The following is a 72,089-nucleotide window of genomic DNA, read 5'->3' on the forward strand; positions in this document are numbered from 1 at the left end:
AAACAAAGTGATACGCAGCCTGTGGCTTTCACATAGTACATTATATGCATTTAATGCTTAACTCTAGGTACTTTATACTTTTGATGTTACCAGATGTGTTTCTCAAAAAGTCTTTACTTTTCCTTACTCAGTGCTAACAACCAACGTTTAGCTTATTGGCATATACTTGTAGCAGTGCTCCTCGCAGATCACCACTATATAGCTGCAAAGTTCTGGACTATGAATACCACCCTAACAGTGACAACATTTGGTATCACATTTAAGTAGTGAATGGTTTTTGTGTCTGGTTTCTTCAGTGGTTTTCTAGATCTGAATTTCCTTCAGGCAGATAGCAAATGGTGGAGGTATTATAGGAAAGAGAAGGATAATTGGGTACATATATGTGGGGAATGAAATGAGTTGGCAGATTTTAAAAAGTGTGTGTAGAATGACTTTGTCAGAAATGTTGGGAGGAAATGATTATAACTTAGGAAATGATTATTCTGAGCTGGGATATGAGATATGAAACTTCCAGACATAGTAAGGTTTTCCTAGTTTAATGCTATTGGTTGCCAAAAATTAATTTCTAGAAAATGGTAATCAAAATCTAAACCAACTGTGATGAAATACTGAATACTGTAAATGAGATAAAAGAAATGGAAGTGGGATCTTTAGAAAAGGAAAAGAGCAACTTATGAAGAAATAAATGGCATTTTTGGGAAAATCCATGGAGTATAGGCCTCAGGAATGGGAGCAAAATTTAAGGGAAGGCATGAATTGTGCAACTGATCTATAGCTAGAGTGAATGAAAATTGTTAAAATGTATACTGCATGAAAATGGTTTGTTTTGTTTTCTTTCACTGTCTATATACCTATGTCACTTTTAATGTCATGTTTAATAAAGATGTTTAGAAAAAGAATTTAACCAGACTGTTTACACCGGTCATCTTATCTTCCTATTGGGAACCACTTTCCTTAGAGAAATGACTTGTTGAGACTGAATATACTGCTCTTGATATCACAGTTGTCACAAATTCTGTTTTATTGTGAAAGGACTGGTTGTGTCACTTCTAGTTGCTGTTTACCCTGGAAATTTTACTTTGATTATTTGTCTTACACAAATATCTGTGATAGTTTCAATGCAGCTTTACATCTTTCCCATGAAAATAAAAGGATATTGGTCTGCTGCTTTACCAAAAACTTTAGCTTTCCATTGTGAAATTTTCTAGGCTTTGTTTTCTTAATTTTACTCTAGATTACAAATCTGGTATTCTTTTTTCAGTTTCTGTCATAATAATATTTCAACCTCTGCTGTTTTCATTCCAATATTTCCTTTACTTTCTGCCATTTCACAGCAATAACAATGTAGATGAATTTGATTTTTAGCTTTCTGCTCTTTAACAGCTGAGTTGGTGAGAGACAGAATCCATGTAATGGAGTAATCCTATATTCCACAATTTCAAGATAACAATAATCATAGCTATTACTGTTGTTCCTTTTCATGAAATTCTTCACTGTATAAACAGTTCTCTTCACTTCCCAAATGGACTGAGGATTGTTTGAGATGGATACCATGTAAATGACTTATCTCACACAAGTCTCTGCTTTTGTATTGTGGATCATTATCAAATGTGACAACATCAGGTATTCCCTTTCTCAAGAATGTAGACTTTAGTGCAGTAGTTTCACTTGTACTTTTTATGTATATCCATTTGTTTAAGGACAATTGTATTAATACTCTGGATATATGATAAGATACGTCTTTTTGAAATGGAACATATTTGTGCCCGCTCGACTCCATAGATAATAAAAAAAAAAGTGGTCTCCATAATGACCATAGAACATGTCTTCCTGCATGCCTTCTTTAATTTGATAACTTCCTGGACGTATGCTTTCCATTATCAGCTTTCCTTAGGCGACTTATTTCCACACTTGGTTTGATTGCAGATCTGTTGCTATTATCTTCAAGCATGCCTTTTTCAGATTATCCCATTATTCTTCTTCTGCACCACCTATTTTCTTGTCTTGTTAAGGTGCTGAATTTAGATTATTTCCTTGAACTCCTGTTAATTTGCTCCAGGTCTTCAGCTTACTCTGTGCTGATCTTAAGACCTTCTCTGGTCATTGCTTGCAGCTGATTGTGGCCACCATTGCTTTATTCTGGGAGACAGTTGTTTCACTATGATAAAACTTTGCAATCTGTGATTCAGTCCCAAAGCTATTTCCTTATTAAGAGGAAATGCACTTGAGTTACATGGCTGCCACTCTTCAGTGTGATCTTTTGACTGCATCTCTTGATGAATCATGTACTGGCCACTATTAAGCCATTTGCCAGACAGAAGTCTATAGAGGCCTTCCTTCGTCATTCCTATTGCCTCAGTCATGTGGACCTTGGCAGTCTGGCTATCCTGTTCTGCCTATACTAATAAAAGTATTCAAATCAACAATTATCAAGACCAGTGTGATGATAGGAAGTACTGCCAGCGATGCCAGGAGTAATAAGGCAGTGGATTTGTAATATATGCCAGCACAGCTAACTGGAATTTTGTGAATAATTATATGTCATTTGTATATCAAACTGATTTGTACAGATGCTTGTGCTGAAAATGTATTTGTGAGGTTTACTTGTGTTAAAATGTATCAAGAGTAGGCCCTGCTTTAAGGAACATAGATGTACATACATAATTGCAACTGTTAAAATGTATACATTGCATCAGCATATCCTGCATGTGAAGAGGTTAATCTTAATCCATCTGACTTTGCAAAATATACTTCAAATTAAATTACTTTATGATTTAAGCCATAAATATGCTATCCCACAGTTTTGAAAGGAGCCAGAGGGTGAGGTAATACAGCAGTTGGTAGTGCCTAGAGTCTACCCTCTGGAACTTCTAGCCATAGCCCATGGCATTCCTTTTGCAGGTTATATGGGCGTAAAACATACCAAGAGATGTATTATGCAGAACTTTTATTGGCCTGGGATTGTTAGGATTGTAACAGGGTACTGCAGTACCTGTGAGCAGTGCCAAAAAGTAGGCAAGACAGGAGACAAGGTGAGAGCTCCTTTGATGCCTTTGCCTGTGATTGAGAAGCCATTTCAGAGTGTAACTATGAATATTGTAGGGCCTCTGAGTACCCCAAGTTCCACAGGGAAGAAGTATATCCTGGTGGTAGTAGATTATGCTACTAGATACATTGGGGTGGTGGCTCTGTCCTCCATTGAAGCAGAGAAGGTGGCAAATGCCTTGTTAGAGATTTTCAGCAGGATATGTTTCCCAAGAGAAATACTGACAGACAGGTGCCAATTTCATGTCAGATCTGCTGGCTTGTCTGTGAGAGTGCTGTGGGGTGAAGCACCTAAAAGCCACCCCTACCACCCCCAGACTAATTGTCTTGTGGAGAGGTTGAACCCTAAACTGAAGACCATGCTACAGACATTTGCAGCCCAGTTTAAGATAGGGTGGGACAAATATTTGCCCAAACTGCTGTTTGCTTACAGAGAGGTACCCCAGGAATCCATAGGTTTTTCACCTGTTGAGTTGCTGTAAGGACATAGGGTGAGGGGACCTTTAGATTTGATTCGTGATGAGTGGGGAGGTGAATGTGAATCCCACAAGAAGTCTGTTGTGGCATATGTCCTAAACCTCAGGACAGGGGTCAGGGAGCTCATGGGCTTGGCCCAGGAGGACCTGACAGGAGTCCAACACCAGAAAAAGGTCTGGTATGACAGGAATGCTTGAGCCAGAGAGTATGCTGTGGGGCAGCAGGATATGGTTTTCATTCCTGTCAGACACAATAAGCTGCAGGCAGCTTGGGAGGAACCCTTCAAAGTGGTAAGGACGGTCAGTGGTGTTAACTACATGGTAGAACTGCTAGGCAGGAAGCACGGGCACAAACTGTACAATGTTAACATGATGAAACCATACCATGACAGGGAAGCCCTTGTGCTAAGTATTTGTAGTCTGAGGAGGAGTCTGAGGAGGATCTATGGCTACAGAGAGCCAGCCAGCAAAATCCAAAGTTACCATGGTGGAAACTAGGGTTGCAGGTGTATGATATGACAGTGCAGCACCATAGTGGGACAGCAATGCCAATGCAAATAGGTTCTCAAGACAGGGTATGGGATAATGTATTCCTAGATAGGTTTATTCTTCTCAAACAACATTTCTTAATGAGCAATTGAAAAACTAGCTTGAGTCTTTAAAGTGGGAAGAGGTGTGATAATAGGAGGTACTGCCAGCCATGCCAGGAGAAATAGGGTAGTGGATTTGTAACATATGCCAGCACAGCTAGCTGCAATTTTGTAAATAATTATATGTCATTTGTATATCAAACTGACTTGTACAGATGCTTGTGCTGAAAATGTATTTGTGAGGGTTGCTTGTGTTAAAATGTATCAACAGTTTGCCCTGATGGAAGGAAGAGATATCTACATGCATTATTGTAACTTTTTGAATGTATACATTGTAACAGCATATACTGGAAGTGAAGAGGTTAATCTTAATTCACCTGACTTTGCAAAATATTCTTGAAATTAAATTACTTTATGAGTTAAGCCATAAAGATGTTATCCCACAGTTTTGAATGGAGCCAGAGACACAATGTCTGTGCTAGAGAATAGGTTGTAGTTCTTGTAGGAAGAGTGAAATTGTTTTATTGTTTTATGACTTTCATTAGCTGCACCATATCTGAGCAATGCTCTATCTGCGTGTATTGTAGAACATAGGAGCTAAACCCTGGTAACTTCTACTGATGGACGATAGTGTGGGAAAAAGAGTCATATGACCAGATGTGTGTGATGCCATTCTGTACAGAAATGATTTAATATTAGAGGAGACTGAAGCCTCAGCAACATTCTGTATTCTGTTTTGGATCTGACAACAATAACCAGTCACCCATATAATCTTGCCTTGCTCTATTCAGTAAGTAGGAACAGTAATTCATTTAGTCAATCAGGAATGGATAGTGAAATTAGCTAAGTATTTTTTTTCTATAACTGTGTGAAACTTTCCATCAGTGTTATTTTTAATATTCCCTGTGGCTGAAACTGATGTTTACTGTAAATAGACATTTAGTATTTTCTTGTTATTGTTATTTATAATTAAATTATTTAAACTTCTGATTGTGACTGATTGTTTTAAAAATATTTAGTTTTGAGAATATTTGCATATATTTATTTGGTGACAACTCTGGCCACTCCTAAAAGCCTTGCTGTTTTTGTTAACATTAGCATTTGTAGTAATATTCATTTCATTCAGTATAATTGGGTACCCTTGTAAGAGCCTTAAAGTAGCTGGCAGGGGTTCTGGGGGCAATGAAAAATACCTTATACTCTGGGCAGAAGGGGCACAGCAGGTAAATCTGTGCCAGCCTTTCCCAGGTGTGTGTGTGTGTGTGTGTGTGTGTGTGTGTGTGTGTGTGTGTGTGTGTGTGTGTGTGTGTGTGTGTGTGTGTGTGTGTGTGTGTGTGTGTGCAAATCAAAACTCAGAGTGTGTGTCAGCTGCCTGGAACACAGACACAACCACTGGTTTCACAGAGAGGGTGTGGGAAGACTTAGCTTGGAACCCCTGCTAAGGAGTCAACTCTAAGCTGTGCCAGTCATGAGTCTTATTGGGAGGTCTGGACAGATATAGAGAGGAACCAGTCCCCAGACTGAGAGTGTTACCTAGTTGCTCTTAAGGGAAATTGGGCTTGATGCAGAGAGGTCTGCATCTAGAAATACTGAGTGTATCCATTTGTATTCCAACATCTCCAGTGTCAGTGGTGAGGATTCAGGCTCCTTGATTACTAGCCCAGAGAGGGGACATCACAACCAGCATACATTTTGTCCCTCTTTATCAAAACACTCCTGCAATTGCTGCCTAAATGCTCTTGCCTCACTAATGTATCCCTGCAAAGAAGCCCAGGCTAAGATCATGAACACTGCTGTTACTGATTCTGATGTCATCCTTCACTATCTTCAAATGCCTGTCTCTCACCACTAATGGCACACCTTTTCTAGGCTGTACACCCCCTAAGTAGTGGACTCTGAACCCAGGCCAAGAGGCTTCACTGTGTTGCTCTTCCTCTTCTTCATCTTCTACATACACAGAATATCCAGTCTCTTCCTTACCATCATGTCATTCGCTTCCAAACTGCATCTTGACAATCAAACTGTATTCAGTGTAGCAATCCTTAGCTCACTTTTGACAGGATGGTTGGTATTATGTCCACCTTTTGTTCAGCCCAGGTAAACTCAGTCTGAATAGATGGACACTGACTGTCCAGTAGCTTTACAACCCAGTGCTGCTGAGCTTTATGGCAAGCACACACAACTGGCTAAGGGAGGGGGGTGCATGGACCCCCTTCTACCATCACCTTGTGCCCCTGGCATAGGTCAGAGTTGCTTTGCTCCTGAATCCACATAGTACTGTTAAATACCCATACTCCTTTTTGGGCAGCATTAATCAGCATGACCATATCACCTAGAGACAATTTTTATACCACCAAGAAGCTATCCCTGATGCAACATACAGCTTGCAGTCCACATTCTTCTGTCTAAAGGTTACTCCACATCACAATTGATATCCAAAGCATTTCATCCCTTGTGACTCTTTCTCTGATAGGCACCACCTAGAGTCTGTGCTGCTGTTGCCCAGAACTCGATTTACTTTTGGGTACATCTGTTGGTAGACCTCTCAGGTTCAGCTGGGAGAGCTAGGTACCTTCTCTCCTTGAGGTGGTCCCTTTTTGTCTACTCATCCCCCACAGTAAATACACATCTTTTCTTTTTGGAAGGAACACAACACAGACACAGAGAATGAGACTGTATGAACTCCACATAGATAGTGATTAGATGGTAGTTCTGAAAAGTGGAGCTTGGATTTATAGATTCATAGATATTCTATGGCTGTTGAGTCTTATGACCATTTATGGCTGGCCAGTACGTTTCCTCAGGATGCTTCACCATTCAGCAAGGATGAAACCAGTATCTAAACTTAGGTTTAAGAGTATGTCTGCAATGGCATGTTTAGCACTATTAATTAAACAACCAGGAATATTGTCGGGTCCCAAGAAGTCAATAGTTTTGGTATTGTTTCTCACTTTCAATAAATTAACTCTAGAGGTAATTGAGGAGTAGGGGCCTAAGGTATTTCAGGGCTTTGTATAGGTGACTTGGGGAAGAAGCTGGCACTGAATTTATTTGCAAGGATGTTGGCAATGTCTGTGGGGGTAAGAATAGGAGGCATTATTTTCAATAAGTTCAGACAATATAGGGTATTATTTCTCAGTTTTTTAACATAGCTAAAGAAGGATTTATAATTATCATTTGCTTCAGAAACTAGCCCAAGTTCATAAGCTCATTTAGTGAACCTGATGGTGTTTTTCAGACTTTTCTTTTAAACACCTTTATTGAATTATCACTTGTGACACAGGCAGATGTATATTTATATGAAAGTAATTAAACCATATTAACAAGTTCACATTTACAAACATTATAGGATATGTAACAATATATGTGATGTACAATTTAAGCAAGGGTACATAAATTATTGAATTCCTGCCTTCTCTTAAACTTCATTCCTCCTCCAAAACATTTTTCTGCATGTATTGTTCCCACAATTTCCATTTTTTCTATGTAATTTACTCATACCCCTTTCTAAATATCCCATTTCCTGTTCTTTTATTATTATGGGAAACACAGAAATTTTAGGGTCCACTAGCTCTATGTATTTTTCTAAATGACTGTAGAATTCCTTAGGGAAGTGGGCAGGGATGGTAGAGTCAAAAATGATTTTTTTTATATTTCATCATAGGTTGGTATATGTATAGTCTTTAAATTCAGTTATAGTCTTTAAATTCAGCTGGGTTTGATATAGTTGCCTTTGGGAGTTTAAAGAGGCAGTCACAAGTGTGTGGTCAGACTTCACTGAGTAAGGATATACTGGAGTACCAGAGGACTGGTGTAAGAGGCAGCAATATTTGTAAGAATCAGGTTTAAAATTCTATGTCCTGTAGCTGGTTTGCTAAAGGGCATTTTTAATAAAGTGTATAGATTTGGGGGCATATCCTATATTGGAGGTATGGTTGCCAGTTTGTTAAAGGAGTAGTTAAACATACCCAAAATAATGGAGTCTCTGCTAATGGATAAATAATTTAGAGCACAGAGGAATCTTGCAGGATCACTGGGGGTAAAGGGGGTGTTCTGTAGCAAGCCTTCAGTTAATAATTAATTCCATCTAGAGTTATCTGATCTTTGTGGATCTCTTTGGTGCTGCTCGGTGGTACTATGTCCCTTGACAAATATGGGGACTCCAACCCAGCTGTCATTGGGTCTGATGTTGTTAAAAGTACAAAACCCAGGTACAAGGGAGTGCTTTCTTTACATTTAAACCAAGTATCTGTAACTAAGCAGACTTAGAAACTTTCCAAATGCAGGATTACCTCAAGATCAGGCATCTTATTATTTAAACTTCTGGCATTGAGAACAGTTACCTTAATGTGTTATGATTTGGGGGCTGATATGTTAGTTATGCTGGAATGTCCATCAAGTAGACTACGCCTAAAAAGGCATTGTGGGTAGGAAAGGCTCTAGTTAGTATGCAGAAGCCTTGGAGCAAGAATTACAGGCCATATTTAGTGTACTTAGCTGGACACATACTGAATCCCTTTGAAATGACACCAGCTGTTTAACCAGTTATTGAAACCAATTATCTTTTCTTGGTTTCTAAATATCATTCAATGTGAAGGATGAATTCCACTCAGGACCCATGGCTTATCTGCCTTTGTAACAGGCAGGGAATGTTCTGACATGTTTGTCTACTTGTCAGTCAAGTTTTACACCTCAAGCCATTCACTCCCACATGGACCAATATTATGTTGTAGTCTTATTTGTCAGTAGACAGGGTCCTCAGGGCCCTTGTAATATTAAAAATTGTAGCACCTGCAGCTTAGTTCACTGTAACCCTCACCTTGCCCAGCGATGTGAATGATGAGTCAGTGTTAATGTCTGTTTAGTCACTTATCAGCTGTAGTAGTCATGTGTGGTAGATTTGGAATGTTTTTTGCTCAGGGTGACACTTCGTGGTAGGTATGTATCAGGTGGATGACTGATCTGACTTTTCTGAGATTTAATATCCTTTTTTCTAGGAGGCTTTGGGAATTTTTTTTTTTTTTTTTTTGCAGCCTGAGCATAAGATAGTTTTGTCTGATTAGTGAATGATTGCAGTGGATGTGCATGAAAATCACAGGGCAAATTTTCAGGAGAGAGGGACACTTCCAGATTAATTAGGTATTTAAATTGCTCACAGAAGAAATTATTAGTGTTGAGAATAAGTTCATTATTTAGCAACTTAAGTTAGTTAATATATTGTTTTAGGAGACCTAATGCTAAAAGGCTGGCAACAGAGGAGAAACTAACAAGCTGGCCTTCCATCTTTTCCAGTGCTTAGGTGTTCAGTGAGCAAAGAAATGCAGCAGAGTGTATATGTAATTGCAGTGGAATAAAACAAAATATACAGAGGTGCTTCCAGTGAATGGTAGTCTTTTCCCAGATGTCGGAGATTTTAAAAGTAAGATGAAAAAGGGTTAATACTTCTAGGTAGTGTAGCTCAAACTTTAGCAGTCTAAGGGGAAAGAACATCCTAGTTTGATCTTGTAATTCTTATTAGTGTAAGTAGATGAGGTGAGACTTGGAGGAGCTTCTAAAGAAAAATTACGTTAAGGGCAGGCAATTCAAGAGCCACTTTAGTACAAAAGTGGAACATGGATTTCTGAGTGGGCATTCAGTTTTCTGGATCTATGGAATACTATGGGATTATAAACATATTTAAACACTTTAAAGGGTGTGACTGCACAACTTATACTTTTGTGCCTAGCAGTGAAAGAGTAGAGGGATGGAATTTTGTGGTCAGATTAACATAATCATCAGACAAAGGAGACACTGGCTTTAAGAATACTATGAGAACAAAGTGGGAGAGTGAGAAAATTCTTGCCCATAGTTACTTAAAAAACAAAATAATGTGATTAGAGTTAAAATGCTTCAAAAACAGCTCCAGCAACAGAAAAAGCAGAACAAAATCATATGCAAAATATATTCAACCACAAAAAGAATGAACATACGATACTTCACCACAAAATAGAATCCAATTCAGTGAGGATAAGGAATTTATTAAAAAAACTCAAATAGCGAAAAACATAAGAAATTTCTTATGTTTTTCGCTATTTGAGTTTTTTTAATAAATTCCTTATCCTCACTGAATTGGATTCTATTTTGTGGTGAATTATCATATGCAAAATAGTTTGTTATTATGTTGATGTAGGGATTCTCAGAAAATTGTCACTTTAAATTTAAAAATGTATGCAAATCAGAGCACTGAGGTGCAGCTTCAGAGACCAGACACAAAGGACGCAAAGATAGACTAGACCATGATTTAAATATCAAAAGAAAGAAAATAGGAGAACCAACAAGGAAATAGCTCTGTTTTATTAGTGGCTGTTAATAATTAGTTATGTTTTATGTCTGTAATATTACCATGTTATATACATATTACATTCACTTTGCTTTTCATATAAATGGAGGGAATAATTGTTTGATTATAGTTTTGTTGCTTTATGTATTTTTCTTGGAGTTGAAAGAGTTACCTGTCAACATGTATATGGTTATAGTGGTAAAATAATAATAGTTAAGGAAATAATATCAAAACTGACCTCCTATCTGCCAGATTTGGGAGTCAAAAATAAGTTAGTGCATACAGGAGTGCCCTGATGTTTGCCTAGTCTGTTTCCTAACATCCATACATCTGAAGTTGTAATCCTCCTTTGAAGGTTATGGTGTGACAAAGTATTTTTTCAGCACTTGCTATACTGGAAGTGTAGTGGTAGAACCTCAAGGTAGTTTTAAGGTCAGGTTTGTAAGTAATGACAATATTGGAGAGGAAAATAGGTGTAGGGTTGCTCATTTCTGAGCACTTCGTAATAAATGGTGGGAGGAAAGAATACCAGGAATGCTTTGACTTTGCCTCTGCTGGTATGGGAATGGCCTGCAGTGACTGGGGACACCTGTTTCCAGGGAAGGAAAAGTGTAGACAATGTGAACTGGTTAACACAAGACCTATCTAGGTCTTGCAATGAAGAAAGAGCAGGGAGATTGAGGGTTTCATGGGATTTAGGTAAAAAGTGTACTTAGTTAAAGTGGATGTGCTTTGTGGGCAGATCTGTGTGTACTTGTGTGTGTGTGTGTGTGTGTGTGTGTGTGTGTGTGTGTGTGTGTGTGTGTGTGTGTGTGTGTGTGTGTGTGTGTGTGTGGCGTACCTCACAACTGTCCATATTTTTGCTTCATAGTTTTGGTGAGTTCCTCATAACATTTGTGTTTTTCTGGCAAATCGATGAAGTGACTAATAACATACAGCTGAGTTTAAAGTTCCATATCCTTCCGAAAATGCATGCTAATACAAAACCTGTTATTCTAGAACCTTTCTAAGTGTGTAAGAGCAATATTTACAATTTGCCCCTGATTTTCCCTCTTTAATCCCATTATTTTTGGCAGTTTCCAGATTTCATGTGCTAAAATTTTGAGAGGTATGGTGGGCAGTTTGAAATGGGATGTATAATTAGAAATTTCAAAGGTTAATATTGTTTTTCCTATTTAAATGTTTAAGAATTTACTCATATTATTCCCACAAACTCTATAAAAAGAGCTTTACTGGAATCCAGTCATCTAAGAGAAGAAAAGTCTAGCCAAGCATGCTGGTAAAGTAACTGCTTGATCAGGCAGTGAGGTAAAAGGCTTACAGTGTCCAGCTGAAGACCAGTTTCTGTTACATAGCTTTGAGTTTGGGCCAGATTTACAAAAGCTTGCACGGAGTGCAAGAAGAGTGTAGGAGCTCACGGAGACAATATGTCTGCCGTACGATCCAGGTACAGCCAGCAGGGGTGTGCATGAGAGCTGCTAAAGCTACTCTTGCACGGACAGCGTCATGGTATGCAAATTACCTCATTTGCTGCTGAAAGCTATACAAATGAGGTAAATTTGCAATCCAGGAAACACTAACCTGTCCGTGGAAGATCAGTGTTATCTGCAGAAATGTACTCCGTTGGTAACGGAGTACCGTTCTGCAAATAGCTAAATGGAGCTATGACAACTCCAAATAAAAGATGCATACAGTTGAGGAAGCATGCCAATGGCCAAATATAAGGCCATTGGCATTTATAAATGTTTAAAATTATTAAAATCTAACTTTTTTCCCCCGATCTCCGATGTTTAAGCATAGCGCAGCACAGGGCAAACGTGCAGTGCTTTAAAAACAAGAAAATAATTTAAAAATAGCCAAAAATAGCCATTTTCACTAAAAAGCTTATCCTGCCATGCAGGTGGATTGCAGGCTGAAGACAACATGGCCACTGAGTAGTGGTTGCTAAGGGGGGATGCTCACTGTGAGAGATGTAACCATGCATTAGTAGGCAATCCTATGCAAATTAGGATAAGGATAGTGAATCCCAATTTTCCCCAGCATGTGAGCCATGTCCCAAGAGTGTAAGTGTAGGAGTAGGTGAGTAGTAGAGTAGAATATAGGTAACATCATGAGGGTGTGTGTCAGAAAGGCTGTAAGCTAATTGGAGCACAGTGTCTTGTTGTTGTTGCCCTGAGTTGCTCAGGATTACAAGAGGCGTGCCTACAGTTGTCCTTTTTGAAAACCAGAAACCAAAGGTGCACACCGTGGAAATATCTAAAATTTCTTGCAAATATCACACAGTGTGTGTGCGTGTTTGCACGGCGCTGCCCCGAGCAGAAATAGAAAGGGAAAAGGAAGGAAAAGAAGTAGTAGGAAGTTAACCAAGGAGAACTAGCAGATCTGACAGGTGAAATATATCAGAATCAGCCAATACACATGTAGCAGACTAGCCCAGACCAGCACTTTAAACTCTGCAAACAGCATTCTTCCCTGTTTTTTCCTAAGAACTCTGCAACACTGCAGTATACAAAGAGGGAAAGCTTAAAAACTTTAAAGTCAGACAAAATGTTAGGGGCTGCTCTTGCTATCATAAACCAACATGTGCAAGGTGCTGTGGGTGGTGATGTTGTGAATGCTGCTGAGCAACCCACAGTGAGGAGACGGAGAAGAGTGTACAGACCCAGGGTAACCTACCAGGGGCTACATGAGCTGGAGATAGTGGAGCGCTATAGGGTGGACAGAGGCCTCCTGCAGCAAATTGTTGAGCTGTGCCAGCCACGCCTCATACACAGAACCAACAGAGGGGAACCTATCCCAGTGGATACCAAGGTATGTGTTGGCCTAAGAATACTAGCTACAGGTACCTTCCAGAGACCAACTGGTGATATGATGGGGATTTCACAGGCATCAGCATCCAGGGTACTGCACCAGTTCCTGGATGCCATGTCAGCACATGTCGGTGAGCACGTATATTTCTCCAATTCCTGTGAGGCATTGGCCAGCAATATGCGTCTTTTCCACCAAATAGCAGAATACCCTGAGGTAGTGGGTGCAATAGACTGCATGCACATACACATCAAAGCACCATCCGGTGAGCGGGGTAGGGTCTACATCCAACGCAAGGACTTCCCCTCCATCAACTGCCAGGTGGTGTGCAATGCCCAGGGCATAATAATGAATGTGTGTGCTGGCTGCCCTGGAAGTTATCACAATTCCCACATCTGGCATCTGACCAGAGATTTGCCAATGGGGACATCCCTGATGGTCACCTAGTGGGGGATGCTGGATACGCACTGGAGCCATGGCTGATGACACCCATCAGAAATGCATGCACACCCGAACAAGAACTCCATAATGAGGTGCACACACAAACAAGAAACATAATTTAGCATGTGTTTGGAATGCTCAAGTCATGGTTACGGTGCCTGGACACATCTGGTGGAGCCTTGCAGTACTCACCAACTACATGTACCCAAATTGTCATGGTATGTGCCATGCTACACAATATGATCCTGCAGCAGGGACAACATGGGGCAGGGCCAAACAGCCCCCCCATCATTGCCAAGGCCTGCACAGGTACAGCGTGACTCGGAGGCGGAACAACCTGAGCCTGCCCCAGTAGGCAGAAGGAGGCATGCCCAGTATGCCCTGGCCTTGGCAAAGAGGCAACGCATAGCACATACACTGACTCAGTAGGAACCCTGGAAATGACACCTCTCTCTGACTCACACATACAGTAAAAGGGATGCTGAACTTGACACTACCTGTTTTCAAACATGTATAGGGAGTGTAATATGTGCATCTGACATAGGCAGCCCTGCAGCACTACCTAAGGCATGAGTTCCTATTTTAAGCAATATAAAGCACTGCTAAGCAAATTCTACCAGTATTGAGCATATTTAAATACAATTGCGCATAGCTGTGCACTGCACTAACCAGCGCAAGGTCAAGCAAAGTTGGGCAATGTTGGGCAAAGTCGGGCAAAGTCGGGCAAAGTCGAGCAAAGTCAGGTAAACATGCTCACACCTGCTTTAAAAGTTCCTTAACCAGTCATGTCTGCCCAGCAGGAAAATAAAAAGCAGTGACAGGGCTCGAACTCAGGATACTGTGCACTATAGTCACAGTACTGAACCACTAAGCCATGACAGCATTTCACTGGCGCAGACACAACTTAAGTCACTCACACATACCATTTGGGGGGGTCACATACCTAACAGTCACAGCCAGCAGGGCAATTGTAGACAAATGCAAACACAAAGAAATGCTGTATCATGCCCTCTGAAGAAGCATATGAGTAAACTTCCCCCAGGCCTATGCAGACAGATAACAGCAGGCCAGGCAGTGTGATGTGGGTTGGTTAGGCTATGAAGTCACAAACTAATATGCATGTAATTGGAAGCTAAGGTCTGTAGTACAGTGGTATGCCTCAAGCCAGTACGATAGGCAACAGTACAGACTGAAATGGAGTACCTGACATAGCAGTGCAGGCCTAGCAAATGTGTATAGGTGTCAGGTGTACCCCTCATCCTATGTACACCCACAGTAACAATCAGGTGTACCCCCCCCCGGGTAGAAATGTACAAATAATAGCTGTCCCCCCTGTATGTACAAATGTTGATAAGTCTATGCAAATTGACTCATGGAAGCCCTGCAGGTACAGCGTGCTTCCTGTCGATGTACAACACAAAGGTGAGCCCTGAAGTAAAAAACAGCTTGATTTTTCACACACATATAGTATATATGCCCATAGTGGGCATGCTCACACACTTAAACAAATTTAGCAAATTTCAGTCAGCAACATACTGAAAGGTCATACTGGGCATGCTCACACACCTAAACAAATGAAGCAAATGTCAGTCAGCAACATACATAAAGGTCATACTGGGCATGCTCACACACTTAAACGAAGCAAATGTCAGTCAACAACATACTGAAAGGTCATACTGGGCATGCTCACACACTTAAACAAACTAAGCAAATTTCAGTCAACAACATACTGAAAGGTCATACTGGGCATCCTCACACACTTAGGCCATGTCTGAGTACAGCAGTGGGCCACACATATCTGGCAGTTGCAGTTCTTACTCCAGACACTTGTCACTATTCACCAATCCTGCCTTGCGCACACAGTGATATGAAAACAGACGCATATAATATATTGGACCCCTGTCATAATCAAACTATGTACTACAAGTACTTAAGTTGTTCAAAGAAAGTGACAATGCAAAGAAGATCAATAAATCTCCGATCAGTATCATCAAGAAACAATGAGCACTCCTAACATTATCCAAGCCATGTTCTGGCAAAAATATTGCCAAAGAGTCCATAGACTACCATGAAGCTTTCTTTCGCTATGTCATAAATATCAATGTAAACTCATATATGTTCTGAGTCAGTGCAAAGTGTAAATGAATACATGTACATGACTGACATTGCCAACATCTTGTCAGACAGGTTCTTACATATTTACCCCCCTCTCACTGACAAAAGGGCCCATTACCATACCTAGAGATTGCGAAAAGCCAGAAATCACATATACAATGGTTAAACAGCTCTATCCAAACCTAAAAACACGGTGTCTATGGGATGACATGGTTTCCCTGGCTGTGTCATATGTAAACTCCAAAACAAACAGACACTGCACCTAAACAGATTGTTAAGACTCACCCTCTGTACAGGATATGAAACTATTGAATGGGTTACAGCAATGTTTGGCACACTCCACATGTGTTGGTGCACAACAGACCATGGGAACTATAGTCTTATAAGCCTAATAAGCCTGATCTTCAAGGCCATGGAGTCCATCATTATGGAACTCATAAACAGAGCTATTGGGAGCCTACAAACACCCAACCCTGCCCATTTTCATTTGGTCAGGGGCAGATCATGGCTCCTAAACCTGCTAGACAGTTTTCAAGGCAGTCACCCAGGACATACATCAATGAAATGAGCTCCACATGGCCTACATAGACCTTGAAAAGCCCTTTTCCAACACCCCACACACATGTCGTATCCACAAAATCAACAACCTGTGCATAAACACGTATGTCATCTGATGGATTGCCAACTGGGGCACAGATAGATCCCACAAGGTAAGACTTGTGGTCTCCTGTTCAAGCTGGTAACAACTACTGTCCCCCATGGCTCAGTCCTGGGACCCCTTCTGTCTGGTGTATACTTTTCAGAAATACAGTCAAACACACAAGGGCTATGTTTAGCAAAGTTTGTGGATGACTGCAAAAAGGTTGTCATAATCGATGTTTGGGACAACAGAGACATCCTTAAAAAGGGTCTCAGTCAGACAGATGTGGTGTCAAAATTATAGCCTTGAGCTACAGTCATACAAATACCACATAGGTGCCAACACCCTAAATATGGAGGTAATAATAAGGGATCTATGGACACACATGGATAGTCATCTTTACTTCCAGAAACACATTCACAAAGTGGTTAGAAAATCATGCTATGTGTTCCCACAAATTGTCAAGGTCTTTGCATGTACGTCAAAGGAGGTTCCTTCTACTCATCAGTCATCAGACCCATCAGAGAGTATCATGGCAAACTTGTGATGAATCTGACTAGGCACATTCAGCAGCTGGAAAGACCACTGAAGTACCTCACCAAGAGAATTACTGGCCTCAAACAGTTGCCCCATGCAACAAGACTGAATTTAACTCAATCTGTACTCTGTTGCATACTGTCTACTCAGGCGATCTCTGCCCAACAGACAGGTCCATGTCCAATGCAGAACTGATGTACATGTGCTATCTGAAGTAAACCCAAGCTCACTGTGCCACATGCTCTAGGGATATCATCATCACAACAATAAATAGAACATGTTGGAGGGATATATTACTAACTCACAGACTTCCCTTGCTTTGGAACAGGCTCCCAACCTACATTAAGCTGAGTCCCTAACTGACACTCTTCCAGAGGAGCCTTGATGAGTGTATGTGAAACTGAACTGTCCCACCATGGATCACTTCATCACCTCTACTATACAGAGGCTTCGGGAACTAACCCCATGTGTGGTGATAGTGGCACACTCTGGCCATACTAATATATGCCTTCAGGTAGATAGCATATTACCTACCTATGTACCTATATATATATATATATATATATATATAGGGGAACACAGTATAATAAGCCAAAGATGGATGGGCAGAGATGTGTGTAAGAGGGTGACCATGACAGGGAGCCATCCAGGACTGTCCCACCCAGCACACATCCCAATGGCACAAAAGACATGAGGCGCACATCTCACCCACTGTACATAACAGCCACCAGTATCTGTAAGCATTACAGTGTATGTGGTCCATGTGCCTGCTGTACAACATGACTGTACAATGAAGTACACATCTACTATCTGTAGACATGTACCTGTCACATAGGTTCATAGGTATGTAGTAGACTATCTTCACAAAGGCATATATTAGCCTAGGCAAGTTGTGCAGCTTTCACCACCCCATTGGGTAGTCTCCCAAGCCCTAGTTCTAATAGTTAGTACCCTAATCCCCTTTCTAGTGGGGCTGCTGATGTGATGCCTGGCGTGAATTGTCTGTTTCCCATCCACTCATCAAAGTTCCTATTGAAGAGTGTCAGCAAAGGGCTCTGTCTGATGTACATTGGGACTTTGTTCCACAGTAAGGCAAGTGTCTGGGATGGTACTCTATACCACCAGCATGTTGTATTCATTGTTGTGATGAGGTTCATATCCTTGGAGTGTGTAGTGTGACTCAATTTTCTTATCCGTAGATGGATCATGTTCAACAGTTATGTGTTGGACATGGCTCTGTATGTTAGGCAGAGTGTGCCTCTGAGTAGGTGGTACGCAACGGAGAACAGATTTAGTTTTACCAGTTGTGTTGCATAACACAACTGTTTGAGGCCAGTAATCCTCTTGGTGAGGTACCTCTGTGGTCTCTACAGCTGCTGGATATGCTTAGTTGAGTACATCCAAAATGGTGCATTTTACTCAATGATTGGTCTGATGACTTAAGAGTAGAGGGCCACCACTACCTCTTTTGATCCTGATGCAAACCCTTTGTTGATTAGGTGGGCCACATAGGATTTCCCAATCACTTTGGCAACATGGTTGTCAAAGGAAAGATTACTATCTACTTGTGTCCCCAGATCCCTTATTACCTTGTCAGTTTTAAGGGGGTAACACCTATGTGGTAGTTTGTGGGTACTTTGTTTTCACCAAAGGGGATTACTATGCATTCTTCCACATTGAGCTTCAGGCCATGATTCTGACACCACATATCTGTCTCATAGAGTCCATTCTGGAGAATATTTGTGTCATATGGGGAATCTATTATGGCAAACACTTTACAGTTCCCAGCAAACTTAGTCAACCACAACCCTCCTGTGTTGGCATGTACTTTTGAGAAGTTTATACCAAACAGGAGGGACCCCAGGACTGAACCCTGGGGGACACCAATTGTTACTGGTGTAGAGTCTGACATGTAGCCAACAACGCTTAATTTGTGGGATCTATCTGTGAGCCAGTTTGCAATCCATCTTGTGATGTATGGATTCATGCCCAGGTTGGTGAGTTCATCTATGACACCTGACTGGGGAATGGTGTCAAAGGCCTTAGCGAGGTATAGGTAGGCTGTGTGGAGCTCATTTCAATCATCTGTAGCCTGGATAAATGTCTCAAAGAAATCCATCCAGTTCAGGAGGCGTGATCAGCATTTGACGAAGCCAAACTGGGTGTGCTCAACTGTGTGAAGGTTCCCAATGTCTTTATTGTTGACTTCCATTATGATTGGCTCCATTGCCTTGCAGATCAGACTCGTCAGGTTCATAGAGCGTGAATGCCAAGGGTCTTTTGTGGACCCACCCCTGTGGAGTGGGAATAATGTTGCTGTGCAATATTCTATGGGTACATATCCTGTAGAGAGGTGTAGGTATCCTTGATGAATATGGATACATCCCCACCCTATGTGCTATGATCCAGGTTCTGATGCTGGAAGGTATGGAATGAGTAGTATCCTGGTAGTGCTGGTGTGCTCTCTGGTGCCTTGAACTAGGTTTCTGTTACTGCACAGATATCAATATTCTCCATACTGAGAAGTGCCTCGAGTGTGTGCATCTGGAGGCTGATACTTCTGGCAATGAGTAGCATTTAGCTCACTTTGTGGTTATTTGTGTTGGTTACAGGGTTTGGTTTGTCCTGAGTGACCGGTGTTCCACACCTGAAGTCAACGCCTCATTGTTTCGATCTGACCATAAGCTAATTGCCCTACATATCCACATTCTGCCCCCACCCCCCATTAAGGAAACCATGTTAAAAAATATCTCCAAAGACAACTTCATGATTCTTAAGACAGAAGTGGTGAACTTCAGGACACCCATGCAGATGGACAATGCAGTTACAACTATTGAATCCTACACAATTGCACTTTATAAACACTTACATGAGTGCATGGATTGTGCTATCCCAAACAGAACCAAGATGCTATCCTCCAAGAAAAGGAAGTCAATCTGGTGGTCCCCTGCCATAAACAAACTGCACAACAGAAGGAAGAAACTGTTGCAAAAGAGAGTAAAACCCATGAGTAGAGAAGCTCCCTGGTCAGCCTCAGTAAGAAGCTGTGATCCCTGATAAAATCCTCCAAAGCTAGTTACGAAAACAAAATTGCCACTGATTCTAAAGACAACCACAAAGCATTCTATAGCAATATCAAGAATCTCAATGGCAACACTCAGATCTGCTCTGAGTTACAGCACAATGGCACTAAATATACAGACCCAACTGATATTGCCAACATCCTGGCAGCTAGGGGGTTGCAAAATCAATTTAAAATTTTTGGTTTTGGGAAATATTGGTGACTGAGATTAAGTTGAATGCTGAGGAGTAGTTGGGATGGTTGGAATATACATGGCAGGTTAAGTTGAACGCCTGCTATCCCTCTGAGCTAAATAACATAGAAGATTTTGTAGCCTATTTGAAAAAGAAAGGGTTAAGACATTAATTTGGAATGTCATGTGATGATATCTTTTAGTATTTAATGAATGAAGTGAGAGGTTTTAATTCAGTCTGAAGAAGTCTTGTGTATGAAAAGACGAAAGCGCTTACTGGATTTTTACTGAATTTTTGCATTAAAGCACAGTTTGGTTTATCACTGAGTTTATTATTTTTATTAGTTATTTGGTTTATATGTTTTAAAGTGATTTATTTTGTTACGTTTCAAGATGAGCCAAGCAGGTTCTAGTTTTTTGACGATTCCAACTGGATGTACTCTTCATGATGGCCCAAGTGGGTTGCTGATGTTAAATCAGGAAGGCTTGCTGAATGTTGGATCAACAAGGCATGGACAGTTACCAAAAAGAATTAATGAGCTGTTGTCAAACTGTTTAGCCCCTCCAGGTGATGTTTTTTTGACTCTAAGCAATGAAGGCACCAGTAACAGTTATTCTTTTGATGCTTATGAACTATTTAAAGATCTAGAAAAAGATCTTATAATGCTAAAGCGTCTACAGTGGGATGTTGCTTATTTTGATAACTGTTTGCATGTTAAAAGGGTTCCAAAGGGCCTCAGAATTACAAAAATGCTGAATGGGAATGATTTACCCAAAGGCTTTATTGACAGATAGGTCGAATTAAACCAAAAGGTGGGGCTACAATATGTTGAAATGCTGTCTGAGTTCAATAAACTAAAAATTGAACAATTGAACAATAAAATAAATTCTAGTTTCTTTTCTCTGAAAGATCAGTTGACTGCTGACAATTTTGTTGCCAAATTTAGTCTTATTCAAGACAAATTAGCAAAAGAAAATGACCTTTTGTCCAAATGGAAAATTAAAAAGTTTCAGCGCGACCTTAAAGAATATGAGGAAGGGAACGCTTATATCAGAGTAACAACAGGGCGCACTGAAGTAGCAGCTGATGTAACATGCTTGAGAATCGAAAATGAGGCGGCATTGACTGCAAGTGGAGACGAGGAAGGGCCAAGACGCTCAGAACGTCTAGTGCAGCATGGGCAACAAAATGAAGTGCTGATTTCCAGTGCACAAGCTTGTCCCATGCCTTCACAAAATTTTCAGCAGGGACAGCAGGCACAGAAGGTGCAGGTTTATCAGAAAGGGCCGAATGGCCGAAGCACTTGGCAGAAGTAACATCATCTACCATAGGGAATTACAACAACCAGTCCAAGAAGAAGGCGTGGAAGAAATGGAAGAAATAACTGTTTTTTCAGGTACTTTTGATCCTAGCAGTTACTTAATTGTCAATTTATCATCCAAACTTTTGGATGCCAAGACTTGTGACATTCTGAGTAGGGGTTGGAATTTTGTTCCGTCTACTAGAGCAAACAAGTGTGATGTGCTGAATGAGCTGAGAGATTTTGTCAGGAAACTGAATTTCAAAATTTTGTTTAAAAATAGCAATAATAATGTAAGTAAAGAGTTCAGAAGACCAAGTACTTTTAACCCTCCTTTGAGAAAGGAATTGGAAATGTTTCTTAGTATGACTGAGCTTGAAATTATTGAATTGTTGAACAACAAAAGTAGTTTCAAATATCACAATACGTCTGCAAATGAGCGCAAGCTGTTTTTTGATTTAGTTAATGATGATAAAATTCTTGTTAGCAAAGCAGATAAAGGAAATGCTTTGGTAGTACTAGCTAGAGATTATTACGATATGAAAATGTATCACATGTTGGCTGATGATGAATTCTATGAAAAAGTTAGTTTTTCTGCTGTTAAAAAATCATATTTTTTATTGATTCCCTAACTGAGGAATGGTTTTATACAGGAAGGATCACAGAGGATACTAAGAAATATATTTCGAATGCAGCTCCCAAATTTAGTAGAATTTTTGGCTTGGCTAAAATACATAAAGATCTGGAAGACCCTATGTTCAGGCCTATAGTAACAAGTGAAGGGACTAAAACTGAAGCCATTTCTATTTTTGTAGACAAACATTTACAAAAGGTAGCGGTCAGAGGTAGTGCTTATATCAAGGACACCTTTGATCTTATTGGACACATCAAAAAAGTGAATGTTATTGAGTCAGACATTTTAGTCACTTTAGATGTAAAGTCTTTATACACAGTTATTCCCAATGAAGAAGGAATGGAAACAGTGAGATTAGAGCTTTTAAGTTCAGGTTTGTTTTCCAACAATACTACTAGTTTACTTATGGAAATGTTAGATGTTATTTTGAGCTACAACTACTTCAAGTTTAAAGATGATTTTTTCCATCAAAAAAATGGGGTAGCGATGGGTGCAGTGATGGTACCCAGTTATGCCAACATTTGCATGAATGGTTGAGAGAAAAGACATATTTTGATTGATACATTCAAAAACAATTAAAGCATTAAAGCACAGTTTGGTTTATCACAGAGTTTATTATTTTTATCCTGACAGATAGAATCAGTGCTAACTTTACCCTCATCTCACCCATGAAAGAGCCCATCTCTATACCGGAAGAAAGCAAAGTTGCTGTAATCATTGCTGCAAAGGTAAAAACCACTCTCCAAAGCCAGGAACACAGCATCCATGGGACCAGATAACATCCAAGGCTGTGTTCTACATGAACTACAGAACTAACTGGCAACACACCTAAGTACCATGTTCAGTCATAGCCTCACCTCAGGCTTTGTGCCTGCTGAATGGTGCACAGCGACGGTTATCCCACTACACAAGGGGGGTGCCACCACTGACCCCGGGAACTAGTGCCCCATTAGCCTGATGAGCCTGGTCTGCAAGACCATGGAACGTATCAACATGGAACTTATAAACAAAGACATTAGTAATTTCCAAACTCTGGACCACAACCATTTCGGGTTTGTAAAAGGCAGATTATGTCTCCTAAACCTGATAGACTTCTTCGAAGCAGTCACCAAAGCCGTAGACAAGGGCAAGGTGTTTCACACAGCCTCTCTAGATCTTGCCAAGGCCTTCAACACCATTCCCCACTCTGGAATTATAGATAAACTCACTAAACTAGGTATAAATCCCTATGTCACAAGATGGGTTGCCAACTGGCTCACTGACAGAACCCATACTGTGAAAGTAGCAGACTCCAAGTCCGACTTCAGACCAGTGACAAGTGGAGTACCACAGGGTTCAGTCCTGTGTCCTGTCCTGTTTGGTATCTACTTCCCTGAAATACACACTAACACAGAAGGTCTTTGGCTAATGAAGTTCCCAGATGACTGCAAACTAGGAGCTATAATCAAAACTACTAACAATGTGGACATCCTACAAAAGGGCCTCACTGAGACAGATGCCTGGTGTCAAAGCCATGGCCTCAAGCTCAATGCCAAAAAGTGTGATAAGAGACCTTGGGACACAGGTGGTCAGTAGACTCTCCTTTGATAATCACATCACCACAGTAGTCAGGAAATCCTTCTACGTGGCACACCTCATCACAAAAGGTTTCTCATGCAGAAAAAAAGAGGTCATTGTTCCCCTCTATTCATCACTCATTAGATCCATTATAGAGTACAACGCCCCTTTTGGTATGTACCTCACAAGACATCTACAACAACTGGAAAGCCCGCAGAAATAGCTCACAAAGAGGATTAGCGGCCTTAAATACATGCCCTACACAGATCAGCTCAAAACACTCCAGCTTTACTCTGTCGCATATCACCTACTCAGAGGTGATCTCTGCCTAACAAACAAAGCTATGTCAAACACAGAGCTGTTGGACATGCTCCACTTAAAGAAATCCCAATCTCTCTGAGCTTTGGCCCCAAAACCCAGACCAAAATACAAAAGGAGGGGGTGTATCCATTTTCATAAAGGATACCCACACCTCCAGGTTAGTGGCACAGCACGAGGCCTCGGAGACCATCCAAGTGCAACTAACAGTGGGCAAAGCTGCTTATCAGATCGTAGCCTGCTACAGATCATCTACCTTGTCTCAGGACCCTCACTTAGCATTCCTGAGAACACTGGAAAATATAAAGGTCCTACCAAACACCATGATATTAGGAGATTTCAACTACCCAAACATTGACTGGGAGAATTACTCAAGTACAAACTCCTTTGCCCAGTGCTTCCTAGAGTTTATAAACTCAAATGCCCTGGAACAGCTGATCACCATGCCCACTAGAGGTGACAACATACTGGACCTGATCATCACCAACATGGGGGTAAACCCCTCACTGGTAAGATCAGATCATAAAGTAATCACATTGGACATCCACATCCTGACCCCACCCCCAGTCAAGGAAACCACTGTGAAAAATGTTTCAAAAGCAAACTTCACACTTCTCAAGACCGAAGTTGAAAGTTTCAAAGCCCCCTTGCTACAGGATAATGCTATCCAATCCGCAGAATCCTTTACAAGTGCATTATATGAGCATCTACAGGGATGCATGGATCGAGCTATCCCGAGTAAAACCAAGACTCACTCCTCCAAAAAGAGGAAACCAGTCAGGTGGTCCTTGGCCATAAATAAGCTATACAACAGAAGGAGGAAACTACTACATGATAGACCAAAATTCCAAAAAGGAAAGGCATCACTGATCATTATTAGCAAAAAACTATGATCGCTCATAAAATCATCCAAGGCCAGTTTCTAAAGAAAAATTGCCAAGGAATCTAAAAATAACCACCAAGCCTTCTTTAGCTATATCAAACATTTAGGTGGCAACTCAGATATGCTTTGAGCTACTGCAAAATGGCAAAAAATACACTGAACCAACTGACATTGCCAACATCCTGGAGGAGAAGTTTAGTGCAAACTTCAGCCCCCTCACCCCCAAAAGGGCCTGTGTCTATCCCAGAAGAATGCAGAGCCCAGACATCAAGGACATGCAGGTAAATACAGCCCTCTCCAAAGCTAAGAACACAGCATCAATGGGACCAGATGGTGTCCCAGGCTGCGTCTTACACGAGCTCCAAAAGGAACTAAACCCTCATCTAAATTCACTGTTCAGACTCAGCCTTACCACAGGCTATGTACCCAAAGAATGGCATACAGCAACAGTCATCCCACTCCACAAAGGTGGTGCCACAACAGAACCTGGGAACTATCGTCCTATAAGCCTGACCAGCCTGGTCTGCAAAGCTATGGAGCGAATTATCATGGAACTCATAAACAGAGACATTGGGAACCTCCAGACACTGGACCCTACCAAATTTGGCTTTGTTAAAGGCAGATACTGCCTCCTAAACCTAGTTGACTTTTTTGAAACAGTTACCAAGGCCATAGATGAAGGGAAGATAGTCCACACAGCCTACCTGGACCTCACTAAGGCATTTCATACCCATTTCCCACTCTGGCATAACAGACAAGCTTACCAGCTTGAACATTAACCCCTATGTCACGGGATGGGTGGCCAACTGGCTCATGGATAGAACACACATGGTCAGAGTTGTGGGTGCCATGTCCAACTCTAAATCAGTCACAAGTGGCATCCCACAGGTCTCGGTCCTGGGACCCCTCCTGTTCAGTATATACTTCTCTGAGGTACAGGCAAGCATGGGAGGACTATGGCTGACCAAGTTCGCAGATGACTGCAAACTGGGGGTCATAATCGACTCTCTGGCTGACACAGACATCCTCCAGAAGGGTCTTACAGAGACAGATACCTGGTGTCAAAACCATGGCCCCAAGCTGAATGCCAAAAAATGCATAGTCATCCCCTTTGGGAAAAACAAAGTGCCCACGAATTACCACATAGATGGTAATCCACTAGGTACGGAAAATGTAATTAGGGACCTGGGGACCCAGGTAGATAGTAACTTCTACTTTGATAATCACATTGCCAAAGTGGATAGATATTCCTTCTATGTAGCCCACCTAATCACGAAAGGGTTCACCTCTAGATCAAGAGAGGTCATTGTGCCCCTCTACTCATCACTCATTAGCCCCATAATAGAGTACAATGCCCCATTTGGTATGTACCTTAACTGGCACATACAACAGCTGGTAAGACCACAGAAGTACCTCACCAAGAGGATCATGGGCCTCAAAGAGATGCCCTATGCAGCTAGACTAAAGAAACTCCAGCTCTACTTGGTTGCTTACTGCCTGCTCAGAGGTGATCTATGCTTGATGTAAAAGGCCATGTCCAACCCAGAATTAATGGACATGCTCCACCTCAAGAAAAACAAATCTCTTAGAGCCACATGCTCCAGTGAATTAAACTTCAGCAAAGCAATAAACAGGACGTGCTGGAGGGATAGATTCCTGTCCCAGAGACTTCCCTCGCTCTGGAATAGAATCCCAGTTGATGTTAGGCAGAGCCCCTTGCAGACTCTCTTCAAGAGGAATCTTGACGAGTGAATGGGAAATTGTAAATTTACCCCTGGGATCACTTCAGTGGCCCTGCTAGACAGAGGCCCAGGAAACTAATTTAAAAGGGAGGTGAAAGCCAACACATTCTGGCTAGGCTTATAAATGCCCTTGGGCAGATAGCCTAGTACCTACCTATGAACCTATGAACCTACACGCTCTAGGGACCTAAACCTTGTCACCACAATAAACAGAACATGCTGGAGGGATAGATTCCTGTCCCAGGGACTTCACATGCTCCAGAATAAACTACCTATCTATATCAAACAAAGCTCCTCATTAGTACTCTTCAAGAAAAATCTTTATGATTGGATGGGAAATAGGAAATTCACCCTGGGGATCACTTCTGTGTCTCTGCTCGACAGTGGCACAGGAAAATAAATTTCTTGGGTAGCAAAAGCCAGGGTACCTTTTTGGATGGGCTTGTATAGACCCCAGGTCTGATAGCCTAGTACCTACCTATGAACCTATGAACCTTTGAGCCTTGCCCAAAAAAGGTAATATGGGGACAGCAAGAGCCTTGGCCAGTATTCAGAAGCATAGGTGCGGCAGGTGCAAACCATTTGTAGCGAAGCAACAATGCATGTCTATCATGTCATCACAGGCAGACAGAGACTGGATCCCCTTTGAATGACACGAGAAGCTCAGACAATTGTTGAAGTTTATCATCTTTCTGTTATATTGCAGTATCATGTAGGTAAAGGTAAGATGCCACTCAAGGTTTGACCCTGTGTGTGCCAGCATGTGATGCATCAACCCATATATGATATGGTCATGGCCTATGCAGGCAATACACTCACAATACACCTAGTATGATAAGCCTGCTGAGGTTAGCAAATATGAAAAAAACCTTTGTGCAAACTGTCAGCAAGTAATGTCTGTATTGCACCCTGTAACTCCATATTGCTTGCTGAAGTGTAAAGACGTACTTAGTTTGGATTATGAACACTGCACTTGCCAACTGTGTGTGTGTGTGTGTGTGTGTGTGTGTGTGTGTGTGTGTTTGTGTGTGTGTGTGTGTGTGTGTGTGTGTGTGTGTGTGTGTGTGTGCGTCTGTCTGTCTCTCCCTGGGGAGAGAGCAACCTTTTTGGAGACTACTCACACCCCTTAAAAGTGGTATACTCATCTTTGTCATCTCATGATATTACCATCCTACAAATATACCTGTGGAAAGAAGAAATCCCAGTAATGTGTATAGTGCGTTGTGTAAATGTGTACTGCTGTAGTATTATAATGTAGTTAGGTATGGGTTTGAATCCTGTACTTGCCGACTGTGTGTGTCGCCCTGGGGAGAAGCAACCTTTTTGGAGACTACTCATACCCCTTAAAAATGGTATACTCATCTTTGTCAAGTCTCATGATGTGACTATCCTACAACTATACCTGTGGAAAGGTGAAATTCCAGTCATGTGTATAGTGTGTCATGTAAATGCATACTGCTGTAGTATCCTAATGTAGTTAGGTAGGGGTTTGAATCCTGCAGTTGCCAACTGTGTGCGTCTCCCTGGGAAGGAGTAACCTTTTTGGAGACTACTCACACCCCTTAAAGCGGTATACTCATCTTTGTCAAGTCTGATGATGTCACCATCCTACAAATATACCGGTGGAAAGGTGAAATCCTAATAATGTGTATAGCGCGTCGTGTAAATGCATACTGCTGTAGTGTCATAATGTAGTTAGGAAAGAGTTTGAATCTCGCACTTGCTAACTGTGTGTGTGCATGCTCCAGGTGTGTGACACTATTGGCCAATGTGGAGTGGGTTTTGATTTTTCTAGTGTATGACATATCACAATGACAACTGTATGTGCATTACACATGTAAGGCAGCTGTGGGGCAAATCCATATACATACGTGTGACCTCAAGTATTTCATAGGTGGGTACTCTTCTTTCTCCACAAACGCATCTGTTATCTTTGCCAGAGCGTGCTGGCGCTTTCCAGACCTTAGGTCACTTCTGTATGCTTGTGACAAGCTTAGCCACTGCAGTGATCCCTGGACTACGTCTTCCATTTCACATCCACTCATCACGGTTTCTATTGAAGAGTGTGAGTGAGGGTTTATGCTTGAGGTATATTTGAAACCTGTTCCAAAGCAAGCAAAGTCTGACAAAGATGACTAATCATTATAGGTGTGCAACAAACTCTGTGGATCTGCATGCAAACCTTTTGTTGCTTATGTGCTCCACAGAGGGATTTCCAAAACCCTTTGGTAATGTGATTATCAAAGGACAGATGACTTAACACATGGCTCTATGTATACATTAGTACCTGTTCCACATTTTGGGGGCTACTACCTATATGGTACTCTGGGGATACTTTGTTTTCTAAAAGTGAATAACTATGCTTTCTTTGGCTTATAGCTTTACAGCATGAGTTTGACACCAGATAGCTGTCTGTATGATATCCTTTTGGAGGATGTGTGTGTCATCTGGAGAATAAAGTATAGCCCACAGTATGCATTGTCATCAAACGTGGGCAGACATATCCCTAATGTGTTTGCTTGTACCTAAGAAAGCTATATGCCAAACAGGAGTGATCCCAGGACTGAGTGCAGGTGAATACCACTTGTTACTGGCATAAAATAGTACATGGAGGCTGCAAATGTTACTGTGTCCTACATCTGTGCGTCATTTGTCAAGTCATCATCTAACAATCGTTTATGGTCAGTCTGTTGAGGTTATGTATAATACCAGTATGTGGGATGGGTATGAATTGCTAGTGAGCTATAGCTTGGCTGTGTTGACCTCCCCTCCCTCACCTATAGCCTTGTTGACTGGCTTGAAGTCTACTAGGTGTAGGAGCCATGATCTGGCCTTTAGAGAACCTAAGTGGGTATGATGCAGTGTTTGCAGGTTCATAATGTCTCTGTTAATGAGTTCCATAATGCTGTGCTCCATAGCCTTCCAGATAACATTGGTTTGACTTATAGGGTGAGAGTTTCCAGGACCTGTTGTAGTTCTACCCTTAATCAATTTATGTTAACATTTGCACTGGGTGTGATGAGGGTGGACAGGTTTAAGAATAAGTATATTAGAGGGTCAGGCCAGATTTAAAGGTTAGTAGACCATGCCAGATAGGCAGGATTAAGTTGGTTTGTACATGTGCTGAGGAGGGATGCAGAGTATATGTGAAATAGATGCTAAGGATGAAGCCGCCAGGTAACAGGAAAAGAGGAATGCCTAAGATGAGGTTTATGGCTGTGGTGAGAGAGGACATGCAGGTGGATGGTGTGATAGCGCAAGATGCAGAGTGCAGGAAGAAATGATGTACTGTGGCGACCCCTAATGGGAGCATCCAAAAGGAGAAGAAGAAGAAGAAGACATTGTAGCTCAACCCTTGTGGACTGTGAACACCATTACCGTGTGTCATTCCACAAGTATATAACCTGTATAGAGGCTGCATCTGGACAGAACATTTATGTGAGTGGTGACTTCATATGTCAGCTTGTGTATGACACAGCCAGGGACACTGTCCATTACCATTGCCACTGTGGTGTGTACTTTGTTAAAGAGATGTTTTAACTAGGGTGTCTGTGAGTCATCAGGTTTTACATTCTTCAGGTCTGGAAATGTGGCCCTTGTGTAATGACAGGGTGGTGAAATCCGCATTCAAACTGTCTGACAAGGAATTGGTAATATCAATCAGATAAGTGTACTTTGTGACCATTTACATTAACTGTGACCCGATCTGAGATTTCCCCTGTAGATTATGAACAGCACTGAAGAAAGCTTTAGTGTTGTCTTTGGAATCCTTGCCATTTTGTATTTTGAAGCTTGCCTTGTATGTTTATTGAGGGATTGTGTTTTCCCAGTGATACTGACCAGAGAGGTTATCCCTTCTTGGTATGTAACTCTTTTTTAGTACAACTTCACACCTTCTATTATATATTTAGTTTATGACAGGGGTCCATGAGACTAATGCTCTTTTTATTGTATAAGTGAGAATTTATTTTGTTTGTAATAGCATGGTCCATGCAACCCTGTAGGTGAACAGTGTGCATTAATAAAGGATTATGCAGCTGGGACAGTGTTAACCTTAGTAATGCAAACCAATGACAGATAACAACAACAGCATCACCCACAGCTCAGTGTCAACCCGTGTCATGCACACACATGTGTACTCAAGTTCCAAAATGTGTGTAGTACAATGCATACTGGCCACCAATAGAAAGTATGGAGTGTTAACACTGGCCAATACAGGGCATGTCACCCTGCCCGTGTGTCCAATATGCACGTACATGCAGACAATGCACCTCCACCATGTTCACAAATGTACACCTGCAAACCTGTGCTGCACATACCCCACACTTACTGTCCACTGCATAACACATGCTGACACAACTACACACATCAGCCAAGTGGCACATGGGCAAACAAAACACAATTGGAATAAACACCGGTGGAAACAATACAACATTGTTAATTACAGCTTTAATGCATCATGCCTGCTCAGCTACACCTTCAAGGATAGCATTACACTTTACTGCTGACAACATGCTACACATTCAACCATTGCTATACTTTATTAAAGTCACCCTGTGCATCAGCACCATGTTAGCCTGTTCCTGCATCAGTGTTACAGATGACAGGAGATGCACAGGTTTCATAATATGCACAGGGTGTGTTGTTGGTTTGTCAGAGGCCTACACTGAGCCATACAATTGATATGTGTGTGAGTATGTGTGTGAGGGCCATGAGTACTGTTATGGGCCAGTGTTGATGTAATGTGTGTGGGTATGTGTTTGCTCTAGGTTTCTGATTTATGTGTGTGTGTCTGCATGCACACAGTTCCACCATGGCTGCCATATACAGGGATTTGTGAGACAGCTATAGACTGTACCTGGCAGGCTTTACAGATCACCATCTCTGGCCATGGATAAGGAACCTGTGACTGGCAGGGGTGCTACAGACAGTATCAGGTTCTAGTCCAGACTGGGTACTATCCAAAGAGGTTGACATATGTCCACGGGATCCAGGTCCCTGCTGGGACTGGCCAGAGCCACGTGCACGTGGTCTTCTAGGATGGTCTATGAACATCCCCCCCAACATTGCTGGGGCTGGTACTGGCACTACGGGAGCGGCTGTGACTTCCTGGACATCTACGGTGACCTCCAGCTTCTGATGTTGCTGGCATACATCCACGTCAACGTCTCAACCATCCCGCACTGTCCTGACACATGGACATGACATTGTGGAGGACATCCAATGTCTCACCCCAACGTCTATCAATGACCTCAGTGTAATTATGTGTGGCACCTGCTAGGTCACAGATACTGTCATTTACAGAGGTGTTATGAGCCCTCTGTGCCCTTAGTCTCTGTCTGGTGTACCGCTCCATTCGTGTCTGTGCCTCCATGACAGCCTGGAACATGCGTGTGGTAGAAAGAGATGTGGCACGTCTGCCAGGGGCATGATAACCAGCAGTGTTCTGATGAGAACCCCTGGGCATCTGATATGTGGTATCATTCCAGACATCTGGCTATGGCTGCTGTGTCCTGATACATGTGCCATAGATACCACACTGTCCTGGCCAGTGCCAACCGTACACTGTCGCTCAGCTAAGGGCAATGGTGATGATGGATGTACAGGCAGTATGACTGTGTGCATGGATGGGGTGGAGACTTGTGTACTGTCAATTGGTGGCCCAACAACAGACCCTGACAAACCTGCCTGTGCCTCAATACACCTATCCTCATGATCACTGTCTGTCTCAGTGACATCAGGTTCCCTGCTGTACTGAACCAGCCCCATCTCGGAACTTGTGAGAGGAAAACAGGAATCACACTTTAAGACCTGAACATGATGTCAGACCACATGCACACATGCACACATGTACACAGGTGCACATGCACACACATGCACATGCAGACATGCGCACATGCATACATGCGCATATGCACACATGCGCACATGCACACATGCACATATGCACACATGCACACATGCGCACATGCACACATGCACACATGCACACACACGAAAATACACTCCTCCCTAAAGCAGACACACACAACACCAGCAATCTCAGAACATGCACAATAGCAGGGGATGGTGGGGTACAGTATCACAAGCAAAACAGTCATATCACACATGTCAGCATGCAGGACATGTGTTGCTCAACAGCATGCAGTGCAAGTATAGACAGTCCTTGTTACTAACAGTATACATGGCTTTGATGCATGTGTTTTGTTATTAGGTGATGGGCCTCCCCCTGGAACACAATGCATACATGGACACAACATTGCTGTGCAGGTATTCAAAACTCTGTAATGTACTGTGCACCATAACAAACAGGTGTACATACCATGGCTGGATGTGTATCTGTGTGTCAGATAGGTATCCAATGCTGATTACAGCCTCTGTGTCTTTAGCAAATAATTGTAGACACATTTTTAGCACATGCATGATGAGTATTCACACAACATCATCAGTGGTGCATGGATAATTGATAGAATACCATTCGGCCACATACCCAATGTACGGTACTTATGGTGAGTGTAGATCATATTGTGGACATGCCAGTGTCATCTATGACATGGCATGCTAAAACACAACTGCATAGTTAAACACTACACATACCCAATGCATGTCATATGACCTAGCCACTCAATAGCATCACAAGATATATATGTGTCAGTTGTGCAAATGGTGATTGGTTTGCATATTGTTTAGAGGTGCATATGTGTGCACACATGCAACATTAAGGTGTATATCAAGATGCATAGCAATGAAAGCTATGTGTAGTACTGTGGTTACAATAACTGGATGGGGTATAGTACCATAGGCCATCAACATGAAGCATCATGTGGTCACTCAAGGCTACAAATGTTTCCCAAACCAGCACTACTCATGCTGTATCGGAACTTTACTACCTTGGCTACATTCACCATTTCACAACCAGTTGTTAAATGAGTGTGTAAGGAGGCCAATAAGGACCATTCCCTGACATGAATATGTAGTGTGTTGCAGAGTGTTTCAATGCCCCATGATAGGCCTCTACCCCTCAGGTATATTATGTGTAATGTGTGGATGAAATGTTGGATACTGGAGTGTGTCTTTACAGAGGGTTTGGGAATCCTTTATGTGTAGCATGTTAAAATGCTCTGTGTATGACAGAGATGTGTATGTTATGTGCATGTTGAGTATCAACTGTGCCTATCCAATGGTCACTACAGTCTAGCCACATTTGTTTGAGATGATATGGGTATTGCATGTGTTTGAGGCAGCTAATCACATTAGTGAGATGTGCGTGGTCTTACACAAAACATACACAGCATGCGTTATGGGTAGGTGTGTTACATGTGTACATGGCCTACACCTTAACTATGACATGCACTTTTTATTTACAATAATAAATATAGAACACACTCACTAGCATCTGTCCGCTGCCTTGATGTCACCCCAGCGGGACCTACATAGAGATGAGACAGTTTGACAGTGGCCACAACTGTGGCATTGCTACTGTGTGTTTGCAATCTTATAGTACAATAACAGTTTACATTCACAGGGCTACAGATTATGTTCCAAATGATCAGTATTGCACAACAACAGGCTCCACATATTTTAACGACACACTCCACATCTCACATATGCATGATCTACCAATACAGCTAACAGTAGTCTACAGATATGCCATGTTACCTGCATGTTCCATGTGTGCTTGCTGGGTGGCTCCAAACTCCATCATGGTGTATGTCTGCTGTTGTTGTTGGGCAGGTGTCACTAGGCTCAGGAGCAGCTCCTCCACTCTGGTGAGGGGGAGATGAATATTAACACCACCTCCTGTTGCAAGCTGTTGTCTCCGCAAATCAGCAGCACGCTGACAGACATGTCTGGAAGATCACTGCAGTGGTGGCGTACCTGCTCATATGTCCAGTTATGCAGACCTACTTCATTTACCCTGTGGACAACATCTTGCCACATTGCAGTACACTCCTGCTGATCCTGGCTGGTTCGTGAGAACATGAGACTGTAGTGGAGGTAAACAGACAAGACAAACAAGATGCATACAGGGGCGGTATATGACACATGTGATGGGTGAACACCGTTGATGGGGAGGGATATTTGGAAATCGCAAGCCCATGAGCCCACAGATGGAAACAGTGGGACTGAGGTCCACACCCATGGGCAGTCACCACTGCACCTTCACAGCCCAGAGGGTGACTGTGCTGGGGGCTGTGTAGGAGGGGCAGGCTGACCCAGGTGTTGCGCCACTCATGCCTCAAGCTGGCATAGAGGTTCTGCAACAGAACATTCAATCTCTCTACGCACCACAGCTCAGACCGTTTGAAGGGTGATAGGTGGCCCTCCTCCACCCACGCTTGTATGGGGGGGGCCGAGCCCCATCCCCTGCAGCACTTCCACCCAAAGGTGGCACAGGGCCAACGGAGGAGGAGGTCCCAGGCTGGGCACCAGACCTGCTGGTGCCAGGTGCCATGGCCAGCTGAGGTGGGACAGGTGGGTCTGCTGGGACCGGCCTTCCCATGCGAACTATGTTTTGGAGGGTTTAATAAAGATATGGGTTAGTAACAGTCAACAGCATTCCCAATTAGTTATAACAGCATGCAAAAGTATTCCCATTAACCCAACACACCAGATTTTCAACAGTTGAAAAGCAAGCATAACACATGCATATATAGAACAATAGTGGACATTACAACAGCATGCAGGTTGAATTGATGGCAACAGGCCACCAATATTGTGGTATTTTAACAGGGCACATGCATAGAAATAAATGCAAATATTTATAAACCAATAGGACATATGTCCCAACAAATGTTTTGAGATTAGACATACCGATTGAGGTGTGGAATTGCATTTTTTATGTACATACAGTAGGGTGGAAAAGGATAGCTCAATTAACAACTTATATATCCTTCTAGTTTTCACTACATTCCTATTAACTGCAGTTATATGTCCCTTACATGTTTTATTACACTATCCAATGTCCTTATATGGTGCAATTGGATTTTGCTAGATCATTATATACATGAGCTGTATCTTACATACAAGTTGTCCAAGATACAGATGCTACTGCTACATATTTTGAGAGTTGCTCACACACACTACTGCTAAGATGGTACACTGACAGCTCTACTTTTATATAATTATCTAGATATGTTCAGGTGAAAGTATCAGTTATATGTTGACAGCTCCCTACATTTCTGGCAGCACACTGACATTTCTAGGGAACACAATACCAAGCTACTCATGTGCCAGATTAACCTGTACATGCTGTTCATGAACCAACAGTTGAGGGCTGTAAATATGCATAAAAGCTACTGGCACTCCCTTCATCCACGTTATATGGGCCTACCCAAGTGTGGGTTAACACTGCTTAATACAACAGTACTATTTGTAAAATGCAACAGTACAACAACATATCAAAGAAAATGACACAGACACACTCCAGGAATTATACATTTATTAAAGGATTATTACACCTTTATTTATTGGGTTAAAACACTTTTTGAAGGCTCTCTCATTTATTTTATATAACAGTACATGCAGAATAATTACTAACCTGCCTGATGACGCAGCCTTTGCAACCTATCTTCATGGGCTTGCTGATTCATAGCCCGGACACCTGCAGCTGTGAAGTAAATGCAGTGATATTGAGACATACCTATCTGTAGTATAGACATGCATAGCAATTCTTAACTACTTAATACAATGGCTACTTAGTACTGGGGCATTAGGCATCGCACGGGACTCCTGGATCCATTGGTCCAGTTGATCCTCGTTACGTCACTTCAGGTCAGAATAATGGTGCCTGACCTGCTCACCAGTCCGAGGAATGCCAGTGGCACTGTTGAGATCATGAGCAAGACTGTTCCAGGCCTCTGTTTTATATTGTGTGCCCTGGTACTGGCCCTGCAGGAGTCTTTCCTCATGATTGTGGACAAGGAGCCAAACCATTACTTTGGTCTTCTCAATGCCCCAGCGTTGTACTCGTAATCGAGTGCCTTCTCCAACACTGGCCATGCTGACTGCAGAAGGGAGCTACAACCAGATATGGCAAGTATTCCCGCCTGTGGAGCTTAAATATGCCTCATTTCCCACACTTATTTGTGATTGGCCAGTTTTGAAAAAACTCAGCTGTAGGCACACCTGCTTAGCTGATGTTGGCAATGTTTAATATTCCTTTGATAGATATATGGCTGTTGAAAGTGCATGGTTATGAAATGCTGTCATGGCTTAGTGATTATGTACTATGACTATAGTGCACAGTATCCTGAGTTTGAGCCCTGTCACTGCTTCTTATTTTCCTACTGGCCAGAACTGAATGGTTAAGGTACAGTAAAGGAGGTGTGGCCGTGTTTAGCCGACTTTGATCAACTTTGCCTGACTTTGCCCAACGTTGTTCAACGTTGCCCGACGTTGCACTGGTTAGCACGGTGCGCAGCTATGTGCAAATATGTTGCATTTGTGCTGGTTAGCGTGGTGCACAGCTACATGCAAATACATTGCGTTTGTTAACGCGGTGCTCAGCTATGAGCATTTGGTTTTAAATATGCTAAATACTGCTAAAATGTGCTTAGCAGTGCTTTATATTGCTTAAAATAAGTTACTTATGCCTCAGAATGCATAACCATTTCACCTATATATATATATATATATATATAAAATTCGTTCACTACTACACCTTTAACACATATTTACCGTAGGGGGAGTACTATCAAAAACTTTTTAGAAAGGGGCCCCAACAAATTTAAGGAAGGAAAGTCCACTGGGGTGAAGAAAGGGTTGTACAAATGTGGTAGGTGTAACTATTGTGCCTACCTTAAAACTGGTGATTCCTATTATTTGGAAGCTAGGAGAAGAAATGTATTGTTACACACCTATGTTAATTGTGATACCAAGGGGATTATATATTTAGTTACCTGTAAGGAATGTGAATCCTTTTACATAGGTAAATCTGAGAGAAAATTAAAACAGAGAATTTACGAACATCTTTATGATATTAGGAACAAATGTGAAAACAATGCATTGTATAAACATAGTTTGACATGCAAAACAAAAGGATTTCAGTTTTTTGTACTTGATGTAGTTCCCTTGGATCCGAGGGGTGGCATGTGGGAGACCCTGGTTGAGTACAGAGAACTATACTGGCAGCTAATTTTGGAAGCTAATAGATCTCCAGGCCTAAATGATATGATTTCCTTAGTGCCAGTATTGAAATTAAGATCTGCCAAACTGTAATTGTCTTTTAACTATGTGTTTATCATTTTTTGATTAATTATATATACTTACACAAACATACCATTGAACAATTTTTATGACACAAGAGGGAGCCCAAGATCACTTTATTATTTTATGTTTTGGATCAATTTTATTAGTGGTTTTTAAATGTTTTTTAATACCTGGATATTTATGTCAAGGGTAGAACATTTATGGGAAATGTAATTTATTGTTTTAATACTGGTGAAATTCATGAATTTTAGTGTTTTATACACACATACACACATATTTATTTATATTTATTTTTTAGAAGAGCATTTGTTACCTATTAATTACTTCTGTTTTCTTATTGGATGTTTGATGGGATGAAGTTGTATTTAAATGGGAAGTGTGGGTTGTTTTAGCCGTCTGATGAAGTTGAAGACGAAAAAGTTTTTTGTGTGTGCTATGCGTTAATGTGGATTGCTTTCTTTATTTCATTAAACAGAGTTAGTGCTTCCAACTTGGTTTGTGGTGATACATTTTTGGTTACTACATATAACATTTGAATGCTTTTTACAAAACTTATACATGATAAATGTCAGGAAATATTTTTGTATACAGATTTCTAACAGAAAATGGAACGTGCAGTAGTGGGACTTGAACCGGGAATGCCTCCTCTTTGTGTGAAGGCTCTAACCACTATGCTATTGCTATTTTGCTTAATTTGCATATTTTTTGCCTTGTTATCCTCTTCGGTGTCTAAGCTGCTAACTGTAGCTAAGCACTGGGCAATCCCGCTCAAACACACGCAAATACGGGCAGCTATATCGGAAATAAAACAAAAAAAATTTCTTTTAATTTTTAAATTTGTACGAGGTTTAACATATGGGGGAGTGTAGTGTTACAATGCATGTGAGCGGACTCGCTCATGTAGCTCGACATTTCTTGGATTTTGTCAGTGTAGGGGCGTGGATTTTTGGACTGCTTGGCAGTCCGACATGCCCCCTACACTTGTCCATGCCCCGTGTAAACTTTAGAGTTGAGGCAGCACGCCCTCATTAATATGCATGGTGCGCTGCCGTCATACTCTTAGACTGGCGTTTCCGTGTAAGACTAGAAGATTAGTAAATCCTAGGGTTTATATTGCCTGACAGTGTAAATAAATGGTAAAAAGGAAAAAGACTTTGAGTTATTTCTTGTAATACAGTTCAGTTTAAAGTAAGTTATTAGTATCATCAGTTCTGTCAGTGGCAAGCCAGCTAGTTCAAAAGGCATATGTGATCATGCCACTACTCGAAGCAGCCTACTGTTCCAGTTACTGACAGTATACAAATCTAAAAACATCCTCCAACAAAGGAGCTCTCCAGGGTGACAAATTGGTGAGTGAAGGAGACAGATGTAGATTCTTTGCTGAACTGGTAGCAATGAAGTATGGAAAATCTCTATAAGCAGAAATTTCCAGTATGGATATTTTAACAAGTCAAGCTGCTAATTTTAAATACTCTTTAGAACTGTCTATGCAGTTGTTTCTTATAAATGCACTTAGAAAAGGTTATAGATTGGCTAGATTGGCTAGATGAAAGTTTTAAGCAATGTGATAAATCTGGCTTTTCTAAGCATAATGCAAAACCAGCTGTTGTGTGTAAAGATATGTTAGGATCTTTTCTTCCCATGTTGCATCATCCTGCAATTTCACCATCACCCATTGCAGCAGTCCCTATCTATGTACATTATTTGATGCAGGAATTTAAAGATGGAATAATAAATGTTTTACAGGGCTTAAAGGAAGAAGCAGATAAGTCAGGTGAAAGAAACAATGAATCGTCCTCATCCTTAACCCCTGCAGAACACAGACGGCATTCATTAGAATGAGGTATACCAGTTCATGCTGCCATTATAAAAAAGGATTTTTTCAGAACTTAGTAACATTTGAAGACAGAACATCTCAAGGGGACTAGAGTGTTTTAAAGCTTTTGCCCCCAAACACTTAAAATAATATATAGAGCAGCATAAGTTAGAGTTACAGAGCTCTATAAAACACTTACAGTCCACATTACAGACATTCACTCAAAAGGCACAGTTTGATCAGTGGCTGCTTTGTCACTTTCAAATTATTAAACATGATAATTTTTTTAGAAATTGCTAGATTTTACAAACAGGCATTTCAAGTAGTCCATGGATAGTTTAAAAACAAAATGTATGAATCAGATGTAGTATCTGACTTGGCAGAGATCATTTTGCAGGCGATACTGAATTTAGACAATGCCATCAAGGTAAATGTTGCAAGTAAGGCAAACTCTAGACAAGTAGCTGCACAAATAATTATTAAGCAAAAACAGCTACTAATACAGAAGAAAATGCATATAGGATTTTTGCAACTGAGCCAGTAGACAGTTCAGAAGTAGCAGTATTCAGAAAGAAACCAAATCCAGATGCAGCAGCTGGTATTTCCTCAGGAATGGTTTGTATTTCTATAAAGAGTTAGGACACAGTAAGAAACAGTGTACAAAATATTGGGAATGGAAAACAAAGAAATAAAAGTGGGAAGACATCCCCTCTAGACAGCGATCAGACCATGACTACAGAAAGAACCTATTTTGGGGCCAAAGGTAACTACACAAAGCCAAATGTTAACCCCCAGGGTGTAGTCGATGTAGTCAAATTATACCCTGATCTGCAGTCTTTATGGTCAGCAATTGAAAGTGCAAATATTTTGTGAGATGAAGAGATGCCTTCACAGGTTACAATCCTTACAGCTTCCCTCTGTACTTGCAGTTTTGCCAGAAACTTCAGTACAAACAGTAAAAGTGGTACCAGATACACAGACAAATATTAGCTTTGTCAGCTCTAAACAGACAGTTGAAGAATACCTGCAAAATATTCAACTAGATGGCTAGGGGTGTGACACCCCTGCTTGGCTTAGCTATCTGACCTCTTTAACCTTGGGGGCTGATGGCTAATCGTTTATAACACTCTTGGAAGAGGAGCAGAAATGGGGCAAGGTTCTGACTGACACTGGAGCAGCAGTTTCAGTTACTAACAAAAAGCTGCCTAGAGATGCTCATGGTACTACATTCATATCAGGTTTGAAGGTTCTACAGTACAGGCACGTCATAGTCAACCTATTAATGTTCATTTTTAAACCAACAGAATATGCCAGGTAAAGAAATTCAAGTTTCATTTTTAATACACCCCAGTGTGACTCCACTATACTGGGAATGGATGTATTAAATACCTTAGGAGTAACAGTTGTTTTAGTTAACAAAGTACTTTAGAGACAAGTCACAATAGGTGTACAGTGCAATGCCTAGGATTTGTCAGGATAAAAAAAATCCTAGCATCAATGTCCAGCTTCAGATTTATGACAAGATCTGCTCACACATTACCCAGGTCTATGAGCACAGAGGAAAACAGACTGTCATTTGGTAAAACAAAACAAGCGTGCAGGTTATTGCCTCACATGATAGACAGAAACAGTATGCAGTTCCAAAGGAAGCAGAAGAATACATGATAACATGTATTAAACAGTGAGAAGAGCAGGGCATAATAAAGAAGGACGTCAATTCATCTAAAGCACCTTTATGGCCATTTCAGAAAAAAGATGGAAGCTACCGCTTAGTCTTCAAGCTAAGGTTAGTAAATAAATATACTACTCAGGTAGCACATACAGTACCCACTACACCAGAAATTGCTACAAGACTGAGTTATAAAAACAATAAATTTTCAGTCATTGATTTGGCTTATGAAATTTTTTGCGATTCCCATAACTGAAGATTCCCAAGAGATATTTGCTTTTATTTATGAAGATCAGCAATATTTAATGACTAGGTTACTGCAAAGGCTTCAAAATAATCCTGATTTTCCATCAAGTCTTAGCAAGAGTACTTAGACCACTTAATAAGGGTGACAAATTTCTTCAGTACATAGATATATACTGATTCAGAGACTAAAGAATAATATTTGCAGATGTTACATGAGAAGTTTCAGGCTTTACAAAAAGCAGGTTTTAAAGTGAACATATAGAAAATGCAGTTGTTACAAGAATCAGTAAATTTTCGAGGCATTACTATACAGCCTCAGATTAAACTGCCCTGCAAAGAAAAGGTGCAGAGTACCTTACAGATGCTACTACCAGGTACTGTAAATGATTTATAGAAGTTCTTGGGAGTGATGAATTACAACCATGAATTCATAGAAAATAATGCATCCACAGCTGATCCATTGTATAAATTGCTTAAAGCAGATGTGGTAGTAGCAGATGTTGTACAAAGAACAGAGACAACACTGAAAGCAGTGCTAGATTTTAAACAGAAACTAGTATCAGCCCTTCTATCTTTAGGCTGCCACCAGTGAAGACAGCATCTATGTAGTTATTTTGCAAAACTGGTCATGGGGTGCACAGAGGCAATACAGAGTAAATTAAGAGAAGTCATCTTTTTCAGTCAAATGTTAACTCCAGTACAGAAAGGGTACCATCCTTGTATCCAAGCACTGTTAGCTATATGCTGTGGACTTAAGCACTAAACTTATATGACGCAGTTTGCTGCAGTAACAGTGCAGACTCCACATCATGCTATCAAGACTCTTTTGTACTCTACAGATCACAAGGCAGTCAGCCAGACAAGATTTGCCAAATGGCTCATTGAGTTTGAACAGAGAAATGTGACAGCGGAAACAAGGGATCACTGTTATCTATCGCATCACTTGTTGTATAACGAAAAACTACACAGATGTCAGGATGGAATTCAGAAAGTCCTAACATCTAGCTCCTCTAGTTAAGCAAATGCTAAAATACAATCACTGGATACTGGGTCACAAGTCAGCAGAGAAGCAATGGACAACAGTAAAATACAAGCACTGACATGCAAATTTGAAAAAGTTCTGCAAGAACATAGTAGAAGAATGCATAGTGTGTTTACAACTTGTAAACACAGTTATAGAGAGATCCTGTATGAAAGGGAAGTACAGTGTGCAGGTAGATTATGGATGAAGATACTTGCTGGTTGTAATGGATACATTTTCTAAATGGGCCAAAGTGACACTGACCAAAAACTGTTCTGCAAAACCCATAGTGTTTGTGCTGTAAATACACATATTTTCACTCTGGGTTGGCCTTAATACAATCAGATAATGGTCAACAATTTTCCTGTTAAATCATGAAATAAATGTGCAATATTTTAGAGACTCAGCAGAGATTTCATGTGCTATACCATACTCAGTCAAACTGAATTGTAGAAAGAAGGAAAAGACCCCTTAAAGAAAGGTTAAGAAAAGTCTGTCTGGAAAAGGGAGCAAACTGGGTTTGGCATTTACTCAATATTCTATTAGGAATCAGAGCATCTCCAAATGCCAAGATGGGTATTATACCTTATGAGCTGATGTCAGACAGGCAAATGCCAGTGCATTTTCCATTTGACGCTATTGTACCAGTTTCTAGTCCTGAAGTTACAGTAGCACAGCATAATCTATAGTTACAGTAACTAGACAAGTCTTTGACAGAAATCAGCATGCCTGATGCAAATAAGCTTATTAAAGTATCACCAGAACTTATTTTACAATTACAGCTAAGGCAAAGAGCAATGATGAAATGTTTTTTGCAAGCAGGTCCCTGGGACAGTAACCAGGAAGGTCCTTGTTATTTCACAGTTGGTACCATTAGTGTACATTGTTAGGAAAGAAAGTGAGTAGAAAAAACAAGACAAGATAAAGTGGTGCCCCTAGATCAGTGTAAGGTAATTATATCAGCAGTAACTGATGACAATTGATACTGCTTTTATTTTTTTTGGTTTTAGAAAATTGAGCATCAACATCATCTGAAGAAGCTTACTAAAGAAATAAGAAAGTAATCAAAATGAAAAACATCTCAGTGTTATGATACTGCAAGCCTTGGGAATATTTTTTAGTTTATATTTTCACAACCTTTTCTATGTGCTATCAGTTTGTATAACCTGGTACATGTTCAGAATGATTGTGCTGTTTCTTTTTGTTATATGGTTATGTATTACTTTGTTTAAAGCAGTAATGTATAAACTTAAAAAGCAGCTAAATATTTGGAGTTCACCATGATGTTAGCATTTGTCATGTTAATTATTTTCAGCAAGTCATTCCAGCCAGCCTAGTCAAGTTAAAAATGTGAAAAAAAGCAAGAAAAAAGGCTACCAGTGCACAATATTGGGTCCTACATTCTAATACCTTCATTGACATGCACAATATTTGTAATAAAACTAATTGCTGGATATGTGTTCAGAAACCGGCATCATGGGAAGGAGTACCATTAACACCATATCCATGTAAACTCACAGAGACGTTTCAACAGGTACATAACAGAAATTAGCCTATGTCAAATGAAAATGACATTTTGTCTCTGATTAATAAGATTAACAAAAGATTTAGTGTGTTTTCAGCAAAACTGTACAAAAAGAGTAGGTATACGCCAGTGCAATATGACAATAAGTCATACGTGTTGTCATCATACTAATAAAACTGTATGAAGAGCGGCTATATAGATGAGTATTGAGTAAGAAAACAAAAATAAAGAGAAGAGATAATGCCTATACCTATTCCGATTGACATAACTGTACACACTATGATATTTGTACTGGAATACACTGTGATGACGTTACACTTACCCCGGAGTGGGTATTAAGTGAGGGCTCTTCAGACGAACATTCACAGTTATCCAGTTTATCAAATCAGTTGTTCACTGAAAGTGTTTTCGCACAAAATGATAGTAACCCTTCACAAAAGTTAACAGAGGGCATGTATTTTGCATGTGGAACTAAAGCCCCTAAATGGTTGCCAGCAGATTAGTCAAAAACCTGGTTTGTGAGCTATCTAATTTCAACTATATGGATAACTGAATATATTACTATATTAAATGTAAGCTGTAGGCAAAGGGAAGCAAAAACAGAAACAATAGACTATGTAATACAACTAAAAGAACTGGGAAACCTGCACTTGGGAAATGATGTGATTTCAGGAACAAGTGTAGTTACCTTGGTATGGAGCAGCTAAGGTTATCTGAGAACTAAGAAAAGTTTCTAAGTTAATGGAGGCATTAGTCAATGCTACATATGGTGCTATTACAGATATCACAGCAGAAATGACAGTTGTGCTAGCAGTAGTGCTACAAAATTGGGTGGCCTTAGATTACTTACTTGCTGCAGAAGGGGGTGCATGCAGTATAATTGGGCTGGAATAATACACTTATATTCCAGATAACAATGAGTCTATTAAAAAACATTTACAAGTTATACAAAAGGCAGAAGAATTGACATAACCCAGCTATGATGATTCTTGGTTTAAATGGTTTTGTTCACAGGCTGGAAAGGAACAATCATTACTTTTTTCTCTTCAAAATGTTTGCTTTGTTTTTGGGCTCGTGTTTTTTAATGTTAGTTTGCTGTGCTCAAATGTATACTTCAGTTCAAAAAGTTAATGTAGTAGTTAATGATAAAATTATTATGTTATAAATCCATATAACATGAACTTAAAAAGGGGGAATTTACAACTGTTGTGTAAATAGAAAATGGTTTTCCCTACTCTATTTTGTTTTAAGTTTCTTTTTGCTTATGCTTGCTATGCATGCTTCTGAAAAATATAGTATACATGAATAGCTAATTGTCCCAGTGGAAATTATTCCTACATTAAATAATCTTTTTTAAGAGAAGGAGAAGTTCTGGCTCTTATGGAAGCAAGACAGGTGCACTCTGTCCAAACACCAGAGATACTTGGACCAAAGGTAGGTTTGCAAGATAACCACACAATTGGCAATGTTTGCCTGTTTGACAAGCTGAGAGAATGTGTACCCTAACCAGCCAAAGTTTTTCTGGAAGGCCATTAATGGTTTTGCTGTGAAGCTAACAGCCTTCAATGTGTATAACTGAATACTTGACCAGATACACTTTAAGAGCTTTAATGAACTTATTTTTAAGTCCTGCACCCCATAGTAGGTGATTTGCCCAATATCAGTTCCTCAGTCCATGTTCCTAGGTTGCATAAGCTTGTGAATGCTCCATCTTTTTATTTGTCTAGTATAAGCCATAAGATCATCTATGCCACATTGCAAAAATGTCTGGTTTCCATGAGCTGAGCATGTCAAATGTTATGTCTTTCCATTTGGCATCTAAGTAGCCATGTTACTACCAAAATACTTGTACATATTTTCAGTCTGACTTTTACCACAGGCCTAATTCCTTTTAGCTTTAAGCATCTGTGGATTATACCTCTGCATAAATGACCCAGCCCTATAAGTCCATTGCATTTTTTTCATAAACACTAACATTTGCACATTGGCAAAAATTCTTGAAAACATTACTAATCCATACTCTATTCTCTCAACCTGGCAGCACTGTTTCAGAGTTGGCTAACTTGGTTAAATAACCTACTAGTACTGTCCCTTACTCACTTAAGGGAAAGGGACAGTTAACCAGTGCTCAGTTTCTTGATCTCAGGTAGTCTTTCAAAGCAGCAGATCACAGTCTTCTTCTCAGGAGGTTAGCTGATAGCATTGTTAAATGGATTGGCCTTGTTTTAATGATAAGACATTTCATTGTCATTTGGAGTGCAGTTATTCTGAGATAAGTGCTTCTAAGTTTGAATCTCCACAAGGGTCTATCCTACAGACTTTTTTATTCTCTCTATTTATTAGTAAACTGCCCTTTGATCTCTTATCAGTAAAACTAAATGATGACAGTGTTGTCATTCTGATGTCAGCCACCTCTATTAAAACACTGAAGGAACAACTGCAGAAAGACTTTCCCTGGGTATGAAATTGATTTCTGAACAATAAAATAAATGTTAATTAAATTAATGTAAACATTCTACAAGCATGACATTTAGTAATTTCTATATATCTCCCCGTAATCTTAGAATCAGTATTGTCGACCCTCATGGTACAACACTGATCTTATGTAGCCCAGTTAAGGTGAAAGTGCTCATCTGTTTAGTATATTTTATTTTTATTAAATAAGTATTGATTTCTAAACAAGTTATATGTGCTTTATTACTTCAAGCTCTCAACTGAGCCTGTCTATATTTTTTGTTTTCTTCCTCCTAATTTCAAGGAGTTACAGCCAGCAACTTTATTGTTCACAAATTATTAGCTTTCCTTGTGGTTTGTTTTTCATTATGGGTGGGAGACAGTTTGTTTCTTTTGCTCTCTCTCTCTCTCTCTCTTTCATTATATATATTGAGGGAGAGAGAGCAGAGCCATAACTAGTGTGGAGCAAAAGGGAAGACTACCCTGGGAAGAAGGTGTTGGTGGCTGGGATACTCTGCTGTAGATATAGTACTGTACAAGCTTCATAAATGAATGGTAATACTGCATTTGCAGTCATAGCTGAAGCAACGATGCACTCAGTGTTTGTTCATTTAATTGTAATATGCAACTTGTTACAGTAGTAGCTAACAACTTCCTTCAGTTTCATAGAAAAGTGTCGTTTTTAACTTCAGGAAGACCTTTTTTATTTATATCAACTCTGAGAAGACCTTTATTTTTATATTTTTGTTTTGCTCCTCAACTTTGAGTAGTGGTAAGTGGAGTCCATAGATCCTCACAGGGCACCTAAATTGCAATTCTGGTAAATAGTCTGTGAAAAAAGCATGCACTACATTATGTTAATTAACATTTATTATTTAAAATATTTAAAATTAACCTTATTTCTGTACTAAGTATTGTGAGCTATTTAAATCAAAATAATATTTTGCATACTCAAAGACATTTTAAATAAACATGTTATCTCTTAAACAGTCTATGCAGCTATCTGATTTCCTCAGGATTCTTCCATATCTAGAATATTCAGTAGGACTGTTTACATTGATTGCCTATTACCTTTCTCATGGAGCAGCTTTTTTTATTTTTTTGCCTTACAGCTTTTCTTGGAGTTATGACTTCATAAGGCTTTCTCTCTGTCTCTGTCACAAGTATCACAGTTTCTCATTTATTAAGACAGTAATGGTTAGGGCAGTTTTAGTTCCATTTCTTTCTGGGATTCCAGCTTGAATATATTCACTCACTATACAAAAAGTCCACTTTTCTTCCATTTAACCTTTTTGTCTTCTGCGTGAACAATATAGGGTCTTTATTTGGCTGTTTTATTGATTACGCCAAATTCAGTATGCAGACTTTGCCATGACTTGAATTCTAAAGTAATTTCCAACCTGTAAATACAGTAGAAATTTACAGTTTCTATCATAGCAGTATTTCTGTCTCCACTGATTTATTCCTATTTTCCCTTCACTTTCCATTGATTTTTCAGGCATCGGCAGTGCTGTTATGTAGCCAATCTGCTTTTCATCACTCTTCCCATTACTAGATAAATGGGTGGGAGACAGTACTTGCAAAGGGGAATTCATGTATTCCAAAATTACAAGTTGGCAATATTCACAGCTTTTGTTACAGCTCTGAATATTATGATTGTTTTATTATTTGGATGTATTTTCCACTTGTCCATTAGACTGTGGATAGTCCAGACTAAACAGGATGTTACTCATCCACATCTCAGTTTCCATTCATGCACAACTCATTTTGAATTTCTGACATTTGCATTGCAGACCACTGCCAGATATGACAACACCAGGTTTCCCCTGTCTTGGAATTATAGGCTGTGTTGCATTATTATCACTTGTTGTGTCTATCAATTTGATTATTTTAGGGAACTTGAAATAATAACTTACAGGTAGGATCCTTAACTTCAACTGAAACAAATCAATGCTCTCTGAGCTTCATTGATGGTTTGGTATGGAATATGCTAGCATCTCTACCATTGGGTCGTGATGCATAAAATGAAAATGGCCAAACTTTGCACTGTTTTAAGTTAACATTGCAGGCAAATACCTTATATCTCCTGTCCAGATAGCTTGCCATGATCATATAGTGATTAGTACTCTGGGTTGTGGCAGCTGCAACCTCGGTCTTGGTTCAAATTTGAGTCACTGCAGTGTGTAAAGTAGTGGGCGATTCACTTTTGTTGCATGTCAGAATGGCTGAATAGTCTAAAGCACCACACTCAAGGATTAATCTCCTTCCACAGCACATGGGAATTCTGGTCTCCACATGGAAGCATGTGTTCCAATGCTACTTCTCACAGGTCATTTTAAGAGGCAGGTTGCAATAATGGTTAATATATTTTCCTTACAGACACAAGGTGGAGGGTCTGATTTTCACATGTGGTAATTGGCTAGGCTTAAAATGGCCCACAAAGCAATTAACCTAGTACTAATCTATGAACCTATAACCATGTGTTCTTTATTTACACTTTACCAATCTCATATTTAACTTATGTATCCTCTCAAATGTTAATTTTCTCAGTTAATTAGACACTGTTTTCTCTGCTCATTGGTCACTGTTATATTTCTACTTCGATCACCCATCAAGTCCTGGATACTTTGTACTTCTTCCTTGAAATAAAATTATGAATGTATTTCTTTTCTTACTGATGCTTTCTGCTCAGTCCATCCTTTTATTTTAATGTCTTTATGTAACTGTATTTCTAAGTCAATATTAGTAGATTTCTGAAATTCTTTTACTTTTATTTATGTCAATATTAATTGTGGAATTACCCAAATAATCTCTATCAGTTCTTCATGCTTCTCTGGTAAATAAGCTTCATTGTATAGTCTACATTTTACTGTCTGATCTTAGTTCTGTGGTTAAGTAATATCCTGTGCAATATGGGAGGTGTATTGTATAAATGCTTGCTTTGCACGGATCTGTGGTTTATTTCTACCTGAGCTCCTCTACTATAGACACATTCTTTGAAATTTTCTCTGTGATATTGTATTGTTAATGATTCCTTTTTTATCTGCGTAAATTTCTTTTGTACATCTCTAAATGTTATTGACCAATAAAATCACAGGTTTTAGGACATCCTGAGTGGCACTGACTTGCAACATGTCTGTCTTTTTCATATAGGTTCATAGGAGGTTACTAGGATGATGGCCCTAGGGCCTTTACAAGCATAGCCATGTTAAACCTATGTTCTCTAACTGACCTTGATTAGATGGTCATTATTTGCAGAGCGAGTGTATGATCAGCACTGACTGCCCTGTCCATGAGGGACATAGAAGCCACCCCCTGGGTGAATTTATGGTCTCCCATCCAGTTGTCTAGGTTGCACTTGAATAAGGTCATTGAGAATCTCTGCTTCACATGAATTGGGAGTTTATTCCACAGGAGCAGCAATCTCTGGGAGATATATCTGTCTCTCCAGCATGTTCTGTTAATGTCACAGGCTAGGTTGAGATCCCTGGAGCAAGTGACTCCTGTCCCATTTGATTTGTGGACGTGCAGCATTTTCATTAAGGCAGGGTCAGAGAATGAGCTGTAGGCCAAGTACAAGTCATCTTTCTGCAGCCTATAGGATATAGAGTACAGTGACAAGGCTTTCAGTCTTTCCATAAAGGTCATATTTTGGAGGCCCTGAATTTTCTTGGTGAGAAACCTCTGTGGTCCCTTCAGCTGCTGCAGGTGTCTGCTGGGGTACATGCAAAAGAGAGTGTTGTACTCTATTAGTGGTCTGAAGAGGGCTGAGTACACAGGAGTTATAATATCCTTAGTCTTTGATGTGATGTCCTTACTTATGAGATGTGCAACATAGAAGGCTTTCTTTACCACTGTGGACACATGGTGATCAAAGTTTATATTCCTATCAACCTAGTCCAAGTCCAGGAGGATGAGGTGCCCAAAACAAAACCAATAAACAGGAAAAAAGCACCAGCAAGCCGTAACCACCTTAAAACATTTAATGTGTTCCACAGCAAGCAAAGCACAACACAGCACACAATGATAACGCTGAAACTACTACCAGTTCGTTTTCATCTCCAACTTCATCAGAAAAATGCTGACAATCCAAACCGCTCCCCATTTATACCTTTGCACACTGCCAAAACTTAAAATCATGAGACATTGAATTCAGTTTTAACCCTTTCCTAAACATACCTTAAAAACAAGCATAATAAATACAACTTTCCCCTATTTAAAACACTTCTAAATATCTAAAAACACACTTTCAAAACTTGTAGTAAATAAACAGATGGATATAAAAAAATGAATGCATGTTAAAAATGAATAAACGAATGTAAAAAAAAATCAAGCAAAATCAATCTTGTTGAACAATATTTCAAACCACACGTGTGTGAAATTCATAACTTCGCTGCTCTTAATTTTAAAACTGGGGCTAGGGTGACCATGTCATTCAAATCCGGCCACCTATTGGCTTCTAAAACCGGATGCCAGTAAACCTCTCTATATTCCAACATGGTCTCCCAAGAACCACCCCTACCATCTATTACCACTTCATCTAATACAAAAAAAGTGTAAGAACCTATCAACCTGCGTTCCCAAATCTCACAGCAGTGGGTTTGAGCTTAGATGGGTGCTGTCAGTATTGTAATTTGCAGGGGCTTCCTCTTTGCCAAATGGGATAATGCACTTTTTTGCATTTAGTTTTAGCCTGTGGCTTTGACGCCAATCATTTGTCTGTGTTAACTCATTTTGTAATATGTTAACATCATTTGGGTATTCAATGATTGCTCCCAGTTTACAATCATCAGCAAACCTGGTAAGACATAGGCCATCTAGTTTTGCCTGGACTTCAGAGAAATAGATTCCAAACAGTAGAGGGCCTAGCACAGATCCTTGTTGTACGCCACTGGTAAATGGTCTACTGGTAGAGCTGTAATCCCCAACTTTGACAGTATGTATTATGTCGGTGAGCCAGTTGGATACCCACCTAATGACATATGGGTTAATCCCCAGCTGGGAGAGTTTCTCACTGATACCCAAGTGGGGGATTGTGTCAAAAGCCTTGGCTATGTCAAGGCAGGCAGTATGTACTTTTTTGCCTTCATCCAGGGCTTTGGTGACATTCTTGAAGTCCACCAGGTTCAGTAAGCATGACCTACTCTTAATGAAGCCAAACTGGGTCGGGTCAAGAGTTTGAAGGTCACCTATGTCCTTGTTGATAAGGTCCATGATGATTCTTTCCATGGCCTTGCAGATAAGGCTGGTTAGGCTCATAGGTCTATAGTTCTCAGGGTCAGTTGATGGACCCCTTTTGTGCAAGGGGATTACTGCTGCTGTTCTCCACTCTGCTGGAACAAAGCCATTGCTCAGGTTGAGGTTAAAAAGACTGCCAAGTGGTTCCACTAGACCTTGTTTTAGATTGTTTTGTAAGTAGCCTGGGATGTTATCCAGTCCCATTGGAGACATGTTTTTGTCCTTGGAGAGCATGTATATGACCTGCTCTTTGGCGATACTTGGTAGAGGACTGGAGTCAGGTATGCTTTGGGGTATGGCTGATGTACACAGAGGGGTGAAGTTTGTGCCAAATCTGTCAGCTAGCAGGTTGGCAATTTCCTCAGGTTCAGTATGAGAGGTACCATCCACTATAAGTTCAGTACATAGTTGGGTATTCACTTTTAGATTTTGGACGTAGCTAAAGAATGCCTTATGATTATCCTAAGCTAGTGATGCTAATTTAGCTTCATAACTAGCCTTAGAAGACTTTACAAGATATCTGATTTGCTTGTTCAAGCTGTGAATGGTATTTTTCTTCTGCTGAGTAACTTCCCTCTTGTTCTTAGAATCAGTTGCCTCCTTTTGTTATATAACATATTTATACTTGAGGTTCACCAGGGTGGCCTGTTTTTTGGGAAGATCTGGTTTTGATCCAGTCAAGTCCAGCTGAGTCTATGCAGTTGTTTAAGTGGTTATACAGGGCAATTGTGTACTCTTCTACATAGGAGTCATTGTTGGCTGTGTTAGCAGGGGGGGGGGGGGTTGAAACATTTTATACCATTGCCTAGCAGGCTGTAGTTTGCTTTGGAGAATTTTTTCCGGTTTTTTTTTTTGCTCCTGTGGGAGTGTCAGGTCTGATTGTTACTTCAAACCAGACAGATTTATGGTCTGACCTTACCAGGGAGGTCAACACATATGGGGTAGTGCAGTGATCGTCCCATGCTGGTGAGTACTAAGTCTAGGACATTTGAGCCCCTTATGGGGGTGCATACCAGCTGTTCCAGGGCATTTGTATTGACAAAGTCCAGGAACATCAGGGCAAGCATGTTTCTGCTCATGTATGCCACCCAGTCGATAAAAGGATAGTTGAAATCTCTCATGACCAAAGTATTTGGCTGTATAGTAAGTGACTCTACTAAGTCCAGGTGGGTGGTGTGCTTCTGTTGGTTCATGGTGGGAGACCTGTAGCTAGCAATGATGTAGAGGGATGTTCTACCTATAGTTAGTTGGACCTGGAGTAGCTCAAGAGAGTCATACTGTTTAACCAGTATTGAGATGTATTTGGTTTAATGAAGATGGATACACCTCCACCTTTGGTTCTTTCACACTCGTTTTGGGGTCTGAACATGTGGAAGGCATTGTAACCTTGCACAGCTGGAGTGTACTCTGCAGCCATGAATCATGTCTCAGTGACTGCACAGCCATCAGACATCAACATCTTCAAGGTGAGTAATGCTTCCAGGGAGTACATATAATAGTATTTTAAATTTAATGCATCTCTAACTAGTTTCTTGAGCACTTTAAAACTCCTGCCCTGTTCATAGTTTCATTCCAAGTTTATATCTTTCTGTAACAACTTTCCTAGATGCATAGTTATCCCAGACATATTATTAACATTTTTTCAGGATGCTGCATTATTCCTAGAAGCACCAATAATGCCTTCCTGTCTTCTGGCCTTTGCCATTTACACAATTGTTTTGACTTTTCTGCTCCAGGCTTCAGTCCCTTGGACATTAAAATATGAGCCATGTAGTCATACTTGTCACTGTTTTTCTTATTTTCGATTTGCTGTTATTCCACCTGAAATTATGCTGTCATAATCTACTCAGCAGCTCTAGCAAGCTCTTGTTATGCAAGAAACACTGGTACTTTTTTTGGGAACATGATTCGGGACTTTGTCTATTTCTTTGTTATGCTTGATAAGACAGTAAATACATTAGAATAGCCATTCTGTTATCTCTGTGATTTTTATACTGTGAATTCATTTTACAGTTCTTAGCTTTTCGCAAATAAAATGATCCAGTATAATAGAATATATTCCTTTAAGTGCTACACTTTGAAAAAGAAAGACTTTGTACCAGTACCTCTTACTCTTGTGTACCTCCATCAGCAACTTTTAACATAATGGATCCACCTGTTGGTCAGAATATGCATGTTAATAATATGCATACATCTCTCCATTCAGACAATCCCTGGGAATCAATAAAGCCTACACTAAGTGTACACGATATGTATTCAATAAAATTCTTATCTAATTTTTGTGTTTTCTAGTCACTCAGAAAGATTACGCTGTGTACATGTAGTCTACACTTTATAGTAACCTGTATGAATCCCTGTCAATATTTAAAGCAGCAAAAATATCGGGTTCCATTACAAATCGCAAACATTCAAAAGTTCGAGTCTCATATGGTCGACACCATATGAGCGAACTTTTGAAAGCTCACAAGTTTCAACGGAGATCACCATAGGAAATATTTCCCTTTACTTCAATGTAGTGTGATCTCGGAGTTGGCGTATTTAAGTAGCAGGGATGTGGGGGGTGCAGGGGGGCTTACCCCCCCCCACCCAGAGCATTCAGGTAAGTTTTTTTTTTGTTTTTTTTTTATTTGTTTGTAGTTTTAAAACTCCGTTCATATTGTGTCGATCATATGAGAGTCGAAATTTTAAACCTTCGAGCATATAATATAGACCAAAAATATCAGTAGGAAAACTAAAATTAGGAGGAAGAAGGTCTGTGTTATGTCTGCGTTGTCTGTTCCTCAGAACAGTGTACACTTACATTCTGCACTTGCATTCAGTTTAAATTCAATACTTTTTTTTATTAATTCCAAGCACTTCATTCCAACAGCTTGATATACTCAGTGCTTCTAAAGCATTTTCATATTTTACTGTATCAGGACTTTTCACACTCAAAGTACTGGTGAGAACCTGTTATTGATATTGCTCATTCTCGGTTCTGTTTAGCTGTTCAGCAACATGAAAATTGTGAATACATTTGCTTTTTATTTTAAGGTCTTAAAGCATCGTATCCTAACATAAATTGTACAAAATTCAGACTCTTACAGCCACACCAAGTACATCAAGCTTGAATTTTAGTTGCGTATTTGATTTCTTGATTATTTCTCTCCTTTCCATTACTGTTCACATGGCTTTCTTTTTTATATCCATTTGTTCTGTAATGCATAGTCACTTTTCTCATTTTTGACTTTTTGTTTGAGTCAGATTTTATTTCACATACACTTTCTCTGTTACGTTTTAAAATGTGCACTAATAATCTCACTTGTACTGTACAAAAACACGGTCAATGATAAGATCGGGTCTGTGTTTTTTTTCAGACCTGTGTTTGTGTCTTCATTTCTTAAACCACAGATTGTTCTCTTATTTGTGAATCATATACCTCATCAAATTCATATGTTTTGCTGTGATTCTTTCATTTAGTAACCTTAGCATCTACAGTCTCCAAAGCACCTAGTACTCTTGTAAAGAACAATTGGAAAATAAAAGATAAATTATTCTTAGGCCACAATAATGCATTGACTTCTTCCTTATTGTTGCTTCTCCTCCTCAAGAAAAATAAAATTGTTAAATATCTTCTTCCCCAGCAACACTCAGGTATGTAGCATACAGTACCTTTTCAGGCTTCATGGATAAACCACTTACACTGAGAAATAAATGTCTGGATTGTAATCTGCCGGTTTTCTTCTTAATGTCTGTGCTACAAGTGAGTTGCAGCAGAAGCTGATTTTCAGCAACAGCTGCACTGCTGTACTCCGCAAACTAAAACTTTTGCAAATAAATATATTTCAATATTTCTTGACTTCTAGCAAACTTTTTTAACTTCTGATACAACATGCAGTGCCTGAATGGTGAATAAGACACAGCCACTAAGGATACTGTTTAACCTCCACCGAATCCGTACTCAGACTAATCTCTCTAGAAGTATGTACCACGTATATCACTGTAGCTAACTCATTAGCATTTAAAGATCTATACCTCATATATATCAAAAGAGACTTGAGCATTGGCTGTTCAGTGTGTGCAAAAATGTATATGCTTTTGCAGCAATGATATTGGCAGCTGCATGGACTAACCATGTTCCTCGCTGTTCCCTCTTCTCTTCCAAATTTGATTGTATACAGTATTGGTTGTTGTAACTACAGACAATTGATAGCACTGCACAGCAGAGAGTCAGTGGCAATTTATTGCATAGCGAGTACAGTATGCCACTGGAGACAAAGTAGGTTTTATATACACATTGGAGCAAGCACTGTTTCGAAACACAAAGTTGTCTAACAGCATTGCTGCTTTAGCTACATCAATTGTATAGTGTGTAATTATGCAGATCACTAAGATGTGCTATGATGTGAATTTATTTGATAGATCTGGGGTGTCATTACATTTTATCATATTTTTATATGACTCTCCACTGCTGATTGCTGTAGTGTAGTATATTAATGCTTTTTTGTTGCTTGGTGATATGCACATTAATAGCATTGATAGTGTTTGCTTACATTATATTGTCTTTGCTCATCTTTTATTGCTACACATGCACATAAATTAGTGCAGTTCAGCTTTTTGCAGGATCTGTTACATAATCTCATCTGATGTAGGTTGATGCGAATTGCAGCAGTCTGTGTGTATTATCTTGTGTTGTGGTGCACATTTTGTGCAGTTGACTGCATATATGTCTCACCTAGGCTTGTTTCCCATTGTGGTATGGTCATCTGACAACAGTGTGATACCTGGTATTTCTTTCTCTTCCTGAGTGTCTTCCATGTCCACAGGGTGGTAGTGGATTGAAAGAAGAAAGACAGTCTTTACAGAGAAAGATAACTGTATCTTCACTGATGCCTTAAAAACAGCCAGAAACCTGGGAATTAAGCATGTCAGGGACATTTGGTAGATATAGATTATCACTAACTTCATTGTTGTTGGTAGATAAGGTAATCTTATGTTGTGGTATATTTCTGGTGAATGACATGAAGGTAAAAATACATCTAGAGGGCAATGGAGTATGACAATGGTAATCTCTCAAGTGAGCTGTAGCACACTGAGGACTGCTTAGACTAAAAAGTGGGTATGCCTCCTTCCACAGATAGGTGATGTGTGTGTGTGTGTGTGTGTGTGTGTGTGTGTGTGTGTGTGTGTGTGTGTGTGTGTGTGTGTGTGCGTGCGTGCGTGCGTGTGTGTGTGTGTGTGTGTGTGTGTGTGTGTATGGGTATGCCTCATTCCACAGATAAGTGATGTGTGTGTGTGTGTGTGTGTGTGTGTGTGTGTGTGTGTGTGTGTGTGTGTGTGTGTGTGTGTGTGGGTATGCCTCATTCCACAGATAGGCAATGTGTGTGTGTGTGTGTGTGTGTGTGTGTATGGGTATGCCTCATTCCACAGATAAGTGATGTGTGTGTGTGTGTGTGTGTGTGTGTGTGTGTGTGTGTGTGTGTGTGTGTGTGTGTGTGTGTGTATGGGTATGCCTCATTCCACAGATAAGTGATGTGTGTGTGTGTATGGATATGTCTCATTCCACAGATAGGTGATGTGTGTGTGTGTGTGTGTGTGTGTGTGTGTGTGTGTGTGTGTGTGTGTGTGTGTGTGTGTGTGTGTGTGTGTGTGTGTATGGGTATGCCTCATTCCACAGGTAGGTCATGTGTGTGTGTGTGTGTGTGTGTGTGTGTGTGTGTGTGTGTGTGTATGGGTATGCCTCATTCCACAGATAGGTGATGTGTGTGTGTGTGTGTGTGTGTGTGTGTGTGTGTGTGTGTGTGTGTGTGTGTGTGTGTATGGGTATGCCTCATTCCACAGGTAGGTCATGTGTGTGTGTGTGTGTGTGTGTGTGTGTGTGTGTGTGTGTGTATGGGTATGCCTCATTCCACAGATAGGCAATGTGTGTGTGTGTGTGTGTGTGTGTGTGTGTGTGTGTGTGTGTGTGTGTGTGTGTGTGTGTGTATGGGTATGCCTCATTCCACAGATAAGTGATGTGTGTGTGTGTGTGTGTGTGTGTGTGTGTGTGTGTGTGTGTGTGTGTATGGGTATGCCTCATTCCACAGATAAGTGATGTGTGTGTGTGTGTGTGTGTGTGTGTGTGTGTGTGTGTGTGTGTGTGTGTGTGTGTGTGTGTGGGTATGCCTCATTCCACAGATAGGTGATGTGTGTGTGTGTGTGTGTGTGTGTGTGTGTGTGTGTGTGTGTGTGTGTGTGTGTGTGTGTGTGTGTATGGGTATGCCTCATTCCAGAGGTAGGTGATGTGTGTGTGTGTGTGTGTGTGTGTGTGTGTGTGTGTGTGTGTGTGTGTGTGTGTGTGTGTGTATGTGTGTGTGTGTGTGGGGGTATGCCTCATTCCACAGGTAGGTGATGTGTGTGTGTGTGTGTGTGTGTGTGTGTGTGTGTGTGTGTGTGTGTGTGTGTGTGTCTGTATCTGTGTGTGTCCACAGATATGCACTATCAGTGAGTGTCATACAATCATACTGGACCTCTGCAGACTTCTCTGTCTTCAAGTTTATGGAGTTCACAGTAAGAGTGGATATCACCTGTTGTGGACATGGAGACCAGCTCTTTGGTTGGACCTAGTGGCATGCGGCTTGCATTGTGTGCAGGTGATGTGAGGCTGGCACATGTTAACTTCTCTAGTTTTGGACATGGTACTAACTGTGGCATGTGAACTTCTGTCTAAAAATGTAACTGCAGTTGTAGCACATATATGGAATTCACACAGTTATTACTATTTCTTTACAACTGGCTGTTGTATGCACACGAATCGAGGAATAGTAGTTTATAAGTACAACAGTGATATATTTAGTTATAGTGGTGAAACTGGTCCATGTGTGTGTATACAGTCCAGCTGTAGCTGGTGAGATAGAAAATGAAATGGTGATAGCATGACAGATACTTCAGCTAGAGCTTACTTTGGACACTGATGTACTGCTCATTGTAAGGAGTACAGCAACAACTTAAGAATGTCTTTAACTTATTCTAACATTGTGAGCAAACTCTGTGATATCATTTCAAGGAATTAGGACATTCTTACCACAATACAAAAGGAATAGTTGGTAATGTGCCTAGCTTCACATTTAAAAATAATAAGAAGCTTAAAAGACAGTTAAGTTAACAATGGGAGAACTAAATCAGTAGTGTTGGAAAGACTAGGCTGACATTTATTTTATTTATTTATTTATTTTATTTATTTTACATTTGTTTACCGGGTTAGTCCGACTGGATACATATCCCTTTTCAGCAGAGACCCGGGCAGAAAAGCTCCACATAAGAAAAGAAACAATAACACAACATAAACAACCTAAGCAGCAATAATAGTATACAGAGTTCAGAGATACTTATTTACAAATACACTCTATTTAGAAACCGTGCACAATGAAAAAAATGTGTTTGTTGCAGACTGTTATTGTCATTGTGTAAATAAGAATGTTTATACACTATCAATATGGAGACTGCACAACACAGCATGTGGTTTATTTAGCTGGGTGTAACACATGTCCTTCTTTTTATGCTGGAAAAACTAATAGAAATGCATAACTGAACATGTTTGTGACATTAAGAAGAGTTTAAAAAATGCTTTAAACACATTGCAGATAAGGGTGAAGCACATAGTCTTAAATTCTGCACATTATAGGTTTTAAATACAGGTGTTGGAGGCAGTGACATTATCAACTTCACAGAGCTATGTGAATGTAAACGGATTATGGTATTAAATGCAAGCATGCTATGAGGCTTGAATAAATATTGTAGTTTAAAGGCAGTTTTGCAATCTATCCCTTTAAAACATTGAACTGCCACATGTGACAGAACACAGAGAATTTAAGAGCTTTAACTACTTCAGAAAAAAACAGTACAGGTAAAATCTCTTGCACATTTGTGATTTTTTACATTTTTGATAAAGCCTTTCCATGTGGGCGTACAAAACCACAACTACTGTCTTTTGCAGGGGGGGGGATGGAGCAGGGGGTGTTATGCCCCATACACTTTTTCTTAAATATGCTAACTTCACAGTTTCACAGCTGTAGGGAGTGGTAAACAACTTTCAAGTAAAACTCCTATTACTCACATTGCATTTGCACTACTCTGCAAAAAAACTAGTAACATACTAAACCGAGAATAGAAACATTCATCTAAGCACAAGCTCCATCAAAAGTAAATAAAAAAAATCAAAATCAACCAGACAACAAATGCTGATAGATACCTCTCACATCTCTTAGAGCAAAAATTTGGACAAAGCCTAAAATAATGGGAGGATAAATGTCCCAAAATAGGGGCAGATTTCAAATATTGTTCTTATATACTTCCAAAGTTGCAAAAATAACATATTTTGTGTTTGTATGCATTTTCTGAAGGATACGAAAATGATATAAAGATATATCATTCTTTAGTTACTTCAATCCTCAGTGATTTGCCAGAAAAAAACACAAATTGTATGAGGAACAGACCAAAAATATAAGGCAAAAATCTGGATAGTTGAGAAGTATTTTGCCTTATTTCTTTCTTTTTTTTCACATGAAAGTGACTTTTAATAATATTTATTCAGGGATAGTGGTTTCATTGAAATTGTTTTTACTGACATGATTAATCTTTGTCAGGGTTTACTAATGCTACTTTATGTCATGCTTTGTAACAGAGATAATGCCTCCTTTTTATTTCCTCATTTCCCTGGCATAGCTCTATACTAGTGCTGGTTTCGTGGGGGGTAGTTAAGATTGCTGTTAGTCTCTGTTACAAAGAATAACTGAAATTAGACATTCTGCGTTTCAGAAGTGAAAATTAGTGGTGGTACAGTAACCTGTCTATCAGCTCCTCACAATTTACACTGCTAGTGGGGTACCCTTCCAAGGATGCTGCCTTCATATGTTCACTTATCTAATGTGCAAACTGTGAAAATCAATGCACACAAGTGTCAAATTACCTATATCTAACAATGTTCCTCAATTAAGTGGTACACTAGTCTCATTTTATTCTGTCAACTGTCCTTCTCCCTCATATTTTTTTTTTTTTATAGAAAACATTTATTTATTATTTTATTCACTGGGAAAGTCTGACTAGAACAGAGCCTATTTTCAGCAGAGGCCTAGGGAGAAATGCTCCAGGCGCATGTCTTTGGATTGTGGGAGGAAACCAGAGTGCCTGGAGGAAACCCAGGCAAATGTAGGGAGATCATGCAAACTCCACACAGAAGGCACCCCAAGCTGAGAATCGAACCAGAGAACCTCTTGCTGTGAGGCGACAACATTAACCGCTGCGCCACCCAAAACATCTAAAGTCACCCTTTCAAACAGTGTTGATACCTATACTAAACATTGTGTTTCCTATTGGGTGGAAATGGATTGCCTCACTAATGCAAAATTTGGTGTCCAGCATTGCTAGTTTTAGTGTATCTCTACCCTTTGCTAACGGTGTCTGTGGATGAGAAAAAGGTGTTTAAACTCACACTGTGCGAAAAAGGAATGGGTAAATACACTTACATCAAGTATTTTTACTGCAGGCATAACAAAATAAAGCTTGCATTTCCTGCATCACAGATTTGCATGTGTATGCATTGACCATGTCTTAGGCAGAGGCACACCACAACATATAAACTTTGGTAAATGTTTTTAAGAGCCTTTTCTCTAAATGAAGTTGTACATACATCTGCAGCCTTTTTGTGAAAGGATTTCAAAGCAAGCTATTGACTTTTGCAGCTGAATACTTTTCCTTTGCGATTAATATATTTAAGGTAGTAAATATATAAAATATTGATTATTAAATGTATATTAATAACTTTTCCCTTTTTTCAATTTGCATTTGTAAGAAATTCTTAACCTTATCTGTACATGTTTTCTACAACTTTTGCTTAATGAAATACTTCTTTTTTTCTGTTTTTCATCAACAGTCTTTTTGTAATCTTACTGGTAGTGTCATTTCAGTTACAAAATAGCCATGCCTGAGCAACAATCATGTGCCTTTGTGGAGCTGAGTGCTTCTGCTGCTTTATATAGGGGCAGACATGAAGATGTTAGATGTCGTCTTTGGTCTTGTACTCTATCACTATCAGATAAACCATGATCTAAATCACTGAATTAGAAAGCAATCTGCATGCAATACAAAATGGCTGTTTGCCTAACTATGATTTATGTTAAAACATCTATTGCCTTAAAAGAGGTCAGTATAGAACTGCTGCTGTCTAGTTTTATTAATTGTGTGGTGGAACATAACTTCAGGCTTTGAGTATTTGACATTTGGAAACTATCATGGTATTAACAACACAAATTATTGACATTAGTATTATGCAAAGAGTTCAGAACACATTAAGAATAATTACTAGTGATCTTGCTTTTAAAAAAAATATTTCTTCGTTAAGACTATACGGATATAATGCATTGGTAGGAAAACAGACAACAGCATGGATGAGGATGTTTACAGATGTTAGAGCAGTTATTGGTCTTTGTTTACAGACATCAGAGCAGTTATTAGTCTTTTCAGACATTCTGCCAGCATCATGTGAAAGGACAAGGAAAGGGAGAATAAGGTTATTCAGGGATGACTAACAGCTTGATGCTGTGAGCAGGGGTGTGACATTGTTTGTTAGTATCAAGGGGTTTCATGGGATGAACACGTTCCTAACTCAGGCCACTTGTAGATAACTTTGAATGAAAAAAAGATGCTGAAAACTGAACAATGTTGTTGTCTTTCGGCTTTTTCCAGTTAGGGGTTGCCACAGCGGAACTCCGGTCTGCTAATGATTGGCAGTAGATTTTCATGAATGCCGAGGTGCCAGCTCGATGTTCAACTTTCAATGAAAGCACGCCCATTTACGCATGTCTTTCAAATGCCAACCCAGCCGTGGGGAGGACATGCAGACTCCACACAGAAGGCACTCCCCACACTCCAGCCGAGAATCGAACGGGAGAACCTCTTGCTGTGAGGCAACAACACTACTGCTGCACCACTGCAGAAGTCTATGCCGAAAACTGAACAATAAATATATTAAATTAGGGTCTCGTAAAACTAAACTCAGGACAAAGATATAGCGGGGAAGAAGAAGCACCACACCACTAGTGTAGCTGAAGTGAAAGCTCAAGCGTTAGAAAGTGTGATCCATGAAATAAAGGTGTCACAAAAAAGTAATGTAATGTAATGTGTCCACTGCATACCATACTTCTAGAAGAAGGGCTTGGCAATGGCAATGCCAGTATAACAGAAACAGGGCTGCATCAGACTGGGACCTGCATATGATGATACCTGGGTCTGAGGTCCATAGAAGAGGCACAGAACCAAAGAGGAGGATACTGCTGTATACATTTTGAAATACCTTAAGTGCACTTTAGAGGAGACTGATGATGATTATGATGGTTATGATGATAAAGAGATATTGCCAATATGACTGGTGAGGGAAGCAGGAGATCACTGACGGATAGCTGTAAGAAACAGACCAACAAAATGCCCATGAATGACCTCAGTGTATGAGTGAATAATGAGATGAATAAAGCCATGGAAGCCATTAGTCTTCCAACAGTAAACTGGGAGGTGCCAATATTCAAAGTAAGGGGAGAAGATGCTGGGAATAGCCTTGATCTAGGCCTCCCCACTATGGATGAGCTTACAGAAGAAGAGCTGAGTAAACCAAAAGGCAGTCATAATTATGTTGCTGTAAAGTTCATGATCCATGTTTTTTTTTAATTCCCTTCTTCACATGACCTCTACTGACCTCCAGCTTTCATCCCTGTACTCTTTGTCCTGCCATGAGTATTCTTTAGCTCCTTACTAAATGATCCTCAATATAATCTTTCACCATATGGGTCTCCTTGCTTTTTTGAGCAGAAACCTGAACATAAGGTTCTGATAAAAGAAAACTCTATAGTATTGAGATCAATGAGTGCAGGGAGTCATTATGCTGCAGAAGCCCCGTCAGAATTTTTAACCTAGGGAGTGACATGCAATGATGTCTATGTGCAGAATGCACACACCCAGACATCATCATCTGGACATCTTGCCACTTCTCCATTCACCCATTAGATTGCTTGAGAGGTGCCTGGTCTCCACCAGAGGTCACATATACAGCATGTTATCCTTTCTTCTCCACCAAGGAGAAGAGAAGCAGGAAATGGTCACTTCATTCTAGCTCTAGCTTATCCTACCAGCATCCTGGGTTCTTTTCTAAACCAGGACTGCTAGTGATGCACATGAGCACCTTGCCTTTGTGCCATCAGACCAGCAGCCATGATCCTCAAAATACTGTGGGGATCCCCCACAAGGGCATACATATAAGAATGCAAAACAGTATATTTAACTCTGTTAGAAAATATCTAAAACTCAAAATATCAGATATGGGAATTTGCCCCTTCTCCACTGTTGTGCAATCTTGGAATAGTTTTATATAATTAGCAGGGGGTGTGAGAGGCATAGCCCCCCACATGGTGAGGGCTTGTTCCCAACATTAAAAATGTTTTTGATAGTTTGTGTTTTAGATATTTTGATTTTTCAATATTTTGAACTTTCAGTCTTATGGCATAGATCCATATGTATCTAAAGTATAAACACATTTTCAGTTTAACTTTTGTGAAGGGCTTGTCTGCATAAGCTTGCCACCTATCCGGTATTTTTCAGGACTATCTTGAAGTCAAAATGGTTCTCGGGTAGTTTGGAAAGCACTTTACAGTCTCCAGTATTCTGGTTAAAGGTGTGGACAGAATGCTGGAGTTTATTAAAAAGCAAGCTCTGTCTTTTTTTCACAAATAAAATCACTAAAGCGATGCAGTGGAGTCTGACATACTGTACATTGTACATACTGTACAACACCAAAAAAGAGAATCACGCAACCTAGATTAGATTAGATATGTGAAAATGGACTGAAAGGAATGTTCTGCCCTAATGATGTATGTATTTTCATCATAAAATGGCCATAGATGTGGGTGGAGATGGTTTGGGCCTGAGTGGAGTCACATGTAGTGCAGGGGGTGTGGCTTCAGTTCAGTTTTCAGTATTACAAGAGGTGGTAACCCCATGTCTGCATTATTCCATTAGATTACTAATATCCTCTATCCTCATTGTGTTACTGTGCATCTCTGTTGCTGGGAAACATCAAGAGATTTGTTAAGACTTCATGGATAAAATATTCCAGTTCAACTTACTCTGGAAACTGTGGTTCCTCCAACCTCCATTTTGTAATATGGTTAGTAAAAGAAGAATTTAATTTACAGCAGTCAGATTCTCTTTTACTGTTTTCAAGTAGATGTCTGCTTCTGTGCTTGTAATAATTTACAGTACTATAAATATTAAAAATATATAAAAAAATGTATAAATATCTAATTGTAACTGTTTTACCTTGAGGCCCTTAGGGCATCCATCAAGTAACTGCATAAGATGAAAATAAATTCTGTGCTCTGTACTACTTGTCAAATCCATCTTTACCAAATAATGTACTTAACCAAACAAAGATGGAATTTGTATTTTATCTTGAAATATCAGTGAAACCCCAGCCACACCATCTGGGGTTAAGATGCCTTAAACTAAACATTTCTTTTTTTTTAATGGTATACAGCCAGTCCCTGGGTTAAGAACGAGATCCATTTTTATGTCTGTCCTTAAGTCAAATTTGTATGTAAGTCAGAACATATGTATATTAAATGTTACTTAGTCAAATGCTTGCCTCAGTCTAGTATTTATTATACTTTTCTTTGCATATAAAACACTTAAGAAACACTTCCAAATAAAAAAATTCTTAAACATAATACTGTATGCTGTAGTAATAACAATAATAATAATAATACTGTAAGTCCAGTAATGCCAGTAACTATGCTCATACAGTGTAGTACTGTACATAGTGTAGAAAAATTTAAAGAAACAGTTCTTAAAACAGTTTAGATGGAAAAAAAGAAAAAGGATAACGATTAAGGGTTAGTACTCATTTGTGAGTTAACATTATGATAAACTTAGAGAGAACGGGCCTGGTGGTGCAGAGTCAGGGTTTGATTCTGCTGTTGGAGAGATGGGGTTTACTACTGGAGTCAATTTCTTGAAGTAGGCATCAAGGCAGGTTTGTACAGAGATTTTCTTTTCCTCTTCATAAATGTCCTTGTAGCCGCTGAGGCCCTCAGTAACTGTACTGTAAACTTGGGTGATCCGCTCTGTATTAGGATCTTGCTGCTCTAACTTTGCCATCCCTGCTTCAACAAGACGAAAGGCTTCAGCTAACTCTTTTGTCGAAAAAAATTTCGATTGTGGAGTTTCTAGGTCCCTGTTTTCTTCCTCAAATGCTATCGTCTGCTGCTGCAGTTCCATAAGGTCTTCACTGGTCAGTTCTTTGGCATGGGTGTTGAGTAAGTCTATAATACCAATGTCACTGACGTCTAACTGCAGTTGATTACCATTATCAACCACAGCTTGCCTGGCTTCAGCAATGTCATCCTCTGTAAACGCTTTCATGTGAGGTATAAGCTGGAGGAGTAGAACTGATTGTGGCAGAGCTGGAAAAGGAATGGGGGGTTCACTTATACCTGGCAGACTGGAGTGGATTACCAGCAGCAGAGTGAGGAAGTGGTATGAGCAGGCAGCAGAATATTAGGGAGCATTATAGAGTAAATAGACTCCAGAAGCAAAAAGGTAATGCTTCTGCTCTACAGCTTCTTTGCCAAACCATATTTTAAGTACTTTGTGCAGTTCTGGAAGCTAAACAAGGAAGAAAAATTAGCATGCAAGAAAAAGTGCAGAGGAAATCCACCAGAGTGGGCTGCAGGATGGAAGGGAAATAATATGACCAGAAAGTAGATGAGTTGGAACTCTTTTCATTAGAGACAAGAAGACTCTGGGGTATGATATGAATGTACAACCTGATGTCAGGGAAATGTAAAGAAACACTCTGAACAGAAAAGACAGAGGACAGAGGAGGGAAGAGTTGCACAAGCAGCAGATTGTAGGGGAACCAACTTTCTCTCTGAATCTGCAAAACTTCTTTAAAAAAGATTTTTGCAGATCAGTGGAGTGGAATGAAGAGTGTACGGGCAGGTATGGGACAGGTAGAGAAGGTGTGTGGGTGATTGTTGGGATGTAGGAAAAGTAAAATGCTAAATGCACTTAAAAGGAAGACTAGTTCAACTTACTGTCTCCTTCTGCCATCAGGCAAAAGTAATGTAACCCATAATCATAGGTGTTATGCACTTGTGAAATCAGTAATATGCTTAAATGCTGAATACAAGAAATACTTATTCACACTCAGCAATAGTACTTGCATAGCATCAAACATGCTAGATTGTATAAACATGGCCTACTGAGTGGCTACAAATGTTCTTCTTTCTGGTTGTATTTCATTAGGTACCATTTACATGAAATTATCTGAGGTCCCATTCACAATAACTTAAAAAGTATTGTGTTTGTGTATGTTTTGAAATTAAAAGGAAGCAAGTAAATTTAACATAATGCCTTTACACAACCATAAAGATACAAGTTTATTCATAAACCTTTGATCAGAAAAAATGCCCATAACTGATATTACCTGATAAGCAAAAATCATAAGTAGGAGTGAATCTGTTGCAAGTCAACCCTAATATGTTTGTCTTTGGGATACAGTATTTAATGAGGTAATCTCGGTGATGCTTTGTACAAAACATGCATTTATGTTGTTTATGCAGAGAAAGACATCAGTATCTAAAATACAAGGTTATGCCCTTGAATAATATGTCAGATCTTTAAAAGTGCCATTCCAGGAATACAAAAGAGAATGCCCGCACTGCATAGTTGCTAGTTTTAAATAATGCCAGTATTGTTAATTGTGTAGTGAGTTCATAAGGAAATATCAAGGGGCATAATTTTAAATCCAGAGAACAAGTGAGTGTACTTTACAACATTTCTAATTCTAATTATTTGTTTGTGTCTTTCGGCTTTTCCCGGTTAGGGGTCACCACAGCGGAACTCCGGTCCGCTAATGATTGGCAGATGATTTTTACATACCAGCTTGTCAGGCCTGACGCACAACCTTCAACGAAGGTACGCCCATTCACGCATGTCTCCACGTAGAAGACGCTCTAACTGAGAATCAAACCGGACAGTGTCTTACTGTGAGGCGACAATGCTACCGCAGCACCACCACTGCAACATTTGTAATTCTAATCCTAATTCTAATTTCTATTTCTATTGACATTTAAAGTTTTAATTTCTTATTTATAATTCTTTTGATATTTAAAGTTGTTACTTGTAGGGAAGCAATTCAAAAAAGTCAAACCACCCCCACACATGCTATAAAGGTGAGAGAACTGTATTTCCTTTTACTTCTTTAAGGTCTTAACAGGTAATAATTACCTTATGCACAGCATTGATCAGACTAGTAATTGAGTACAACACTCCCTTTGAGATGTATCTTACTAAACATATCAAACAATCAGAAAGACACCAAAAGTTACTAATCAACAAGATTACAGGCCTAAAATAACTGAGCTATTAAGAGAGGGTGGAAGCTCAAGCTCTTAAACTTTTGACGGGAGATCTCTGTCTGGCTTACCATATGGTTAGACACCTGGTTATCCTGGACCTTCTGTATTGCTACAAGTCCAATAGCTCCACGTCCAATGGCTCCACCATTACTAAACACAGAGATCTAAATCTTCACTGTCAGATAAACAAAACAGGATGGAGGAACGATTAATAATTCACTGCCTCACAAACCACTGGAATAAACTTCCACTGCATGTTAAACAATGTAACTCACTATCTTCCCTTAAACATAACATAGATGATTGGATGGGTATCCACAAATTTACTCTGAGATTGCCTGGTATGGCCCTTCTGCAGAAAGGAGACATGGCCTGAGAGAGTAGTGGCAAGGCATAAATAACCATAATACTCAATAGGCATGGAATATCTATGAATCTATAAGTGATTTTCATAATTTTAAATAAGATGAATCTTAATCTGTTCTGAAGGTGGTGTTCTGAAAATATGTCCAAAGAGTTATGGCCATAGACGATCTGTATCTCAGAGCAACTGCACTGAGCTTAGGCTTTTTCTAAAGTTGAACTTCCAGGCTCCTCAGGGTCCAACTCTGCACTGTGCTAGAGCTCTACATCTCTTAACGGTCCTAAATCGAACCTGGGCAATGTGCACAGAAGGCCTACCTACAACAACATCATAGCCAAACAGGACTGCAAGAATGCCATTTAAAATCCACTGTTAGTTGCCCATCAATAATAGTAGGTCCTCTGGGATTAACAACATCTCAAGCCCAACATTGTCTTGTGTCACCTGATCTTACTTTTTTTTATCATCCAAACTTTGCTCAAATCCTTGATTATTCCTTTAGCCAAACTGCTGAAAAAGTTATAAACAACCGAACTTATAACTTGCTTACAGCACTACTCTGTACTGATAAATACTTAACATAGACTTAAATTGGGGCTCTGAATATACCACTTGTAGCTTCTCAAATATTGTCATCCCCCACCTTGTTACAGGCAGTGTGATGACTTCAGTCTAAAAATCATCAATTTTCTGGTCGTTTTCCTCTGTGCCATCCAGTGTTTTTCAGTCAGTGTTTGTTTGTACTCTGATTTGAGAGACATTTGGCATTTTCAGTTCTAGTTCAGTCTTTGTTGGCTTGATTTGATGTGTTCAACATTTTTTCTCACTCATTATGCTCCAAAGACTAACTGATATTGGCATTATCTCCTCATTTCAAAACAGTGTCATGATTTCATTTCCAGTAACATTCAAGTAACCAGACAAGTTGTCTGCATCTAAACCCCATAGAATGGGTGTCCCTCGAGGGATAAGAGTAGTACCCTGGATGATCTCTGTATTTGTTAATGACCCCAGACGGCACTGTGAAAATTACAGCCTCATAAAGTACATTGGTGACACTGGTCTCATTAGTCATACTCACTCTCAAGTGCTGGTACAGAATGAACTACAATTCTGCTTCCTAGACAAAACATGTCAGCTTATTCTACTTACAAAAGTACATATACAGCTTCCTGTTCTCCACTTATAACTTCTCTCAGACTTTATAGTAACAATGAATAATGACCCCATGCTCACAATACATTGTTCTGTCTACTTTGTCTCTCAGTGTCATACTTCCACATCTTTCCGATATTATCTCATTACAGCAAAGGCTCTTCAAACCAAATATTACTATACCAATATACTACACTATTATATAAACCAGATATTATTATACCAATATATTCTACTAGTATATAAACCAGATATTACTATACCAATATATTCTACTAGTATATAAACCAGATATTACTACACCAATATATTCTACTATTATATAAACCAGATATTATTATACAAATATATTCTACTATGATATAAACCAAATATTACTCTACCAATATATTCTACTAGTACACAAACCAGATATTACTATACCAATATATTCTACTAGTACACAAACCAGATATTACTATACCAATATATTCTACTAGTATACAAACCAGATATTACTATACCAATATATTCTACTACTATATAAACCAGATATTACTATAACAATATATTCTACTAGTACACAAACCAGATATTACTATAGCAATATATTCTACTATTATATAAACCAGATATTATTATAGCAATATATTCTACTATTATATAAACCAGATATTACTATACCAATATATTCTACTATTATATAAACCAGATACTATTATACCAATATATTCTACTATTATATAAACCAGATATTACTATACAAATATATTCTACTAGTATATAAACCAGATATTACTATACCAATATATTTTACTAGTACACAAACCAGATATTACTATATCAATATATTCGGGTCTATATTATATTATCGCACGCTTACAAAATCAACCCCATGTAAGTGAAAGCTTACAATGTAAAAACCTCAGAACAGTGATTTTTTTCCCAAGGGAAAAAAATCACTGTTCCAAAATGAAAAAAACAAAACAAAAAAACTATAAAACATTACATAATGTGGGGGATTCGCCCCCCCTCACACCCCCCCAATGTGGGTGGCTATGCCCTCCACAACCCCCCTACTTAAATATACCAACTCTGGGATCGCACTACAGTGCCAAAAATGACAAAGTAACAAAAGTGGCCAAGCAAATTCTTTCCCAGGGAATTGCTATTTTCAACTCGATCAATACGCATTCGAGAAACTGTGTCTGCGATCTCGTAATAGGGAACCATATATTTTATTAGTACACAAACCAGATATTACTATACCAATATATTCTACTATTATACAAACCAGATATTACTATACCAATATATATTACTAGTATATAAACCAGATATTAATATACCAATATGTTCTACTAGTATATAAACCAGATATTACTATACCAATATATTCTACTAGTACACAAACCAGATATTACTGTACCAATATATGCTACTAGTACACAAATCAGATATTACTATACTAATATATTCTACTAGTACACAAACAAGATATTAGTATACCATTATATTCTACTAGTATACAAACCAGATATTACTATACCAATATATTCTACTAGTACACAAACCCGATATTACTGTACCAATATATGCTACTAGTACACAAATCAGATATTACTATACTAATATATTCTACTAGTACACAAACAAGATATTAGTATACCATTATATTCTACTAGTATACAAACCAGATATTACTATACCAATATATTCTACTAGTACACAAACCCGATATTACTATGCCAATATATTGTACTAGTATATAAACCAGATATTACTATACCAATATATTCTACTAGTACACAAACCCGATATTACAATGCCAATATATTGTACTAGTATATAAACCAGATATTACTATACCAATATATTCTACTAGTACACAAACCAGATATTACTATACCAATATACTCTACTAGTATATAAACCAGATGTTACTATACCAATATATTCTACTAGTACACAAACCAGATATTAGTATACCATTATAGTCTACTAGTATACAAACCAGATATTACTATACCAATATATTCTACTAGTACACAAACCAGATATTACTATACCAATATATTCTACTAGTATATAAACCAGATATTACTATACCAATATATTCTACTAGTACACAGACCAGATATTACTATACCAATATATTCTACTAGTATATAAACCAGCTATTACTTTACCAATATATTCGACTTGCATACAAACCAGATATTATTATACCAATATATTCTAGTAGTACACAGACTGGATATTAGTATACCATTATATTCTACTAGTATACAAATCAGATATTACTATACCAATATATTCTACTAGTACAC

The sequence above is a fragment of the Protopterus annectens genome, chromosome 1.part0, assembly GCF_019279795.1.
Source record: "Protopterus annectens isolate FY-2018-M chromosome 1.part0, PAN1.0, whole genome shotgun sequence".
Taxonomy (NCBI): domain Eukaryota; kingdom Metazoa; phylum Chordata; order Ceratodontiformes; family Protopteridae; genus Protopterus; species Protopterus annectens.